This window comes from Pinus tabuliformis, chromosome 1_1 (assembly GCF_031772625.1).
Source record: "Pinus tabuliformis cultivar Carrire ecotype Pingquan chromosome 1_1, CPIR1, whole genome shotgun sequence".
In the NCBI taxonomy this organism is placed as follows: Eukaryota; Viridiplantae; Streptophyta; class Pinopsida; order Pinales; family Pinaceae; genus Pinus; species Pinus tabuliformis.
Genome location: NC_142297.1, coordinates 77861441 through 77933529, shown reverse-complemented (window position 1 = coordinate 77933529; position 72089 = coordinate 77861441).

Sequence of the window (72089 nt, the reverse complement as noted above, 5' to 3'; positions counted from 1 at the left end):
TCAATACCCCATTTATTAAAAGGACCGACAGTGACAACAGGAAAAAGAGGAGCTGGATGTGTGCGCATCTTCCAAGTATAGATTTGACAGGGGTGACAGCATTTGACCGCTTCAACACAATCTTTGAATAGCGAAGGCCAAAAATAGTCGGCACATAAGATACACTGGGTTGTAGCAAGCCCTGATAGATGACCACCACAAGCTCCACTGTGGCAGTCATTGAGCACTGACTCTGCTTCCTCTAAGGTTAAACAACTCCGAAGGATTGAATCAACCTTGCGACGATATAATGTATCACCTATGATAACATAGTTCTTGGCCAGGTGACGTAATTTTCGGCGTTCATCCTTAGAGAAAGTAGAGGGAAACTTCGAAGTCTAGAGATAGACAATGATATCTCCATACCAAGGATCGAGTGAAGAGATGAGGAATAAATGTTCGTCGGAAAAACTTTCCTCATAAATAGTATCCTCTCCACAAGGCAGCTCAAAAATTAGCTCGGTGAAAACCATGGATTTCTTAGACTTGGCGGACAAAAACTCGAAATCAAATTCTTGTAAAATGACTATCCATCGATTATATTTGCCCCCAATCACTCGCCTACTGAGGAAAAATTGAAATGGATTGACCACCGCTAAGACAGAAGTTTTGTGTAGCAAGATATAATGATGGAGTTGCTGGACAGCATGTACAGCTGCCAAAGCCAACTTCTCAACCGGAGTATAGCGAACTTCAGGACCTATTAAGCCTCGACTCAAATAATAAATCACATGCTCCATGATAGCATCGTCTTCCAGAATGAGAATCATACCAATGGTTGATTCTGCTACAACGAGATATAAAAGGAAGTCCCTACCATAATCCGGTGGACTCAAAAGCGGGGCAGAGACTAATGCCTTTTTCAAAGCATCGAACGACCGCTGCGCAAAGTCGTCCCATACAAATGGAACTCCTTTACGTAGCAAACACATAAATCCTTTAGTGATCTCGGCATAGTTTGCTATAAACCTTCTTAAGAAATTAGCTTTCCCTTGAAGACTTTGAAGTTGTCGAATTGAGGACGGGGGAGGCAACTGAATTATTGCCTCAACCTTGAAGGGATCAACTCGAATCCCTTCATTTGACACGATGAACCCTAATAACTGACCAGATGTAACCGCGAAAACGCACTTATTGGGATTCAACCGGATCTTATAAAAATGACATCACTCAAAAACCAATCGAAGGTGACTAGGGTGATCAGTTCTCTTTCGAGAACGAGCAGCTAGATCGTCCAAGTATGCTTCGATGATATGTTTAATGTCGTGGAAAGCATATGACATGGCCCGCTGGAAAGTAGCTCCAGCATTTTTAAGACCAAAAGGCATCTTTCTGTATGCAAAGGTACCCCAAGGACATATAAAAGCTATCTTATGTTGATCTTCAGGACGGATAGAGATTTGATTATAACCGGAAAAACCATCCATGAAGGAAAAAATCTCATTACCCACACACTCGTCAATAATCTGATCAATAAATGGTGTGGGGTAATTATCTTTGGGACAAGCTTTATTTAGGTCCCTAAAGTCAATTTAGACTTGTATTGTTCCTTGCTTTTTATCCACAGGGATTGGATTAGAAACCTAATCGGTAAGAGGAACAGGGCATATAAAACCGGCCTTGAGTAGCTTCTCTACCTCAGCTTTAATGGCTGCTGCTTTCCTAGGATTAACCGGCCGAAGCCTTTGACAAACTGGTTTGGCATTTTCATACGTCTTGATCTCATGTTGAACTATAGATGGATCAATGCCAGGCATTTCTTCATAAGACCAAGCAAATACATCTTGAAATTCCTTGAAAAGGTCGGTGTAAACTTGAATTTCTTCAGGGGAACATTCGACTCCGATGAAGAGATTCTCGATCACGTTAGGGTTCGTAGAGATGTTTATAGGTATCATTTTTGAAATCACCGACATATTACCTTCGGCACGAAAGTGTGCTGGAGCCAAAGGATTTGATACCGTACAAACATCACTAGTAAAGAGCTCGGAGAACCTAGATTCTACTTCCTGCAATGGAGGAAGAAAATATGAGCGATGGTGTAAGTCTTCCCAAGGTCGATCTACACCCATCATTACTTCTAGGATTGCTTCTTCAGAAGGTAAAACCGTATCTAAGCAGTCCAAGGCAGAGGTAGAATCAAGGGTCCAGGCCGGGGCCACATCACCATCTAGCTCCTCCTCAAAAAAAGGAGTAGAGTGGTCGTCTGCAGAGTTAACGATAGCCTGGTATCTAAGCTTAGTTGCAGACATAGGGAATGCCATTCCATTAACTTGTCCTTCAGCTAATGTGGTCATAGGTGAAGGCAAGGTCCAAGGGTCCGAAAAATAATGAGTTCAGAAGAACTCTTTTCGAGGAGACTCCATAGATGATGAAATGACATTGATCCTAGCGATAGGAGAGGGAAGATCAAAGGTACCCATCAATGAAGAATACATTCCAACTCCTAGATTCTCAGTAGGAGGACAAGGGTTATCCACTAAAGGAACAATAGAGTCAAAAGTTGCTTGAGGATCGACTAGACAATAATCCAATTGATCAACCTTAACGATTTTCCCTTCATGATGAAAGCAAATGAATCAAAACAGAGTCGAGACAACGACGTCCATTTCGTATACCCAGTTCCTTCCTAAGAGATTGTAGTCTAGGTTAGCATCAATGACTTCTAATTCAATATTAACGACCTTCCCCCCAACACATATGGGAAGGGTCGGGATAATCCCATGTGGCCTATGAGAATGTCCATCAAATGCAGTCAGGAGGGTAGGTGAAGGAACATCGGAAGGCGATCCAATAACCTTCCAACATGACATCGACATGACGCACGTGGAAGCTCCTTCATTAATAACGGTACGAAAAATGTTAATTTTCTGGTATGTAGAGTTTATTTGGAAAGCCATATGATGAGGGAGTCAGTTTTTGACATTTAACATGTCGAAAGTGAGCACTAAAGTGTTAATTAGATCAATTGCCCCGATCGCCGAAAGTAAAGCACTTCGTTGAGCTGGACACAACTGGAGAACCTCTAAAGCGGACATGGTGCATGGACTCTGAGCCAGATCCTCAACAATGGAGTAATTCTGGGTGGCCCTAGCATTATGATTAATAGTCGCGCGTTTAGCGGAACCTTTCGGTATCCGTGGTATAGTCTCAACAGTGGGTCGCTCAATATGAAGGACGGTATTTCCGGGAGCAGTTTTGTACTTGGAAGTTTCTGCGTCGCCATAATCATGTGACCGAGTGGCCACATGGACATTGGCACGCAACATGAAAACATTTGATGACTTTTCCCCTTCCTGGTTGCCCCCTACGGAGGTACCAGGGTTTGAACTCGTGCCGGAAAGAAGTTGCTGCCCTTGGAGAAAAGGGTTGGTTAACACAGCTTGAGAACTAGAAGTCCCTTGCTACCCTAACAAGCGCTGAGCGTCTTGAATCTTGGGGCAGAGATGAGTTAAATGGTATCCACTACATAACTTGCATGGAAACTTGACTTTCTTTTTAGACTCATTTCTACCACCACCAGCATTATTGAAAGGATTATTTGCATCAGTCTTCCCATCTTGACTCTTTTTCTTACCTCGTCCTTTCTTCTTCCCATTCGAATTTTGACTTCCTTTGGGGTTTGCATATTGGACGACATTGATTGAAGAGGGTTGGAAAGACGAAGGGTTAGACGATGTGACCTGGTTATTAGAAGCAGTTTGTAAAGACAACTGTTGCAGTTGACTCAACAGGTTCACCGCATTTGTGTCTACCGATCCAACGATACCATCCGCGTGGGGACCTGGCTTCAACTTAGCTATATCAACCTTAGTCCCGGGAGCATCAAGCAAGATTTTTTGTAGAATCCCAGACTGAGAATAAATCAACTCTAATTGTTGGGCTCTAAAAATAGCTTGCTCCTCATAATAGACTTCGGACAGGGAGACATCCTTAGAGATTTCAGGTTGTAAAGATTTCAAAAACCGTTCAAGACGGTATTTCGGGGGAATCTCGTCTTTAATAAGCCTCTTTTTTCGTCTCCATTCCTGAATGTGGTCAGAAATTTGAGTCACCGTGTCCTGACGGAAATTGGCCAGAAGTTCAGTTCCGGCATCATAACGGACGGGCAACTGGAAATGATTTAAGAAAATATTAGCTAAGTCGGCGAAAGATGTAAAGCTGCCCCCTAGCAACTCTATATACCACTTGGCCGCATTACCAGTCAAGGTGCGTTGAAAAAGTCTCAACCTAATCGAGTCATCAATAAGGGATTTTGATGAGCACCACAGATGGAATGTGGTTACGTTTTTGCCCGGGTCTTCATCGCCCTTTCCCTCGAACTTTGGAATGTCCGAAGGGAGTTTGGTTGGGACCGGAGGCCAGGCCGAATTGTATTTGATTGGATCATTTGTTAATTTCGTGAGATCTAGAAAATTCAATGTTGCCAGAAAAGGAAGCCTAGGAGGACCATGGGGATTCCACCCAGACTGGGTGGAGTTCCCAAAGTTCTGAAAAGATTGGCCTGGACTTTGGAAGGCACTAGGTTGCTCGAAGTAGCCCGCAGAACCAGCTGAACCAAAAGGCATACCTTGTGATCCAGCAAAACTGGAGTTTGATCAACTCCAGCCGAAAAACCTCCATAACCGGCGAAGCTCCCTCCTAAAGGATTATAAGGAGTCAATAACCCCTGATAAGGATTCCAAGAAGAAGCTAAGGGAGGAATACTTTGAAACGAACTAACCATGGAGTACGACCTATTCCATTGTTGGCCGAAAAATAGATTCCCAGTTCCCATGCCACTAACCACAGGGTTATTCCAACCTTGAAAGGGATTACTGCTTTGTCATGTAGCGGAAAAAGGCATATATCCTATCGTCGGGTTGGAATGTGGTATATGACCACTTCCAAAAGGAAAACCCTGAAATGAAGCCGATCCACCCATCATGGATGTGGAGGCACTAAATGGAACTGATGGAATACCCTGTGAATGGGTGCCAAATGGGAAGAATCCAATACTAAAAGCATTGGCTTGGGAATTTCCACTCGTAGAAGGAATGGAGGTAGACCCAACTAAAGATGTGCTAGAAAAAGACCCAAATAAAGATGCAGAGGGGATGGAGATGGTTCCTCCCCCTTGTACTGATGTTGGAGTCTACATAGTTGTAGCACTTGTGGTAGAAGCCATGCTTCCAGTAGTAGCCATCGATGGTAAGTGCGTAATATGACCTGGACTTGACGGTCTATGCATCGGAGACCCAATGTATTGTAATACTTCTGGATAACTAGAAGGTAAGGGAGAATTCAGAGCCGCTAACGACTCTTGAAATTCTTCTACTTCTATGTTATCTTCCGATTGAAAGAGAACTCGAGAAAGAACTGGAGTGTTCCTCTCTTGTTCCGCGGAAGTACCAGGCCTATTTTGAACACTAATGTCCCTGTGAGGAGGATCAATCCCCGATGCGTCAGCTGCCACGGGATGAAACCCACCGGCAATATTACCTCTGCACCTTCTAGGAGAAGGCTCTAAACTTGGTGGTGAAAGACCACGAAGTCTTCGAGATCGTCTAGGTGATCGGTCAGCCACTTTGAATTTTTTATTAAGTTCTAGCTAAAGACTCAAGAAAAAATGAAAGCTAGGCCAACTAAGAGCACATAGCACACACTAAAAAGTCCCTAAAAGATATCAGCCAGTCAAACAACTTTCGAGTATTTCCACTTCGGGTGATGAGGACCAGACACCAAAATACAAGAAAGTGAAGTAAGGGGCCTTTCGAAGATAGTCTGGGATAATGACGGCCCAGTCCTACCAGCGAAGGTAACAGAGGAAGTTACACTGACCTCCTAACAACAACCTGCACTGGTGCAAGCCCCCAAGCTTCGCAAGGGTGCCCTCCAGTAGTACCGTTGAGAGTGATACAACGTCGACCTCAGGTGCCACGGGATTCCCCTCCGCAGCCACCTATGTAGATCCCTAGGAGTAGCAACTAAGGTTACCAACTCGTATCAGAAGCCAGGCGGAACAGTCTTGAGGTTAGATCCGACAAGTAGGAGAGGGGGTATCTCTCTTCCTTATCTTCAAAAACCCTCGTGCTTAACTCCCAGATCCGGAGCTTTCCTGGTCTCCCTAACGCTATTGGATTTTCACTCACTATTTAGACTCCTATGTTTGACAGTTTAAATGGCCTTGGAGAGTTTTCTCTCCACTCGCCTAATCCAAGGCCCTAAAATATCCTAAAACTTGTTGGTGTGTCTAACTTGACAATTATGAAAAGTTCTAGTATATTTTAATTAGCACTTGCTTTTAAATGGGTTGTTCTTAAGTCAAGGGATAAGCGGAAATGAAACTTGTGGTGTTCTGACACAAAAGAAAATAATAAAAACCAAACTATATGCAAATGCACTCGTTTTGTTCTTTGATGAAAGAAATTTCTACTAGGTTCAAAGGAACTTCAAAGAAAGCAACAAATTTTTCTTTTCTTTTCTTTTACTCAAGCTTCACACTCACAAAAGTTAACAAAAATATGGATGTCCTAAAAAGATATGCAAATTTATCCTAATGCAATCAGTACATGCTGATGCAAGACTTAAGACTACTCTAAATCAAGAAATGAAAGTAACTTGTTTATCAAAATGATTTGCCACTTAAAATGTTTAGATGGAATATGAGTTGCTAATGCTCATTTTCATCTCTACACTAAAATCAAGTTTCAAGACAAACAAAAATGCACTTTCATTCACTAAAAGAAACTAAATCAAAACAAAGTTCAAGAAAGCAAAACCAAGTTTTTCAAGAAGTTTTCTTCAAAAGCAAAAGCAAAACGTCTTTTCAAAAGTGCTCTCAACAAGACTGAAACTTTATGATTGAAAAATCGGCAATAAAACACTTTGCAAGCTGACAACACAACATGGATGAAAACTCAACAAAAAAATGTGTTTCGAGATGCTCTTAACAATCAAAAGTAGCAATAAGAGCTTGGCAACAAATACCAAAAGATCAAAAAGACAATTTCCAAGAAAGTGTCAATCAACAACTTTCAGAAAGCAAGAAAAGTAGATGGTCTCAAAAATGTAGTTTCGACAAGCAAACAAAAAGGTCACCAAAACAAGATTTGACACAAAGATTGAGATCAATCTTCCTGCCTTGAGGAATCAGAGCAGCCAAGATTCCTGGCAAGAAATCTTGCGTGCTTAAACAAAAATGATGACGCTTGCAAAAACAAATAATACCAACACTTTCCTCAATCAGAGAGAATTTGAAATTAGATACTTGCTTTAAAACTAAGCACTGACACAGAAAAGTAACTGTTCAGGACTAAATCAAACCAGCAAACAAACCTTCGGAAACAAAAAGATTTGAAAAATCTTGAAAATTACAAGATATACGCGACTGTGTTAGTGCACAAATGCGTGTATACGCGACTAAGCCTAAGGAAACATGCATATACGCAGGTTTACTTAAGGAAACATGTGTATATATTCTTCTGTAAACTGGAAAAACAACGTATATAAAATATTTCAAGAAAAAACAAAAAATAGTTTGAAGAAACTGATCAAACTTACAATTCAAGTTCCTACAGGAACAGACTACACAGTAATAGCAAGCAAACAGACAATTGAGCCCTTATTGGCTTGAATAAACCCAAACTAAGAACAACAATATTGTTGTCCCCAGCAGAGTCGCCAATTCTGTTAAGGGATAAATTCCCCTAGGGTCTTTAGGTTGATACCCTAGCATATCATAGGTTATTTACAGAAAGAAACACACATTCTATATAGCCATGATGCTAATATAAACAAGCTATACGAAAAAGGGGTGCACCTGAAGGTCCTTCATTTGAGAAGATCTAGTTAGGGTCCAAACCCTCTTTGAGTTCCTTTTAGTCCTTCAACCTGCAAAAAAAACAATTCCAGAAAGTACAACAGTATATTGACCAAGCATCATAAAGAAATCATCTTCATAACATAAGGAAAGGTAATTAGTCATATGATTAGAAACAACCATTCACATATGAATTATAACATTGACATCATGAACATGAAGTAGATTTATATCAGGAACGAGACAAGTGTTTCTTTTATTATAAATAACTAAAGTACAGAAAGGAATGATTTCACCTGATTTGTATTTTCGCAGGCTCCAAGTGGAACCGTCCTCCAGATTCGTCCAGTCTCAAGCCTTAAACAAACTCCTTCCATGACTTACTCCATGATCTCTCAAGTAGAAAGACATCATCACACAAGGAAACAAGGGTTTCCTGTAAATGGGGGAAGTGCTGGAAGCACAAGGATCTTCATACTTGGTCAGGAAAAATCTCAGCAGAGTGATCTTTCTCTCTATTCTCTCCTCCCTTAGGCCTTCCCATTGAAGCCTTTTTATACTTCTCCCAAAGTAGTTTTTTAGTTGGGAATTCATTGGGAACAATTGGGTCACGGACACTAATAGGTAATCAGCAGGTAAAACCCACGATCTCCGCCTGAAATTAAGGAGTTTTAATTTTTTAAGTGTTTTAAGACATATACGTGGGTTGGGTATACACAGACCCGCATACACACGCGTTTAGCTCAGGGAAATGTCGCGTATAGGGAGTAAAACACTATTTTTTGAATATTTGGACCAGGTCTGGAAGGAGGGGTTGCCCTAGGCCATGAGTGCAACATCACAAACATCAAGAGTGAGGTTTGGAGCTATAACAAGGAGGTTCTGGTTGAAGGTTCCTTCGGGGCATTCTTTGTTAGGATTTTCCAAATCAAGCTAGGGATTGCCTTTAGAGCGGGAATCCTCAGGAATTTCTTCCCAAGGAATGTCGATACTTTGCAAAGACTCTAGCACAATATCTTCAAGAGAAGGGGCTGCAGATGTCTCTTCACTTATGGGAAAGATCCTTGGCTTTCTTTTAGTTGTCAGAGGTAGACAGTGAAAGATGGGGAGCTGAGAGAGGGAACGAGCATAAGCCTAAGTATGTACTCTGACTAGTTGTTCCTGAGTAATAGGATAGTCCCATAGTATCTCATCTTTGGGTGACCCAAACACGGGACTTAGAGGGATCTCTGCTTCTTCGAAATGAGGCTCTTCCAAATGGGTGGAAGGGTCTTTTCGAAATTTACGATCCATACATTAATCTTTTCGAATCCATGCGCGACATTTGTAGATGAAATCCTGAAAATCTGTGGATAGCGGTTTAGGCACTCCTTCTAGCGCCAATTTGTTGACGCAACGAATTTTGGCTTTGCCAACAAGGGGAACTAACCCGATCGCAAGCCCTGATTAGATCTGCTTTCATTTGGAGTGGCTAGTTCCAACGGGTTTTAAAGGATCTTGTAAACTATTATAGGTGTTGAAAGATTGCTCCCCGGAGGAAGACTTCAGTTAAATCAACAAAAGAAACAACTAACCTATATGTATTAAGTCCTATCTATACTAATTCTACCTACTTATACTAATCTTAACTATTCTAATCTATCCTGCAGGAGCATAATAAAAGAGATTAAACATCATATATAGATTCCAAGTCCAAATGAATCAATTACTGAGTTCACATATGAACAAGGCTATATTAAAGCTTAATTGCAATCTAATTATTCATACAAGAATGCACATTCCTGTTCCTACAAATAAACTTGCAACTGATGTTTAATATAGTTTTGAATCGGGGACCGCTCATGAGTTAACCATGATAAAGAATTACATTCAAATAACCAAGACTAGTCATAAGTTGTATCGTTATCAATATGCACAAAACAAAACACATTTATATTTATGCCAACAATAATACCCTGATTCTAAACACATGAAAGAAGAGGAAAATAAATCTGAAAAAAAGGCTCTTTCTTGACCCAAACAGTGTTCTTTATTAGCATAATACATCAAAAGTTGTTCTGCCCAAAAAAAAAAGTCCTCTAGCCATCTCCAGAGGTAATACTTATGCAGAAAAGACTGACCCTCCATCTTCCCCCCCGACTTTCCAACTTCCAGCTCTTTTCCATATACACATTAAAATATACAGACGTAGAATCGATCTGTGAAACGGTTGACACGTAGAGGCCATATCTGCTGGAGCATTTCATTTCCTGGGTAAATGAATAGATGTTGATTAAAAGAGAATGATTGTGTGTCATCTCTTCGCACCTGTTTTGATCGGACGTTATTCCCTATTATTTCCTGAAGGAAATTTAAGACATTGCGCTCATCATCCCAAATCTGGCATGATTGAAGGTGTGTTTGGAGGTAATAACATCTTGATGGATCAGTGCTATCATAAGTGCTTCCTCTTGACATAGAGTGTGCCTCCATTATGCACTATGGTAGTTCGTATCCCTTTCTTGCAGAGTATGTCTTTGCAATATCGACATCGGTGGTGCAGAGGTGTCGTCTTGATATAAATTGCATTTATCCGTTATCGGGTCCACTCAAACTTGCCTTTATTCTCTTGGTCCTCGCCTTCAAAAATAGTTCATATTAGCTATGATTATGAGAAATATGACAAACATGCCCACAAACAAACCTTGCCTTCAGTCACAGTTTCTATTTAATCTCACAATGCAGAGAAACTATAATTATTAAACCACTGAACCTGTTGTTAAATGTATTCTCGTTGCCCCTAATATTCATTTTTATTCAAGAATCGCTTGACAACGCTTCAAAAGAGGGAAAAAAACGAGAGGGAGATGTGAAAATGGCATATCAGAATCAAAAGGAGCAAGTGCGAAAGAATCGGCCCCTGGTTCAGCCAAGGGTGCGATGCGATCAAGTTGTAATCGCACATCACAGCGGGTAATCACAATGCAACATAATTGATGAAAAGAGATTTTGGGGTAAGGCAAAATCCCCTTTATTTTATAATTTTCGATCCTAAGGCTTGTGGGTTATGGCCCACTTCTCATTCGGAAGCATTAAATATGTGCTTAAGCCTCAGAACCTGTACCATTCACTCTATCAGATTTTCCTTTAAAAACCTAGACCACAACACTTTATCGAAACACATGGGAATACACGGGAAAACCTGCAACTGGACCATAAGGCCGGACTTCAAATACTATACACCCGGATCGATAATTATCGTCGAGTCTGCTCATCACCCCTTCGCATACGCATGTCTCTTCACTTTCTCTGACTGCCGATTGCGATTTTCAATTGGCCGGACCCGAAAATATATAAGTTGCATTTAATAGTCCCGGCGGGTCCACCATATCACATCACACCTTATGTATAAGCCTTGGGCTCTGCCGATTATGATTTGCAATAGGCCGGACCCGAAAATTATATATGTTGTGGTTAATGATCCCGGTGGGTCCGCCATATCGTGGAATATTTGAAGCTTGGGCCTATATACTGGTTGAAAGCGCCGATTGTGAAATGTGATGAGATCAAAGACTTGATCGCATTGCAGTTACTCATGGGAGATAGACCTTTAGCCTTTGCCAATGTGAAAAGCGATATGCGATGGAGGCATGGACAAGCGATTGCGATAAGCGATGAAGGCATGCTTTGGGAAAAGTATAAAGACCAAGGGAGCGCGGAAAGGTAAATTATATGTGCTTGCAAAGTGTTGTAATAGAAATAAAGGCGTGATAGAACGTTTTGTGGGTTGAGTCCACATACGACCATAGTAAATAATGGGGGTTGGTTATATGTGTGGGCATAGAGCACCATGAAGGTTTATGAGGATTGAAAAAATCCCGATGAAGGATATGAATGAAGGGCTAGACTGGGTTATAAATGAATCATGCCATAGAGATTTATTCAGGGGGGGTCTTAACCATTAAGAATTGAATATTTGACTCGACAGAGAGTTAAAATACCTGGGATAAAAACAGATCATTCGAAGAGTTATCATTTGGAGAAATGAAAGATCAAACTTCTAGGGGATCCATTCAAATTTTCTACCAGAGCAGGTTTTCATAGGGTGGTGGTTGTGGCCACAACAGGTCCCTCATACTTAGACACCATGGTTAAAATACTATAGGGTGGAAAAATTAATTAATCCCCTCAAGTATCAATTAATTAAATTTTCTCGCAAAATTAAATGAAAATCATAAGCCATAAATTTAATTAATTAGAGTCAAAATTAAAATGTCATAGGAAAATTAAATTTCTTCAAGTGAAAAATCGTGGGTCTTAAAATAATTAAATTTTGGAGGTCCCCCACCAAATGAATATTGCATATTTCAAGAAAGAATGGACCCTTGGGCCTTGGTGGTTAAGTCAAAATAAAAAATTTGAAGAAATCAACTTAAGATAATTAATTTTGAGCAAATTAAAATGGAATTAAATGATAAATTCAAAATTCCTCAAAAATAAAAATTCAACGACTAAGATTAAAATATGATTAGGTATTTTTTGATGGACAAGATTATTTTGACAAGGATCAAGGAAACTAGCCATTATTTTTCACTTGGAGGATTTATCTGTTAATTAGAGAGTCATTTGAGCCTCTAGCCATTTGATTTTTGGCTAAGAAATCGTTGCAGAAACATTTGTGTAGACTATTGTCCCACTGGGAATTATTTTTTATATCATAATAAAGACTTTTGGGTGCAACTCGAGGTGTCCATGTTCATTGATTTGTGGTATGTACTGACTACAGACTTTCCCATGTTGTGCTAATAAATGGTAAGACCCGTTTTTTCATTAGATGAAGATAAAATCATTTTATTGATAGTTTTGGGCTAATCTTAGGTGATTTGATTTGACATATGATTAACAGATTGTCTTGAGATATATATATATAGTGTTTTCTATTAAAAATGGCAACAAGAAATTCCAATTTAATTTGTCCTTGAATTAAAATTGTGAATTAAATCGAAATTCTATTTTCATAACAACTTGTAATAGTTAATTAAGTTAAATTGACTTAATTGACTTAGGAAATTCATGTTGAAGGTCTATTTAGAGTCACGCAGAGTGATCCCTAAATATTAGGGGCCCAGATTGAGTTCTTTTGAGTTGTAATTAGATAACTCAGTCTAACTGAGTTATAGTCAGTTAAACTAGTTCTAAAAGGAACTACTAGAGGTCTAGCAATGGAGTAGTGCACAAGTGCATCCCCAATACCACACCAACTAACTGAAGATTCACTCATAAATAATTCATGTATGCCATTTTAGATGAAGGCTCAGTTGAGATTAGAGTTCAGGGACTGTGTACAATCAGTTGTATAATTTTCGAGTTGTACAGATGGTGCATGCAATCAATTGATGACTTATTGTTGGATTGTGCAGTTATGGATGAGGAATTTCCTAATTAAATATGAGTTAATTCTCTTAGGAATTATGCAAGGAATTAGGGGCTTGGAAGTTTAGTAAATTGGCTAAGTTTTGGTCAGAGTCAACCTAGGAAGCAGAGAGTTAGATTGTACGAGTGCATGAATTGTTCAGGACAAACAAGCATTGTATGTTCTTCTCATATCTTATGGTTAATGCAATATAGATAGTCAGGGTTTTTAGCAGTTGCTTTCCTTAGAGAAATATTATGTTATGTGCAATTGAAATTCTTACTTTTCTACTTATTGTTTTCATTGATCATTTTTGGTTTCCACTGAGAAGAGTAGAGTAGATTCTTGTCTTGTGTTTTAGCAAATCACATAAGCTGTTGAATATACAGAAAAAATACATGGTATCAAAGATGAAGACAATATAGAAGAGGAGATTTTGAGTTTGTTGTGCAAGTGAAAATTGAATTTACAATTCATACTTCAGAGCAACAATATGTCTTTCAGAGCCACAATGAGGGATCCAATTTTTAGGATGTCTGATGCCTCCAATCTGTTCCAAAAATAAGCCCTATCCTGTTATGGAGCATATAGGTTTAGGATGTAGAAACGTCCAACCAGTCGCCTGAGTCGTCCAAAGAGCAGTATACCATCAAAATAACTATAAGTCCTGAACATCACCCATCACGGATTCCAAAATGCCGCTAGTCCCCTGGAGAGATCCAGAGAGTCTACAACCACCATATTCCAATCCGGAAGAATGTTCCTAAAGTACTCTAACACTTTTTGAGAAATCATCATGGATTCTTCTAGTAGGATGATGTGGGGATCAAGAGAAGAAATATATCTCTGAGGGAAAGGAATTTTTGTGAGTCCCTTAGACCCCGCATATTGAGTGAAAGGCAGAGAGTCATGTTGCATGGAGGGCGTGCTATGTTGCTCTAAGGGCCGGAGGTTCGGATGAGGAACTAATAGGAATGTCAATGAGGGATGTAGAATCAACAAATGAAATCGACTTAAACTTGGACCTCTCTCAAAAATGTCTAGTACCCCGTTTCTCCAATGGCCGAATGGTGATGTTAAGAGAGGAGTTAAGGCTAATATTCTGGGAGGTTTGAGGATGCTCCCGATGGATAGATAAGGTTTTCAGGTCAAGGGTCGAGTTAGAAAGCAAGAATTCAATGTTGTTATCCATCGAGTTTCTGAGGGAGGAATTAGGTGGCCGAAGGGAGGGTGGGGAACCAAGTTGGAAGGGAGAGGAGTATGCTTAGAAATTCCCAACAGAGAAGGATGAGATTGGGATGTCACAAGTTTATGGTATATCAAGGATTCCGAGAGTGGGGGAGGTGAAATCTCCAGCACCAGTGGAGGGGAAATGTGTGGGAGAAAAGGTGGATGTTCAACCAACAAAGGAGAGGTAGAAAATTGTACACTACCTGTATAAGTCGAAGCTAATGGGGAAGTGTGAGGGGAGGATGGCCCAACAATGGGAGAAGCGGAAGATGGGTAATCCAAAGACCTCACACCAAAAGAAGTGGGATAGTTGTAATGATGGGTACCTGATTGTCGATGTTTATGTTTGCTATATTTCTAGCTGGTACCATCGTTCCCACCACCATATTGCGGTACCTTTTCCCATGCAGCGCCCTTATCATTCCAAGTCGCGCCTCCCACAACCCCCTTCTTCCTGTGTCTCTGAGGGAACTATGCCATGAGATGCCCTGTGTGGTGGCAAATAGCGAAATCGAATACACCAAAAATCTAGCCTTTGATGAATATAGATCTTATCCCAAACCAAATCAATGTGCGTAGGAAGTCCCCTAGAGAAGCCACATTCAATTAATATCAGGAAAAAGTTTTGTCTCTAGCTCCCAAACACTTCGGGTATGCAGAAATGAATTTACCAATGGCGTTTCCAATGTCTGTAAAGACCCTTTTAGTCCAGAACTCAATGGGAAGACCCGCTAGTTTAACCCGAATAAACTAGTTGCGAGGGGTATCCCTGAGAGGGTTAAAGCCAATATACCATGGATGAAGTGATAAAAACCAACGCCCTCGCACCCACGACAGCCTGTGACTTTTCTCCAAATTCTCATGATGTAAGAAATGAAATTGCACCAAGAATTACTGAGGCAGTTAATTGTAGGAGTGTAGCCGAGGAGCGATTTCCACTTAGTCGCAACCCGTATCCTCATCTCCTCTTCCTGCGTGTCGACAAAGTACCAATGACACACCAAAGCTTGTTTCTGAAGGCTAATCACTCGGTCCAAGAGAACATCATAACTAAAACTCAATAACTACGTTTGTGGAGAAGTTCCAACCGCCCGACATCGTGGTTTGGTCTTAGGGCCACTAGAGGCAGCGTGGCGATGTGTAATCTGTGGAGGATCCACATATGTGACATTTGCATAGTCCCCCACAAACAAGTGTGAAAGTGTTGTCTGCGCTTCCGGTAAAATCCGAGTTGCATGGTGCCCTGCTTTCAAATGTGCTTGTCACAGAGAAGGTCGTGGGGTCAGTGAAGGGCCAGGTGGATGTGCCATCTCAACCTCCAGGGTGGCGCGGATGTAAGCCTCGTGTTTTGAGGTGTTGGATCTGAAAAGATCTGATAGGTCCATACACCCCTAGTAGGAAAACAATAGGAGTCAAATTACTGGTCCAACTCGAAGGGTCAGAGTTGGTAGAAAAATACGGGTGTTAGAGGTGGGTAAGGTAGAGATGGGGGAAAACGCCAACCAGGACAGAGGATGTTAAAGGGCCAGTGTTAAAATTAAAAGAATATTTTCAGGAGGAAGTCCAAAGGACTCAAGTCCCATCACCAGTGATGGTATGCAACACGTAGCACCCACGACACAAAAATCCCCAACCACACCGCCGCCGATTTACATCCCAATTTGGAAAATTAATGTAAATAGAAGGAAACTTCCCAAAATACCAACCCCTGATTAGAAGGGATGTCCGAAAATCAAAATTAAATGCCTAAAGTTTGCAGAGCATAAATAACTGAAATAATGTTGCCTTGTAATATGCCAGCCTCGACCACATGGATAAGAAACTACAAAAATTTTGAATTGATCGAAAAAGAGGGTAATGTGAGAAATTGGTAAGTCCATCTGAAATAGTGCACCACCTGTGAAATTCAGTTTCATATAAAACATGAATAAAACAAAAAATTAACAAGGTATAGCAATGGAGAGATCATCCCGCACAACAACAACAACAACATCCCAAGCATGTCCACCATCTATTGCAGCATCTAACACCAAAATTTTTGCATGGTCCATAAATGATGAAAGTATCAATTCACCTTCTCTAGAGTGTTGAATAATTAGTGGTCTCTATATAGGATCCATGGTCTTGGTTCCATGAGAGACAGACAATCTTAAGAATGTCAACCCACAGAGGTATGTGGTCTCCGTCGTAATAAGCTCAATTGATCACAAATGATACACTATAAGATATATATGGAAATGAAAAATGTGACAACAATGTGAAATATTTCAGAGGGAGGATGTTAAACATGTCCAAGGGATCGGGAGTGGAGAGACCTCGATATCCAGTCAACCTCTAATAAAAAGGACGCAGATGGAACCACTAGAGATAGGGAGAATGGGAGACCAATTTATATCAGAAAAAACCAGTGACCATACAATACACAATCATATGGAAAATATTATACATTTGCAAAGGTGTGGCATTGATGAGAACATAAAAACATATATGAGTTCCTCATATTTGGTTAGAAATTTTCTTTCAAATTCCTGCATTGCACTGGCCTCTCCAATCTTGTTTTGTGCCTCTCCTCTCCTTATTATGCTCAACAACTCTCTGAAAGCCATGAATAAAATAAAATCCCAAATCCAAGTTATGCGATTCTAAAGTTGTCCTACAGAGAACGGGTTTTAGTTTGTATTTCTAACTAGTGGAAAATTTCGTGAAGTTTCGATTTCATTCTAATGGCATCTTTCTAATAACGAGTGCATGAATTAGATAGTGAAAGGTAATGTTACAATTATTTCTAGGATGAAATGTGGGAAAACATCTCCTTCCCTTGTCTTTGCTTGGATTCATTCTCACTTGATTTTCATTTTGTTTTTTTATTTGAAGTTTTCAGATTTATAGCATTGTCATATATTTCAATTCGCAATTCACTTATATTTTTCATTTATTGGGTGGAGAGGTCAATCTTAAATGGTAAGATGATATTTAAAAATTATATATATAGATAAATATTTAGAAAGATGTTTTTTTTAATACCATATAAACAAATATAAATAAATTAAAATGTATATTGATTAACGAAAATTGAAAAATATTAATATATGAAAATCACATATTTTGATAAAATGTTAAAAACTAAAGGATTACTCTTAATCGTAATAAATTTATGGAGATTTGCATGTGCACATAATCCACAAACTAACATGGAATATGTAAGAAGACATACAATGAATGTATCACAAAGGTTAAAAAAGAAATGGTTGTTATGGTTCTTGTTAATACAGGTTCGAGCATATATACTTCTCTCGTATAATGGTGTATTAATATAGAAGCCTTCACAAAGGGTCAACAAGTCCTGTCCCATATGATGCAACCAAAAATCAGCTAAATGTTTATTTACAAAACCACTTTCCTCATATTGGATGTTAGATGGGGATTTATTGCAAATTACACCTGAAGTGTTTGATAAAATGATCAAAGAGGAAGAAACCATAATTATCCTGAAGGCGGTATCAGGTGTGGGCATAGGTGATTTGGACAAGCCTCAAAGCAGTTCAATGAGTTTGTATCGGGCCCTTGCATAAGTAGTATTGATTAAATTGCAAAAGAGTCTGATATCCAATGAGACGATGCCACATAATCAAACGAGTGTAGGCCATACTATATATCAGGTAGTTTGGTGGAATTAACCGGTCCCCTATTTTATAATCTGATGCTATGTTACCTAGTGTCAATCTCGTGGGGGCTATATCCACAATTGATTGATAAGTAGTGATTTCCTATCGAGCCATCTTGGGCCTGTTACTTGCTAGTGTTACCAATGTCACCTAAGTTGGGCATGCTACCTTCTTGTTTTACACATATCATGTAAGTTGGGCTCGTTACTTGCTTGTGTTACAAGTTGGTCATGTTAGTGCTCTTGTTACCTATATCTCTCATCATAGTCTAGACTCAAGAGGATTGTGAGGCCTACACAAGGCAAGGAGTGTGACCTCAACTTATTGATAGGAAAATTTATGCCCATCAGGAAGAAGTGTGGCCAAAGAATGTTGATGGGTTCGTAAACTATTCTATCTCGAAATCTAAGTATCTAGTCTCAAGATGGAGGTTGGGTCTAAAGCTATGTAAGCTATTGAGAACCAAATATAAGTGAATATGGCATGAATACTTTCTTTGGTGAGGTAAGGTTTTTCAAAGTAAAATATCTGGTTAAAGGAAATTGATATGTATAACACAAAAAGTAGATGGAAGTGGAACTAGTGAATTGGGGGCTTAAACCAATCAAGAAATTGGATGCAAAGGCATAACCCATGGGCTTTCCAGGTAGTTTGGATGTGGTCAGTTTGAGCAATGATTATCTAAGGCTATAACACTGAGCTTCAAGCTTTTTAGTTGGGATACGGGAAAACTAGTTTAACTAAGACTACCCAGATCTAGATTTTGTACGATTTGGGAGGAAGGAAAAAGCTGCCCTCTGAGCACCATTCATATGCTTAGTGTAGACTAGATAGGAGTAGTGGCTCCTTGCTGGTGGTTGCCAACAAATAGTTGATAGGGAGTTGGGGCTTCCTAGCTAGTAGTGGTCAACAAACTATAGTAGGGGTTGTGGCTCCTAGCTAGTAGTGGCCAACTAACTATCTAAAGAGTTCGATGATTGATAATAAAAAAAGAAGTGACACAACAATAGGGTGGTTTTCTTCTTCATGCAGGGCCTACAACCTATTCCAAATCTCCTTTGAAGTCTTGAAATCCATGACTTTCTCAAGGTCTAGATTATGAATATTATCATAAATTGCACACATGACCTATGGATCCCATTATTGAGCCTGTTTTGAAGGAGGGTTCTTCACCATAACCATTTTTCACTACTTTCCAAACTTCAGATCCATGAGAAGATATTTTTTATTTCACCTTCTCTCTCCATTCTTGAAAATTTGTGGCATTGAGCAGTGGAGCACTTAGATAACCCATGACTTACCCAAATCTATCTTCCAACGATTAAGTTGCAACTGAAGGCACCCGCTCTGATACCAATTGTTGGAATCATATCACTATTGAGAAGGGAGGTGAATGAATAGTGATAGCAATTAAACAATTTTTTCCATATTTAACTTCTTTAACCAATTATCATTACGTGGAATAGCTAGAACATCAACAATACAAAAATATCATGAAAAACATTAAGACATACATACAAAAGAGACACGAGTGTTTCTAGTGGAAACCATCAAGGGGTAGAAAACCATCCTGATACTACATTGTTTCTCTTCTTTTTATTACCAATAATCAAATTCTTTACATAGTTCAGTTAGCCACTACTAGCTAGGAAGCCCCAACTCACTATCAATTGTTTGTTGGCCACCACCAACAAGGAACCACTACTCCTATCTTGGAAAGCCACCACTTTCCAGAGGCTCCAACCTCCTCAAATTCTATGGGACATTATTTCATTCATTTTCAGACCAAACACCAATAAATAAACAATCCCTGCGCCACGCTAACAAAGCATCTCTCTCTACAACACAATCTCTAGTCAATCAATTAGCAACAACATATCTCAATAACAACAATAGTACAAACCCTCACTTAGTCACACAACACAGTCATCCACTGTAAAACAAAGTAATTTCGCAATACATAGCATCTACAATGATGTTTTAGATCTTTGCAGCTCTAACTCTTGATTATTGCTACATGTATATTAACAACTTCCCTATTCATTGTACTAGAACTAAATTCCAACAAATGGCATGCTATATTTATGTTATTGTTTTCCTCATCAAGTTAGACCAAATCAACACATTAATTATATTCCATCTTCCTTGATGACCATATCAAATAGAATCAAATCAAGTCAATTAATGTGCTTACTCCTTACTTTTGATGATTATCAAATATGACCAAATCAAATCAAATCAATTAATGCATCTACTCCTTGCTTTTTGTAATTATCGAATCAAGTATTAATTGTGCTCCATTAGTTTGAATGAACAAAGCATAATCTCTCTGAATGCTAACATCAATACCAACCAAAAAAATGTTGTTGCCAAAATATATATATATATATATATATATAAAGTTGAAAAAAATCTAATACATTTTAAAAATCCAACTCTACATATTATAAATCAATCATATATATATTGCAAATTTTGCAATTTGAAATAAGTTTAGATACATACTTTACATCCATATCCTACAATTTCCACAAATTAAATATTCTTAAACCCTCCAAAATAATATCAAATATTACCTATTATCTCCTCTCTAAGATTTGCTTATAAGTTATCATAAGAACTTGTTTAGTGATGGTCTATCAAAACTGCAGAATCATTATAAGCATGCCAATTTTTGGATAAATATGATATGACCTCATTATAGGTGCACAGGACTACAATGGATTTCAAATGTATATTGTACGCAACTCCTTCATGTTGTGTGTCAATGGTTCAAGTGCAATGCCCTGACACTTTGCAGAGGCACACACCCCTATACATAAGTGTTAGGATAATACCTTACAATATTTCTAGGACGGGGCAAACGAAAGATATGATGCCTTATTAATGTACAAATTTATAGAAGGGTATCATGTTCAAATATTGCAAGCAAACAAAGGTAAATGCCAACCCGGAATGCATAGCATGAACACAACTAAAAATTTACAACCATACAAAATGTAAGACATTGAATTGAGTTGGAGTGAAAACTTCGGTTGGAGGATAAAAAAGGCTTTTAAAGCACCATTGTTATCTGGTGAAAGACCATACAAATTTACAACCCATACAAAATGTAGGACATTGAATTGAGTTGGAGAGAAACCTTCGGTTGGAGGATAGAAAAGACTTTTAAAGCACCATTGTTGTCTAGAGAAAGACCATACAATGACTTTATTTTATATGGGCAACTTTCATACAATTCTCGAAGAGACATTGAAGGTACTCATTAGTGTAATGATTTATACTTTTTAAATATTAGCAACATTAAAGATATACATATAAATATTATAAATGAATGCATATTTGTATTTTTTTATTTAATTAAATATTTTCCATGGAATATAAATCAATATTTTTAAAAGTTTTTTTATTTTATTTTTATATATAATGTAATTTAATCATGTCAATATTTTTGCAAAAAATATAACATATGTTTTTTTTTTTTATCGATAAAGACTAATTCTATTAAGTAGAAAATATAATACAATCAGGAGAAGCAAGAGACCGGTAGACCGGAAATGATGTATCCATCAACCTCGGTCCCGGAGAAAAGGTTCAAACTCATGGCTACAGCAAATGACTTGAAATCACAGACATACTAACTGACCTTTACCCCATAGGGGTAGAAACTACAACACATTGTTTTTTCCCTTTCTTTTTGCTGACTTTTGTCCAGCCATCCTAGGGAGGATGAGCTAAGACCACTTGAAGACTGGAATTCTCTGTCATCGGGAATTCCTTTTCTGATTCGGAGGAGGTCTCATGGCCGCGTTTCTGGGAGATAGCTATGTCCTGGGTGTGTCCCATGGTATCCATGGGGGGATCCATCGGCTGAGGCGCCTTATCCGGTTCCGAATCGCTTTCCCCGTCCTTCGACCCTGGGGAGCTGGAGCTCCCAGTTGGCGGTGGAGGGCAGGGAGCCCAATGCTTGGGTTTGGTTTTTGCGGAGAATCCCTTTTTCGATCTTGCTGTCAGCGCTGGGCAGGAGTTCTGTAGGTGCCCTGTTAGGTGACAATGGCGGCACCGAAAGGCAGTGTTTTCATAGTCTAGAAGCTGAGTCCAAACAGTGTCTTTGATCTTGAGATTGATTTGTTCTGGCAATCCCTTGCTTAAATCTAACTCCACACAAATTCTGGCATATGTGTAGAGACCTTGCCGTTCCCTCTTATAATCTCCCATTAAGAAACAACCCAAAGTGTTGCCTATTTGCCTGTAGACCTATGTGCGCCACAGGTGAATTGGGAGATTTGGAAGTCTGATCCAGACAGGGGCTTTAGTGATAACTGCAGAAGCTGGATCAAAGTCTGGGAACCATGGGGTTAAGAAGAGGCCTGCCGAACCCATGAACCAAGGGCCTTCTTCTAAGGCCTCTTCATAGTTCTCGAGATTGTCGAACAACACTATAAAATATCCCTTTGCACATAAGTAAATCTTGCAGTGGTGAGTCCAGTTGTCCTTGATCCAGTCATAAAGATCCTTTGAGCGTGGCCAGAGCCCATTGAATCTGCAGATGATGGCCCTTTCAGCGAATTGTTGGGTGTCGTCTGCCAGGTCAGGGTAAGAGATCTCAACAGAGGGGACCTCTTCCGATTTGTCAACCAGAAAAGGCTTGGGTGGAGCCTGAACTAGTGGATCAGTCTTTTCAGGCTTCTTAGCATGGACTGCATCTTTATATGAAAATGCCTTAGCTGAGGATGACTCTCCAGCAGCTCCTCCCCTCAAGAGAAGGGTTAAAATAATGGATGCATCTTTCTTAATGCCGTAAAAATAAATAGGATAGGGATTCTCAAGTTGTTTACCTTCGTGGAGAAGCCGTTGAGCTGCAGAGGGGATCCCCAGTTTGATGCTCAGTGTATGCTTGAGATTCTGCACTAGATCCGTCTGGCTTACCCATTGTAGCATAGTTTTGCCTGTAATGAGCTTGATTTGTATCTGGAATGAGGAGGAAAAGTCTGTATGCCTCTTTCCCCTGCAGATCTGTGTAGAGAGGCGGCATGCGTGATGATTGGTTTTTGTTTCCTGGATTTGCCTCATGGGCGGAAGAGGCTTACAGCCAAGCGGTGCAGGCCTTTCCTTCCCAACATCCAAGATCATAGGATAAGCTGCGTAGGGTTCTGCTTGAACGCCATTGGCTGCTGCGCCGGCAATCTGAGGATGGCTCCATAAGCGCGTTGTGGAAGCAGGGGGCTGAGGCCGTGCTACCCCAGAGCTCTCTGCAGAGAGATCCGCGCGAGCATTCGTGTTTGCCGCACCGGCATTCTTGGTATGAGCATCTTGCATGTCTGCGGAGAGGGAAAAATCCCTTGACCTGTGCATGAGTTTCTCGAGTCCATCAGCAGCAGGAGCGATCAAAGATTCAATGGCGGCCGAGGGCATGGAGGGGGCAGAGCTAGGGTTCATCCTCGGAGTCGTCTTCCAATACCTATTCAGTCTCTCAATCAAGAAAAATGAAAAAAATATAACATATGTTAAGAACATTGCTAAGTTATAAATATTTGGGATTGAAATTCACTATAGGCATACATAGTACATTTCAAGAGAAAGTGTTTTTTATCCTCCACGTTTTTAGTATCATATAGATGGCAATTTTTTTCAACCGGTGGCATTTTAGTAATTGCACAAAATAGTGGTTTCCTATGGAGCTCACGAGAGTTAGTTCTTACTTTAGTAACATTGATTTGCATTGTTAGAGTAATTATAATGAAAATATATTTTTCATCTTCTAGATCTTAAATTTCACTTATCTTGTATTTGTTTGTTACACCACAATTTCTCCTTAAATTTAGATGTAACATTGTTTTTAATGGTATCAATATTCTATAAAGTGGCATACTCCTCTATTCTTTAATGACAACTTTATGCCAATCCATTTAAGCCACAATTAACTAGAGTTTAAATCATTCTTAGAAATCCTCTTCTCTTTCATGTTAGTTACTTGTGCTAGACATAAGGTACCTAGTCATAGACATTCACTTAATGGGCAGGCTATCCATCCACATACATGGGTAACCCTAGGATAAAGTTTTTCTCTATGATGCAACTTACTACCTAGCATCTCTTACTATGATTCATGGATAACATCCTCATATGCCTCTCATAATTTTTTCGCTAGTGCACTCATTAATCTAGCTTACTAATGTAATGAAGGTATGTTATATATTGTGAGGTATTTTAAACATTCTTGCATTCAAGTGTTTCCATTTGATGTTTAAGGAATTCTTGTATGGATCACAAGTTGAAACTAGATTATAGACCGATATTAGTTGTGTACTCGTTCCCTTACTCACATTTGTGGTTATCATTTGTCCCTTGTCTAGTGTGACCTTCCTTAGGGTCTCTCTTTCATTATCTAAGAAGGGCACAAATAGGAGGCTTTAATGATATCAGCACTCCATGCTTTTCATACTTAATATTTTTCATCATTCCTTGATGCTCGTTACCCCATATTCTTATTGGTCTTTTTCAGTTACTCATATTGGTTCCCTATTGGAATTATAATATGAGAAGAAGGGGCTGAAAATATCCAAGGTTGGTGCAGTTGTAAGAAAAGAAAAAGCATAAGCAAAATGTTAAAATGCAAAAGAATGGCAAGGCATGTAAAGAAATCAAAAGCCAATTTTAGCTTGAGCTATACCTCCTCTTATATAGCCATTCATCATTGAGAGTATCCATGCATATCACACCTATCAAGGTAAAAGCAACTACCAATGAACATCATGCCTTCATAAAGTGATAAATATCCCATGATTGAAGGGGTTATGATGCGGGAGCATTCAACTCAAAGGGAAATTATTGTAAATAATAGACATAGGGGTCATGCATTAGTTTCCTAAATTCCAAGTTACTTAGACATTCTCAAAATAAATAAATAAAACTAGGAGAGCTTTTAGGCATAAAAGGAATGGATGTGGATCATAAGGAAGCTTTTCTATTTTAGAACAAGGGAAAAAGACAGAATAAAGTTGAAGGGATGCTTTTGCCATATGTATGCATTGCATGAGCTTTAATTGAGTGATTTTAGGATTTTTAGATCATGCTAAGTTTAATAAATTAGGAAGCCTCAAAGGCATTGGGTGTGTGTGAGGAGTGAGCAAGGGTTCTCCTTGGGAGCCTTCGGGCAGTTTGTAAAAGGGCCATCGATTTGCCTATCTGGCCATGAATAGAACTTTTGTGAATGCTTGTTTTATGTATATATGAGTATGTTAATTCAGTTATGTATGAACATGATTTCCGTAATGAGTTATGAGATATGGTTCTGTGCATGTGGCAGAAATTGATGTTTGATAATGTTGAAATTGCATGAAGTGCGGGTGGTTATATTTCTCCCAATGCGCCATTGTTATGTGTGATGATATACCGCCTTGAATTGAATGATGTCTTCGCTAAATTCTTGAATCCCATCTCAGGTTATTCAAACCTTTCAAAGCGTAACCAGGACCGAGGGCAGCTGGAGTAAACGGTATAACCGTTTATATATCGGACTCAGGGCAGCGCTAGGACTTTGAGCCATAACAGGTTTCAACAGAATATAATGCGAATATGCATAGCGGTTACTCCTTGAAGAGCCGCGTCATTGTACATGGTAGCGCTATCGGCCATTTCAAATTAAGGACGAGAACTGCCTGCGGATATAGCGTAAGTTGATATATTGTACACATATGTTAATAACCTTTTGAAGGTTCGTTATTATATGCTGCAATATGTTTGATTACCGAAGAAGCATAGCGTGGTATATTTATTATGTTGGGTAAGACCGAAATGTTAAGATGTTGAAATGGGTAAGACCGAAAGGCGCACTCTTTGATTGAGTCCAGCCCATATATATTTTGAGATTGCTTATGGGAATGTCCGAAGTATTTAAGTTGTGAATTGGATTTAATTCCAAGCATGGGTTTTGTAAATCATGAGATTACAACGCCATGAAACAAGATTTTATATGCATGGTGATTGGAGGATCCTGGTAGAAGTGGCCTGGGAGCGGCCTGGGCTGCATCAGGTTATGATATCGTTATTATCACACAATGAATCAATGAAGCTTGTTGAACAATCCATATCAAAGAAAGAAAGAAAAAGGAAAATTTAGGACCTTGAAGAAACAAAGGAGAGGGAAGGTAACTCAAATAGCTAAGCACTCCCTCTACAAAGGCGCTCATGGATGATTGTTCCAAATAACCTAGTGTAATATTGTGACACATTCGTGAAGTAAACCCTAATCCATAACACATATTTCTTGTAGTTATCATTTGAAAGCATTGGCCTAGGAATTGTTCCTCCCCTTGGGGCTGAAAGCACCTAATAAAGTCATAAGTATGGTAACATGTGCATAATCATAAGCTATTAAGACATTTGAAGACATTGAATATGATCCACCTTGATACTCCAATGGTTCTTGTACCCATGATGTTGATTTCACTTGATTCTTCGAGTATGTGTTATATCATTCATTCGGGAGTAGCTAAGATTCCTTTAGGGATGATATGATGCTTATCTATCTCTTCATAGATGATGTCCAACCAATTTGATGATGATCTATATCACATTTACAAAGCACATTTAGTGCCTTTTGAGGGTAGTTGACCTTGAAGATGACTTGGCACAGTTGATGAGACCCTCCATCAACCTTAGGATCTTGGATGTTGGTGATCCAAGCTAGGATGTTTCTTAGAGATTAGGTGTGCCCAAGAGACGATAGGATGCTCCTAGGATGGCATTATACATTATTAATGGACGTTGTTCTTCTCATGTTATGATTGAAGATGATGATGACTTCAGATCATTGTGGAAGGGATTTCACACCTTATACTTTTCATGCTATAGCGTGATGACATCACCTTTTATGATACATTTGGTGATGATGTTGGCTTCCTTAGGGATGACATTGGTCTTGAGAGAGTTTTATTTAATGGTGTGGTGCCAATTTAATGATGAGGCGTTATTTTTGGGATGAGACAAACCCTTAGGGCCATCCCTTACACTTCTTGTCATGAAGAGACATGCATGCTAGGAAATGATATCACCCTTAGAGGCTTTTACACTCACACATGTGGGTTAATTGAGGATTATTTTCATGTTATTTCATTGTTTGGCTATACTTTTTCTTCAACTTAATGATCCATCCACCTTATATCATGGATTTAGTAGTTTTTGGAAACTTTTAACCTAATTTCAAGGAAATCAACTTGGTTACCTCATGTAAATAGGGGACTTGATTTCTTATTTGATTATTGTCACACTTGGATCATAACTTATATTCATTAGCAGTTTTCTCTCTCTTGTGTGCAACAGAGGACTATTTTATGTTGGCATTGTTTTGGTGTTGGAATTGATGTCAATGTGATGGATCTCTTATTCATGATAGTTTGATCATGGTTGCATAATGTCATAATATTGGACAGTTGATGATGATAGAAGTTGATTGCTAGTTGAGGCCTTTAATCATTCATGAAGTAATGTTGGATGTTGGACAGATGATTATTTGAGGTCATTGATCAGACATGAAGAAGTTCTATGCTTATTTAGGAATGGATGTTGATTAAAGTGGACAATTTGCATTCATAACCCAGATTACCCATTGGAAATCGATGTATGTAGTCTTATCCCTTGTTTCTAGGCCTAGTTCACCCCATCCATGTACAATGTTTGGCATGAGCTCATAATACCATCGAAATCACCATGTTAAATTCTCAAGGTATTGATGGTCCACTCTTTCACTTTATGTTAGCATAATACCATCAAACTTAATATTGTAATGTCCATAGTGTTGCAATCAAGCCAACTTTATCTAGTCATCAAATTGATGTATATAAATCCTCGCATCTAACGTCAAATTGGAAACATCAAAGTGATTAAGTGATTGTGTGATTAAATGACTTGAAGGTTATGGTATGATTCAATGTGTTCAGTGGTTTTTCTTATTTATTTTGGTACAAGTGCATCATGGTTGCATAGTCTTGAAGTTATGTTATTCATTCGAGCGTTGAATCAAGTTCAATCACATGATATTTTTCGTATGTGTTGATCTAATGTAGGTGTTGAAGCTATATTGGTTCTGATGTGATCACATGGTGTTTATCCTCTATTCTGACATAGGTGAAAATCATTATGGTGGGTTGTTGGTGGGTCGATGGTAATGTTTTGATCTGATGAACTCGGCCTTATCTAGTGCAGAAATGCATAGTTTAGTGTGATGAGTGCAATATAGCACTCGACAGTGGCTCGTTCAGCATGGAAACGAGGATATTTTCCATGTGATCAGATGTCTAATTATTATGATGCTTCTTATTATGTTCTAGTGTGATTTGGGTCACAATTTGTGATCAAGCAGTGTGTTATAAGTGCAAAGCATATTTTGGTAAGAACATGTCTCCTTTTTTTATCTAGTGCATGGTGTAGAAGTAAGCGTTTGGGTGTGATTGCATAATGAAATGTTTGTGACTTGTGAAAAAGTGTGTGAAAATTCTAGATTGTTAAGTTTGTAAGTGGATAAGCCTGGACCATGGTATAAAACTCTGTCATATCTATCTTAAACATTTTTTGAGCTTAGTTATCAAGTGTGAAGCTAGTATTACTTCTTTTGAGTACAATACCAGTGACAGGTGATCAGATCTGGCTAGGGTTGTCGTTTATGTTGTTTCTTAAATGCATATCTTTCCTAACTAGTATGGCAGGGTAGAATTATGTGACACATATTGCAAGACTGAATGTAACCTATGATCTTTGTTTGTGTGTGTAACCACTGCCTCCCACATTTACCCGCTTCCACTAGTTTTCTCGAGGTAAACATGAGCTAAGGGTCACTATGATAAGAAACAACCTCCTATGTGACCTTAAGGAAATGGAGTCGACAACTTAAGACTTTACTGACCTTCCTCAGGTGCTACAGGACTTCTAAGAGTTCCCCAATGCCTCTAGGTGCCCAGTCCCTGAGCTAACTCTCCTTTTCACTGACCTAGATTCTCAGTCACTCCCTTATGAAGGCATGTAAGTGATTGCAACCCTCTAGTCACACTAATGAGCCTGCCTCCAAGCGACTGTAGACTTTTCCAGTCATTTCTGTGTCAGCGACCCTAAATTATGAGCCACTTTTTCGGGGCCAGGACTCAGACCTCTGCTTAGAACCCAGTGGAACTTCCAGAAATGATAAATGACACAGAAACAAAGCTTATGAACAAAAACTTGAACTAGGAATTAATCTGACCTCTCTGAACCAGGACTAACATTCCTTCAAACACAAGGTGAAAATGTAACCTACATGTCATAAATGAAAATATGAACATAATGATCTAAAAACTTATCTGAGAATGAACAAGAAGGAAAAATTCCTTCTCACAATAGCTTTCATGACACAAATTAGTTCTTGCATTGATTATCCAAACATTCATTAATAGAAATGTGTTAAGATCCATACTTAGATATGTCAATTAACCATGCTTATAACCAACATATAACTAGATGAATAACAATGAGAGAGAAACCATTAAAGCCATGTAATAAAAAGTACATTTACTCATAAAAAACAATAGGAACTTAACTCTTATTAACCATATGCAAAATCCAACCAATTCAGGGAATTCCATGTACCAGCTAACCATAGATTGGGCTGAACTAAATCTTTCTTTCAGCCAATCACCCTCGTGCCATATTCGAAGCATGAATATGGGATCTCATGGGATAAACCATCCATAAAAAACCAAGGGAATCTAGAAGTTAAACCACCTCCACCCTCACCATACTGTGATCTCACCTAAACTGGTCCTGAGATCACAAAACCAAACCGATCTTGGATGCCTCAGAACTCCTTCACCATTCCTTGAGGAATTTTCCTGTTTCCACCCACCTGTTGATGGATTCCTACAGAAAGCCATCTCCACCCCCAACCCTTGGGATTTTCCTGAGACTACCTCACCTGGATCCAAAACCCTTTGGAAATCCATAGTTGAACCGAGAAAGAATCCCATCACTGAAGAAATTAATAAAAACTAAAATAATAATATCAAGAGACAAGATACATGGCGAAAAAGGATTTTAGCCTGATTGTATATTCACAAAAATAAAGATACATTAATTATCTCACAGATGAGGCATTGTATTATAGAATTGAGGTTCTCATAACAAATTACCAATTTGGATAATTGATTGAACCTCCTCCACAATATATCAATGAATATATCCACAAATATCTTAGTTGATTTTGTGTGATTTCATCTCTAACTTCTCTCATTATCTGAGTCATCTTTGGTCATACGTAGACTTCTAGAGTAAGTTTAATTTCATGGTTAATAATTTCATTATTTTGTGAATACTTGGACTTACTGATTGTTTATGTGAGTATGAGGTTAACATTCCCCCCCTCAATTATAAGTCCAGAGTAAGAACTTGGTACCATCTCCAAGTCCTCATGTTGAAACTCCTAAGTTGAGCCTCAATGAAAAACTGCCTAAAAACTAACCAAAACTGGAAGCCGAAAACGCCAATATGAAGAGAGAAAACTAAGAGAAGTGAATCAGTTGCAAGTCTGATACATCCTTGAAAATGCTTGACCACTCAATCTAATGCCAAGATATAATGCAAAAGGATCTATCTATCCTTTGCTAGGTCGAATGACCATCCAAGTGAACAAAATATGCCCACATTTTCTCTCAATCAACATCCCATTCGCTTTTCCAATGACAAATTTTGGTTCCCACTGGAAAATTGTGGTGTTGTCAAATATTTCAGACTGAAAACCATCATCATCAATTCAATTTCAATTTCATCATCAATTCCCCCCTTTGTCAGCTGAAAGGAGAGACCATAACCATTTGCATTCATTTTAAACTCCCCCCCCCCCCCGGCTTAACTACTGGGGCTAGTCGTGGAAAGAATATAACACAACCCAACAATAGAGAATTCTTGGTTAGATGATTCAACTTTTGTAGATGTCCGTCCTTGATGAGTGTTCTTGAGATGCCCTTTCCTTAATGTGTCACCTTAGCTCTGATACCATGTTGAAGAATCAAGGGAAATTAGATGTAGTGTGATTCTTCTTAACTTGATAACAATTTGTGTAGTCTTTTTACTTTTCTGGTTAGCTTAATCTTCTTCTTATTATTATTAATGCATGTGTGATTATTTCATCAAATTGTTACCAAAAACATAAGAACAAGAACACAAGATGTTGGCTCCCTGCTAGGGCCAAAACGTCTCTTCTCTTGAGAGGAAAACCCTTTGGTAAATTTGTCTTATTGAATCTTCTTATTTATCAATGCCAAACCATAGACCCCTGACTAGAATGTCCTCTAAGCACAAGTCAAGTCCTTCCTACTTTTTACACTTTATTCCCCGACACTTAGTCTTCCTTCTTCCAGCACTTCACCCTTCTTTCAATTGTTGATAGACCTTGTTTGTGTGAGCTCTAGATGAGATGCTTCTCTTCTATACTTAGAGATATTCTTCACTTATGTAGACACCTTCCTTCTTTCAACCAAATGAGATCCTTCTTGAGATGTAGGTGTACACTGAAGTGACTGTACAATGGCCCTAGACTCTCGCATATGTGGAAGGTAACCTTGCAAAATAGGGTCCTTTCACCTTTGCTTGAGAGAAACTTACCTTCTCTAGAGTATTAGGCCTTAGAGGCCTAACTTTCTAACCCAAACAAAGATAAATATAGGATTGTTATGTTTTTGCAGTTATGACTATAGGGATGCTTTTGTTTCTTACATGTGTGGCTTTTTTCTACCCTAGAAAATAGTCCTCTTGACTTCGGTCTAGACTTCACCTTCCTTGCTACACTAGAGGCTCCCTTTCTCATCACCTCTTCACCCTTTACTCGTTCCTTCACTTCGATGATTTTAGAGGTAGATTGCATTGTCTTTTTATGGAGTGGACAACCTCTATATATAGAGGTACATCCCTCCTTTAGGCCGACTAGATGTTTGTAGGCCGACTTGATGTCTTTTCTTCAAATAACTTCTTTGATGGTGGCTTTGCTTTGGAGGAGACTTGACTTTGCTTGGAGGGATATTCTTTGACTCTTATACAAACATATACATGGTGCAACATGCTCTCAAGGTCTTCAACATTTTCTTTTGACTATTTGACTCACCTATAGCACTTTAACATGTGCTAGACCTATTTCAATGAGCAGGAAACTCATTGACATATATTATAGAAATAGTATTTCTTTTCTTGAATAAATACAAATATCAAAAGTACATTTATGAAGACCGAACCTAGTTACATTTCCTTCAACGGTTTAAACATTTGTAGGTTGAGGCAACCACTTCAAGCCCTTGAACTTCAAGATAATTGAATATTTACAATTGTTTACAATAATAAATCCATAGCAAAGGACAAAATCTCTGAGGGTTGAACATCTTCACCCAAACACCGAAGGTTCATGCGAGAAGAAGTGAGGTAATGAGAGTAAATTGTGAGGAGACAAACTGGATGTTGTTCCATTTCTGCCAAAATAGGAGGCCACCTGGAGTTTTATGTATAATCCTATTTCCTTTCTGCAAGCACACACACATGAGAAACTCTACTTTTTCCTAATAGTTCTGTAGAACAACATTACTCTGCCCACCTCTGCCTTGCGTGAGGGACTTTGAGGCCAAGACCTGAACTCCTACATACTTGACATCCCAACTGAATTCAGTCATTTTCCATCATGTTCCACCTAGATAAGTGGCATTGGCAATCACATAGTTCATGTAAGACAAATTTCCAATAGTCTAATGAAGCCATGTCGCTTCTTAAAGAATCTCATCTGCATATCTGCACCTGGAGGCATAATATTTCAGTGCAACAATATTGCAGCTGTCATATTTTCCTCTGTACTTGTTAGCAAATGTGAAAAACGGATTGGCATGGTTGAGAAGCTCATTGGAGTAGGTGGTGTTAGCTACCTATATCAATAGGTTTCATATTTCATGATTGGCAAAGAAAGGTCCAAATATGCTCTGCTTTGGTGATGCAAAGATCCCATATTTCCTAGAGAAAACAATGTATGTACATAAGTTCTTTGTTGACTCAATTTTGATGGGTGATCCAAAAGCCTAATCTGGATCATGCCATGTTTCAATTTTTTGTTGTAGAATAGAGGAAGAAGTCTGTCCAAACTGTTTAAATCTTGGCAGACCAGTAGCTTAGGTAGAGAATTAAGGTTCCCAACTGCTTAATCTGGGACCTTGGAAGCAATAAGGGTAGTTCTAGATAGAAAATCAAGAGAAAAGCCAAGAGAAAAGAAAAGGAAAATAAGGGTCTGCAAGTCTAAGTGCACCCTCCATGAAGAAATAAAAAATGCTAGGCAAATAGATGGGTAGGAAGTTGGGGTTGCAGAAGTGTCAGTCCTTTCTAATTGAGTGTTTGATAACCTGTTTACAAAGGAAAATCAGTGGATTGAGAAGAACCTCTTCTCCATTATGTTGCAGTTAAGCAAAGGAGCATGTCTAACTTCCCAGTTTCCCCTTTCACTCCCATTCCTAACATCCCTTCATCAGTTGAGATTCATGGAAGAATTTGTGGTTTTATGGTGGTTCTTATTCCTTTAAAAGCCACATTTCTTGTCTAAAATTCTTTTCATTTTGATCTACTCCCTAAACTAAGTTATTTTCAAAATAAACTTAGTGACATCATTCCTCATTCACCCTTTTCATCCATATTAACCCCTAACTTCTATTATATAAATCCCCTGTGTTACCCTTTCCCTACTATTATAACACTATGGTGTATAAACCCCAAGCATTGTATAAATATCCCTCCCCTTGGCATTATAGCCATATGTTCACTATCAGGGATTAAATTGACATCTGTTCAGCTTAAGAGCCCTAACCCTTGCCCCTCTTTCCCCTTCTGAAGTGATTTAACCCATTAAACCCTTCATTTGCTAAGAAGCCTTGTGAAAACCCATTTCCACCCCTAACCCGCTTCATTTGCAAAAAACATATAAAAACCCACTTTTTCCCGTTTACCCAAAGTTTGGCGCAAAAGCGCATTTGCATAAAAAATATTGGAAAAACCACGTAATCCGCCAAATTTCCAAAGGTCCCGCCGGGCGCAAATCTCAAGAGAAATATTATTTTATTGTCGCCCTCCGTCCGTATCGTTCGGCCACCTCAACGTCCCGTCGACCGTCGGATCGGGCCCTTTTCATCCGACGGCCCTCGTGCATATCGGACCGGCCCCGACGTCCGAGAGTTACCTTCCGATATCTGTCAGAGGGTGACGTCAGGCCTCTTCCACGCGCCACCCCCACAGCGTATCGGAGGTACATCTGACATTTCTGCTTCCGTATCAAAAGCGGTGCGATATGAAACCGCTAACCACTTCCGATTTCGGTTGATCCGCCCTGCCAGCGTCACCACCGTGTCAGCGCCCCGTCCTCCAGTTGCCCCACCTGTCTGCCACTTCACCATCCCCGTGGACCTTTTGTATGCGGCCACGTCACCCGATGACGTCATGCTGACGTCATCCGACTTTGACCCCACCTGATGACGTCATGCTGACATCATCCAAAAAAGCGCCAAAGTCCTGAAAAAACCATATTTTGGCCGAAATGTCGCGTTTTTTGCACTTTTTGCAAAAAACCGTTGTTGTATCCTCTGCATGAATTTTTACGTCCGAGCCTTTGCCAACCTGCAGAATCAACTTGGAGACCGCTGGCGTGCCTATTCACCTACTTTCTTGACCATTGCTGACTGTATATCAGGTATTTTTCCATGCAAATCCTTTTCTGCGCCCGGTTTTGTCTGTAAATTGCCAAAATAACTTAAAACAGTGAAAAATAGATAATTCACCGACAAATCCCCTGTGCCTGGTTCCCATTTGCACCTAAAACGTCGAAATTCACCAGCTAAGCCTCGTTTACCTGAAATTTTATAAAAACTCCATTCTGGTCGCGCAATCGCGAACTGGTAACCCACACTGTACCAATTTGCTGTAAAAGAGGGAGCAAGGCCAGACATTTGCCTTATTCGTGTTCTAAGCAGTATTTCAATTGCTGCAACTCACCTTTTGTCCTCTGTTCCTGAGTAAATTCACCTTCCTCTTCAAAGAAAACTCTTTGGTGTTGTTCTGCACAGTAACACTAGTCCATAAACAACAGAATCCTAAAGGAAATCATGGATCCACCAGTAGCCCTGGTGGCATTAAACGTTGCTCCATTGAATGCCCCTCAGAGACAATTGGAGTGGCAGCCTCTAGCAGACCTGGACTATCAAATTTCAGAGGAAATGTTGATAACGACCAAGTTCCACATCCACCTGCTAAATGAATTAAAGGCTAAACATGAGAGTGGGACAGATGTGCTGGGAATATGGGACTCTTTTCTCCCTATATTCAAGCTCCCTCAGGTCAATCAGTTCCCTGATTTGATCCACCTATGTGCTGAAAACTATGACCCTACTCAGAGGGCAGTGCTTGACCCTTCAGGCTCAACTGTGTTCTATATCACCCCAGAAGCTATCAAAGAGATGCTCTGCTTCAACACTGAGAAGAAATTGGTCCCTCTATCACTCATAGACTTGATAAATCAAGGAGCCAGATTGACAGATGCTCAGGTCACCAAATTAAATCAGTTGTACATTGACTCTGACTCTGTGAAGTATCCTCCTATTAACCAAGTATACCTCAACCAATTGGGCAGAGATCTTGCAGACATGATTAGTCCCATTTTGGGCTATAATTCAATTGAATTTGTTGATGAAACTGTGCTGGTGATGATGCTAATGTTCGCTCCTGGCAAGTCTCCAATCTGCTATGACTATGCCACCTACATCTCTGATAAGATACATGAGCAGTTGATGAACTTGGCCCGAGAAAAGGTGTTTAGATACACCTCCTACATTTATCATTTGATCTTATATTATCAACATGAGAAGTTTTCTTTTGCTATCAAAAGAGTGGATGCCCAGGGCAATCCAAGGTCAGTGGTCTATTGGTCCTTTGCCTTCCACTACAGATCTCAATCTCCATACACTTACTGTGAGTTCATAGATCTCTTCATCCACCCAGCCATGTCTATGATGATGAGCTCACCTCCTCCAAGGCTCACTAATGAGATGCAAAGGATCCTTCAGTTATCCAAAACATACAGCATTGGGGACTGGCACTTCTACCAGAACCACACAGTCATCAGGATCTATGGGTGTGAACTGCCTCCCTACAGATTGCCCAAGTATGTGCCCATGAGATTGTTTGCCCTGGAATACTTCAGGAAATTTGGGAATGCTGATGTGCTGCACTTTTCAGGCAGAGGCAAGAAAGCACAACTGAAGGTCAGGAACCAACTTGGCCACTTTATCTACAACAAAAGGGAGGAAGGTTGGAAAGAGGCGGATAGCATGTTAGAATCCCTTGGCTTGCAAACTAGTTTCCTTTGGAAACCATATGACCCCAATCACTTCATAACTTTAAGAAGGGTCAAGTATAGGCTGTCAGGTTATGACCATGTAAGGATTCCTCACATAGAAAAATATGCAAATCAAGTAAAATGGAGGAGAGGAACCCTAGAGGAGCCTGTTACACAAGAAGAGTTGAATCAAAGAGCAATGAGAAATCTGAAAAAGATGGCTGACCTTGAACTTTGTTCACAGGTACTCACTCTTCCAAGCACACAAGTGGGAGCAGTTGCCTCGTCCTCAACTGCAAATCAGCAAGCAGCCAAAGCTAGTGAGCAAACCTCTAGCAAAGGCAAGGAAAAAGAGATGGAAACAGAACAACCACCTCATGAGGAGGTGCAGCAGCAACAGCAGCAGGTAGAGCAGCCACAACAGCAAGAAAAACAGCAAGAAAGGGCAGCTGAGGCCCCAATTTTCACTGAGCAGCAGGCTCAGAACACTGTGCCTCCTAGGCAAGAGACTACTACTGAAGCCTCAGTCCTCCAAACTCCACAAAAGGAGGATATAAGTAGGAAAAGGGACAGAGAGACTCCCCTCACATCATCCATAAATCAGGGAGAGAAAAGGCATAGAATGAATCCCTTCTCTGAGGAGGAAATGCCAATAGGGCAGTCTCTGGGCATGGGCCCACCTAGTAGAGAAGCATTTGCTAGCTCCTTCCAGCAGGGACAAGACAGAACAATGGGAGGAGAAGTCAGCTCCTCAAGCCACCAAAGAGAAGCTGAAGGAGGAATCAAATAGCAGTTTATTGATATTAAAAGGAAAAATGAGCCACTTAAAATACAACTCTATAATCATCTGCTGAAATTGGCTCCTACCAACCAGCAAAGACTGATGTCTGCCTATGATGTTCAGGAGGGCAAAATGATCATGAGTCATTTTATGCCAGTTGTAGTACAGCCACAGTCCCCTGCAGATTATATAAGGACCAATCTTGAGGTCCTTGCCAAGGACATCCACCCAATGGACAAAATCGAATTGCACAAACAAACGGGTGAGATGGTGTATGCCTCCTTGGCAGACAAAACACTGGATAACTACAGGCTAGAAAATAGCCTAAATAATACAACTGCCCAGCTTGAGTTGGAAAGGGCATCCTCTCAAGCGAAGGATAATAGAATTAAAGCCTTGGAGGAAATAATTATAGAACTGGGGCATGATCCCAAGGATATTAAGGCTGTGCAGGCATTGTTGAAATTGAGGGATGCAGACATGGAAGCCCTTAGAAAGATGGTCAAAGTCCCAGCAACGATTCACCCACAAACTGAAGAAGTTGCTCAACTGAGACATGATCAAGATGCCACTGCTTTGCTGGTATCCCTATACAAACAGCTAATCCAGACCCAAGAGAAGTTGGGAGAGTCAGAGGCTGCCCAGGCAGCATTGCAGGCAGCATTGCAGCAAAAGGAAGGAGGTCAAACCTCTCAGCCTCCTCCTGAAATAATTAACCTGAGGAAGCTCCTCAAACCACTGCTCCCCCTACTCAACAAACAGAACAGGCAGCACCATCCACCTCAGCACCAGCGCCAACAACAGACCAGGCTTCAAGCCTGGACATGCAGAAACTAAGGAATGAAATCCAAGCCCTGGAAGCCCAAATGTCAGAGTTAAAAGAGGCCAGGGAAAATTTGGTCATGTTGAATGAGAGATATGACAAATCCAAGCAGACTGTAGCAGAAAAGGGCAGGTAAATAAAGGCCCTTAAAGACAGGATCAAGGAGCTGGAGAAGGAGCTCACATTGGATAAAGTGACAGCTGAGCTCAAGACAGTGTTATGGGCCAACATTGGCCAATCCATCACTGACCAATGGCAGTATATTGAAACAATCCATGAGCAGTTGGAGCTCATTGCAAAAGCACAGAGGGAAATCCAGAGATCAAGGGCATCTCTAGGCAATATGCCTGAGGTTGCCAATAGAATGATCAATGTGCTTAACAACAGAACAAGTGCTCAGTTAGCTACTATGGGAATCTCCAACAGAACTGAGACCATCCAGCTAATAAAGAGGGTCCTAACACTGAGAAACCTAGTGCAGACACTAGAGAGAAGGACCCAGGATATGCAGACCGAGGTCAATAGATTCATGGAAAATTTTGTGGCATTGCAAAACAGAGGTCTTCCAAGCTTACTGAATAGCGCAGGAAGACTGTTTTCCCATGAAAACTATGCCAAGAGGGTGAACACCTTTGCCACAAATCAGATCACAGAGAAGGCCAGCACCTCAGAGGAAACAGGGCTAGCAACAGGACAAAATCTCTACAACGGAGTAGAGAACTTATTTTTTATCATGGATGAGATCAAACATCTGTTTGAAGTGCCTCCCAATTTCTATAAATATACAGAGGCAGATGAGACATTAGAGGCAATTTTGAGACACCAATTGCCCACACAGGAATACTGGACCAAAATGATACAGCTAATATTGTAAGCCAGAGCCTGTAAATCAAGTTTTGTTATTTATTATTCAAATTTACAAGTGATCATGCACAGGAAAACTTGGAAAGATCAGCATGCATGAAAAGGGAAGGGCTGAGCCAACTCAGCAGAGCTATTCGGCCAACAAAGCACAATTGACAGCTAACAGGTAGCAGGGCCGAAAGTTACAGCACGACATGCCATAAAGGCCCATTTTTCAGAGTTAAAGCAGAACGGTTAGACCGACTCAGTGGCCTCTAAAGGCCAAAATATCTTCTGACAGACATAAAGAGCATTTACGTTGTATTAAAAGCAGTCATAACTTCTTATCTACTGTTCTGTACAAGTTGGTGAAAACATTTATTTCTCAGATGACTCAACGCCTTAGACATTTTGTATAACCGTTTGTATATATTCCCCCCTGGCAGAAGCTTGCAGGGGTTGTTGTTGATTTCTCTTGAAGAATTCTTTTGCTGTAAATCTCCAGAGTTTAATACAATAGGCCGATGGAATTTCCAAAGTCTGTGTTGTCTGAGGGATTGTAATGTGATTGCTGAGTGCTACAGGATTCCTGCATGTTATCATGGCTCAATAAGTTCTTTTAAACTTTCGTTATGTTCTTTCTGTTATTTTCTCATAACTTATCCATGTTCTAGATTTCACAATTAATGGCAGAGAAAAAGACTAATTCCAGGATTTATTCATAGAATACCCTGAATTCAATCTATGCTATTACAAATGTTTTCTTCAGTTATGGTTATAAAGGTGTGATTCTTAATTGCTGCACCTCTACACTGTATCTTTCACAGGAATTATTGTTTAGGAATTCAAGTCTGCTCCTTCACAATACATCTCTTTCTCACAACCGAGCTTAGTGGAAAATCCTTAACTGCTTTTCACTGGTTACACACATTTCATCATTATAATATCAAGTTTTTTTCATGAGATATTCAAAAGGCCCTGCAGTTTCAGCAATCCTAATCTACCTCTCAAACAACCAGTAACCAAAGACTCCATTGCCCAATGGAATAGAATTATCTGAAGGTTTCCACCTTAGGTACAGAAGACATCCCTCAACCAAAACATAAAACCAAACCCTGAACATCACAGCTAGCCTAAAATACTATCAAAACAGAGACAAATCATAAAGAGAGAGCCCTCTCTGATTACAGTTTGGCTAGAAACTGTAATCCAAAGATTGGTTAGTGGTTACCCCGGCCGTATTCCCTTGGGAGTCATAGGGAACAACCTGGGTGTTAACATAATTGGCGACTCCACTGGGGACCTTCCTTAGGATTTTCTAATTGTTGTATATCTCCTAAATCTACAAATGAAGTCTGAATACCAGCCAGGTAGCCTTCAGAACTGTTTTTGTTTTACATTAACAGGTTCAGAAAAATGTTGCTTCAGTAAATCTTCATGTTAGCTTTGAGAAATATACAGCCATTCCAAAATCTTTCCTAGTCCTTACAGATATAAAAATACTCCAAAAAACATACTCAAAAAGAAGTTCAGAAGCTGGCTCCTAAAAGGGAAACCAGACACACTAGGTCAAACCCTGACCCAAATCCACCAGCAGTTTTTGAAAATCCTAATACAATCCCCAAAATAATTAGGAAACAGCAAAGGCAGGAAAATCCTAGTGATTTGAGTCCTGAGACAGCTCACCCTGAACCAGTTCCAACTCCCATCAAGGTTCTATTTCGGTCTACCCCTGTCTCCCCCAGTTCACCATCATCATCTCAAAGCCCTCCTTTCACATCTTCACCCACTGCACATATCCCCTTGACCAACACTCTAGGCGCTGCTACACCTGTCGCCCCTGTGGTACACATCGTTCCTTTTGTCCCAGTTGCTCCTGTAAATCCCCCAAACCTTGTGAATATGGCTAACAGATATGCACCTTTGCAATTACCTGCTAATCCTGCAGCTTTACCTCAGGATTGCCAAACCAAAATCTCATATTTTGACTCCACTGGCCCTTTTACAGCTACTCAGCATGCCAAAAGGATGCAAGACCATTTTGAGACCTATGAAATAGATGATGACAGTGTGAGAATGAGGATGTTTGTTCAAAGTCTGACTGGGGATGTAAGAACTTGGTTTAGATCCCTGAATGCAAATTCCATCACAACTCCTGATGAGCTTTATCAAGCCTTTACTAACAGATGGGAGAAAAATAAAGATCCTCTACACATACTTGGTGAATATGACACTATCAAAAGAGGTCCCCAAGAGACTGTTTTGGAGTATTGTGCAAGATTCAACAATGTATATAACGCAATCCCACAAAATTTAAGACCTCCTCCTAATTTGGCCTTGTACAAATTTCCTGACAGTTTTGACCCTGATATGGCCTACCAGTTGAAGGAGAGAGCTCCTGAAACCCTTGCAGATGCCCAAAAGGTTGTTGTCACAGTGGAAGCTAACCTGATCGCCAAAAGAAACAGAGCAAGGTTGGAAAGGAGAACCACCTTCAAAGAAGAACCCTCAGCCTTTGATCAAAAACTGGATGCAATACTCACTGGTATGAAGAGATTGGGTGATAGAGTGGAATCTGTTGAGAGAAAGTCATCATGGGAAGCACCACAAAACAACCCTCCTAGGAATCCAAATATTAGGAGAACTCAAAATCCAAACGTTGGCAAGGCCAGTTCTGACCCAGACATAAGACCCCCTTTCCAAGAAAATTATGCTGAAACTTCCACATCAAGTGAACCCAATGAAGATCCCCACATTAATTTAATGGGTTTGGATGGTGAAAGTCAAGTCTTTTTAACACAAGAAGATCATGAGGATGAGGAAATCAAGCTGTTCCAAACCAAATCAGGTGAGTCATTTGACTTTAAACAAGGCTATGACACAGCTGTTTATGAAGTCCATAAACAATACAAGTTAAGGAGTAGAACTGTAAATATAACGCAGCCTGAAAAAATAAAGGATAGCCAGCAGCCCAAAAGAGCCATAGTCACAGAGCCAAATGACACAACGGAATCACTTGCAAAGGAAGTAACCATTGAAGAAGTCACTGAACCGTTTTCTTCAAAACAGCAGCCCATGGCTGCATCATCCTTGCACCCTAACCCAAGTGTCACTCCTCAAGAGATGAGCAAGAAGGGCAAGCCTCAAGATCAAGATAAGAATCAAGAAGAAGAGTTAGTGAACAAGGAAAGAACTGTCATCCACAACCAAAAGACCCAATCTAAAAAACCCTTTGACCTAGAAACTGAAATTGGTAAACTGAAGGTAGCTATTCCTCTTTCAGAACTAGCCAAGCATGACATTTATAAACAACAAATCAAGAAGTCCCTTCAACTTACTAACAACAAAGATGATGTCAATGTGTTGGATGATACCCCAGAATTGTTGTTCGGTCCAGAAGTTGATGGAAAAACAGTAGTCACAGGGATCTTACCTTTTTATGTCAGTTTACATGTTCATGATAAGATATTACACAATGCAATGTTCGACTCAGGTGCCTCTCACAACCTCATGCCAAAAGCAGTCATGGAAAGATTGAATCTAGATATTACAAGACCATATAAGGACCTATTCTCCTTTGACTCCAGCCAAGTCAAGTGCTTAGGTCTAATAAAATATCTATGTGTGTCCCTTGTTCAGTACCCAAATAAAACAATTCTAATGGATGTTGTAGTAGCTGATATCCCACCCAAGTATGGGATGCTGTTATCAAGGTCATGGGGGGCTAAACTTCAAGGTTCCCTACAACTGGACATGTCATACGCCACCATCTTTGTTTTTGGGCAACCAAAGAGACTATACAGAGAAACACTAACGAAATACATGGTCAGCAGTGAAGAAAAGCCCCAAAATTTTCCCATATATGCTGTCCATTCAGACATAGACTCATACATTCTCTTCAATAATAATACAACTCCCTCAAACAATGATGTTGAAACCAATACACTCATACAAGAGGAGGACACTGATGAAAAAATTGCTACCCAAGAAATAATGGTTAAACCATCACTAAGCAAAGCTGTTGTTCTAGAAATCAAGCTAATTCAATCAAGTGATCAGACTGTCCTAGAAGACAAACCAGGTGAGAAACCAGAACTTCAACTTATGATCCCAGATCACAGAGAAGTTATTAAATCTCCCCTGGAAAAAGAGAACCTATGGTTTCTTGAATTTGATGGGTCAGTCAACAAATTAGGGGCAGGAGCTGGAGTTTGGATACACAATAAACAAAACAGTCATGCTGAAGGCCGAGCCTACAGACTAAATTTCAGATGCACCAATAACATGGCAGAATATGAAGCTCTTTTACTAGGCCTCAAACTAGTAAAGTCACTACAAGCCATAAAAGTGTCAATTCTAGGAGACTCAGACCTAGTTATCCAACAAGTGAAGGGAAATTTTGTCACCAATGACAAAAGACTGAGATCTTATAGATCTGCTGCTGCTGAACTGCTACAGTCCTTCACTGAATTTCAAATCACCAAGATTCCCAGAATCCATAACTTGCATGCTCACAGTTTAGCCACATTTGCAAGTACCTGCAAGCTACCTTTTGACCCCCACCACTGTTTTACAGCTGAGGTAAAACACAGACCTTCTGTCCCAAACAATGTCAAGGACTGGCAAGTATTTGAAGATGATGCACAAATAAACAATTTTTTGACTTTGCAGCAAGAATTTGCAGGATTAAATATTGACACTGAGAGAGCAAGTCAATCACAAATACAGTTTGAACAGAATAACCACCCAATATCACCCAGAACTACAAAACAAATGCTACATCCAACCATTTTCAACAAAGAAAACATACAACAAATTCAACAAAACAATTATGAAGAACTGCCTGTTACAGAGGCTGAGATCATAGAGTTGAAAGACAATTTTCTTCCAACAGGCCTAACTCCATTAGAAGACATCTTTGACTCAAATGACATCCCTAGAAAACCAAAGATGCAGCCCCTTAACGCTGCCGTTGAGGAATGCAACATTGGAACCATTGAGAAACCCAAAATAATAAAATTGTCTGCATCCTTACCTCCTGATCAAAAGCCCAAATACATTGACCTTTTCAAAGAGTTTCAGGACGTGTTTGCATGGGGCTATGAGGATCTAAAATCCTATGATACCTCTGTTATCCAGCACACTATCCCTCTCAAGCCTAATCAAAAGCCATTCAAACAGAAGTTGAGAAGGATCAATCCCATGCTTCTCCCCTCAATTGAAAAGGAGCTACAAAAAATGTTCAAAGCTGGTATCATAGCACCAATCAGGTTTTCTGATTGGATTTCAAATTTGGTCCCCACAAGAAAGAAAACTGGTGAAATAAGGCTTTGTGTTGATCTTAGAAACTTAAATCAAGTGTCCCTCAAGGACAATTATCCCTTGCCCAAGATGGATCACATTCTCCAAAGAGTGGTAGGGGCCTCAAGGATTTCATTACTTGATGGATTCTCAGGCTTTAATCAGATCCTAGTTCACCCTGATGATCAAGACAAAACTGCATTCACAACCCCATGGGGAACTTTCAAATATGTAAAAATGCCTTTTGGATTGAAGAATGCAGGGGCAACATTTCAAAGAGCAATGGATATTGCTTTTGCCAAAGAGATTAATGACTTCCTTGTCATTTATTTGGATGATCTCACACCTTTCTCAAAATCAGACCAAGAACATTTGAAACATTTGAGACAGATCTTCCTAACATGTAGGAAATATGGAATCTCCTTGAATCCCAAGAAATCCTTATTTGGTTTGGAAGAAGGTAAGCTATTGGGACATATCATTTCAAAGGATGGCATTAGAATTGACCCAGATAGGATACAAGCTATCTTACAAATGCCCCACCCAAGAAATATCAAAGAATTGCAAGCATTCTTGGGAAAAATCAATTTCTTGAGAAGGTTTATCCCAAACTTAGCAGAACTGATCAGATTACTAAATAACATGCTAAAGAAGGATTCAAAAGTGAAATGGACCGTTGAAGCAAATCAAGCCTTGGAAGGTATAAAATTGGCCCTTACCCAAACTCCGGTCCTGACAAATCCTCAATTTGATAAAGAATTCATCATTTTCTCTTTTGCTTCCCAACATACTATTGCTGCTGTTTTATTACAGAAAGATGACCAAGGAAATGAAAAGCCCATTGCTTTCTTTAGCAGAGCTCTTAGAGATGCACCTCTGAAATATCAAATTATGGAAAAACAAGCTTATGCTTTGGTCAAGGCCATTAAGGACTTTAGGATTTACATCCTTTATTCCCATGTTATAGCTTATGTGCCAAGTCCTATTGTAAAAGACATACTCACTCAAGAAAACTTAGAGGGTAGAAGAGGAAAATGGATTGCCAACATCTTGGAATTTGACATTGAAATAAAACCTACAAAGCTGATAAAAGGGCAAGGCCTGGCCAAATTAATGACAGAATCAAACTTCCAAGCCTTAGACATAAACCAACTGGACAATGAACCGGAGCTGGCGACTCCAAAGATCAACGTAGCCTTTGAACAATCCCCTTGGTACTCTGATATATGTTATGTGTTACAAAACCTGTGTGCTCCCCCAGGATTGTCCAGAACTAAATGTAGGTTCTTAAAAATGAAAGCCTCAAGATTTTGTGTTATGGATGGTAATTTGCTTTGGAAAAACCATGAAGGGATATTGCTAAACTGCTTAATTGAGAATGAGACTAACAATATCATGAAAGAATTTCATGCAGGTGACTGTGGTGGACACTTGTACTGGAAGTCCACCGTGGACAAGATACTAAGGGCTGGTTACTATTGGCCCACTGTTTTCTCTGATGTTAGAAAGTTTACCACATCATGACATAAATGTCAAGTGTTTGAGGGAAAGAGAAAGTTACTACCACTTCCCTTGAGGCCTATTGCCACAGAGAGACCTTTTCAACAATGGGGCTTGGATTTCATTGGGGAAATTCATCCCTCCTCTTCAGGCCAACATAGATGGATTTTAACAGCTACAGACTACTTCACTAAGTGGATTGAAGTTGTTCCATGCAGACAAGCAAATGATTCAACAATCATTCAGTTTTTGGAGAATAACATATTGGCTAGATTTGGTTGTCCTGACAAAATAATAACAGACAATGCTGCTGCTTTCAGATCTAAGAATATGGTGAATTTCTGCCACAAATTTCACATTACCTTGGGCCATTCTACTGCATACTATCCCCAAGGAAATGGTCTTGCTGAATCATCGAATAAAAGCCTGGTAAACATCATAAAGAAAGTGCTGGAAGAAAATAAAAAGAACTGGCATAAGAAACTTGTGAATGCCTTATGGGCAGATAGACTAACAACCAAGAGATCAATTGGGGTCAGCCCATATGAGTTAGTCTATGGATTAGAAGCCAAATTCCCTTCAGCACTAGGGATTCATGTTATGAAACTTCTTCAAGAAAGTCAAGCTGAACCAAATGATACGCAGAGAAGGATAAATCAAATAATATGTCTGCAGCAAACTAGAGATCAAGTTTACAGCAGAGTTCAAGTTTTACAAGAAAAATTAAAGAAAGCTTTTGACAGAAGGAATAAGGCAGAAGATTTCAATATTGGAGACAAAGTCCTCAAATGGGATTCAAGAAGGGAAGATAAAGGAAAACATGGAAAATTTGATTCCCTTTGGACAGGACCATTTGTTGTTCAAGCAGTGCAAGGAAACAATACTTATTTCCTCAAAAGTCTTGATGAAGCTGATTTAAATGAAGGTCCTGTGAATGGCAGGATGCTGAAGCACTATTTTGACTACCATCCATGAGTGCAACCATGAGTTTCCCTTGTACATATTTAGGTGTATATATTACTTTTTGTTGACATGTAACAATGCAGTTTCTCAAAGTTTTACAGGTTATCAGCAAAGGGCAAATAAGTTTCAAGCTTTATCAAGATAGGAAGAACACAATTTTGGTTTTTCAAAGAGGAATACTCCAAATTTTGGTACGAGAAGTCAAGGGGCAAGGCATTCTGACCTGCTGTTCTTGGTCTTTCAAATGAAAAACCATCCCCATGTGGAGCCATTGTTAGCTACCTATATCAATAGGTTTCATATTTCATGATTGGCAAAGAAAGGTCCAAATATGCTCTGCTTTGGTGATGCAAAGATCCCATATTTCCCAGAGAAAACAATGTATGTACATAAGTTCTTTGTTGACTCAATTTTGATGGGTGATCCAAAAGCCTAATCTGGATCATGCCATGTTTCAATTTTTTGTTGTAGAATAGAGGAAGAAGTCTGTCCAAACTGTTTAAATCTTGGCAGACCAGTAGCTTAGGTAGAGAATTAAGGTTCCCAACTGCTTAATCTAGGACCTTGGAAGCAATAAGGGTAGTTCTAGATAGAAAATCAAGAGAAAAGCCAAGAGAAAAGAAAAGGCAAATAAGGGTCTGCAAGTCTAAGTGCACCCTCCATGAAGAAATAAAAAATGCTAGGCAAATAGATGGGTAGGCAGTTGGGGTTGCAGAAGTGTCAGTCCTTTCTAATTGAGTGTTTGATAACCTGTTTACAAAGGAAAATCAGTGGATTGAGAAGAACCTCTTCTCCATTATGTTGCAGTTAAGCAAAGGAGCATGTCTAACTTCCCAGTTTCCCCTTTCACTCCCATTCCTAACATCCCTTCATCAGTTGAGATTCATGGAATAATTTGTGGTTTTATGGTGGTTCTTATTCCTTTAAAAGCCACATTTCTTGTCTAAAATTCTTTTCATTTTGATCTACTCCCTAAACTAAGTTATTTTCAAAATAAACTTAGTGACATCATTCCTCATTCACCATTTTCATCCATATTAACCCCTAACTTCTATTATATAAATCCCCTATGTTACCCTTTCCCTACTATTATAACACTATGGTGTATAAACCCCAAGCATTGTATAAATATCCCTCCCCTTGGCATTATAGCCATATGTTCACTATCAGGGATTAAATTGACATCTGGTCAGCTTAAGAGCCCTAACCCTTGCCCCTCTTTCCCCTTCTGAAGTGATTTAACCCATTAAACCCTTCATTTGCTAAGAAGCCTTGTGAAAACCCATTTCCACCCCTAACCCACTTCATTTGCAAAAAACATATAAAAACCCACTTTTTCCCGTTTACCCAAAGTTTGGCGCAAAAGCGCATTTGCATAAAAAACATTGGAAAAACCACGTAATCCGCCAAATTTCCAAAGGTCCCGCCGGGCGCAAATCTCAAGAGAAATATTATTTTATTGCCGCCCTCCGTCCGTATCGTTCGGCCACCTCAACGTCCCGTCGACCGTCGGATCGGGCCCTTTTGATCCGACGGCCCTCATGCATATCGGACCGGCCCCGACGTCCGAGAGTTACCTTCCGATATCTGTCAGAGGGTGACGTCAGGCCTCTGCCACGCGCCACCCCCACAGTGTATCGGAGGTACATCTGACATTTCTGCTTCCGTATCAAAAGCGGTGCGATATGAAACCGCTAACCACTTCCGGTTTCGGTTGATCCGCCCTGCCAGCGTCACCGCCGTGTCAGTGCCCCGTCCTCCAGTTGCCCCACCTGTCTGCCACTTCACCATCCCCGTGGACCTCTTGTATGCCGCCACGTCACCCGATGACGTCATGCTGATGTCATCCGACTTTGACCCCACCTGATGATATCATGCTGATGTCATCCAAAAAAAGCGCCAAAGTCCTGAAAAAACCATATTTTGGCCGAAATGTCGCGTTTTTTGCACTTTTTGCAAAAAACGCTGTTGTATCCTCTGCATGAATTTTTACGTCCGAGCCTTTGCCAACCTGCTGAATCAACCTGGAGACCGCTGGCGCGCCTATTCACCTACATTCTTGACCATTGCTGACTGTATATCAGGTATTTATCCATGCAAATCCTTTCTGCGCCCGGTTTTGTCTGTAAATTGCCAAAATAACTTAAAACAGTGAAAAATAGATAATTCACCGGCAAATCCCCTGTGCCTGGTTCCCATTTGCACCTAAAACGTCGAAATTCACCAGCTAAGCCTCGTTTACCTGAAATTTTATAAAAACTCCATTCTGTCGCGCAATCGCGAACTGGTAACTCCACACTGTACCAATTTGTTGTAAAAGAGGGAGCAAGGCCAGACATTTGCATTATTCGTGTTCTAAGCAGTATTTCAATTGCTGCAACTCACCTTTTGTCCTTTGTTCCTGAGTAAATTCACCTTCCTCTTCAAAGAAAACTCTTTGGTGTTGTTCTGCACAGTAACACTAGTCCATAAACAACAGAATCCTAAAGGAAATCATGGATCCACCAGTAGCCCTGGTGGCATTAAACGTTGCTCCATTGAATGCCCCTCAGAGACAATTGGAGTGGCAGCCTCTAGCAGACCTGGACTATCAAATTTCAGAGGAAATGCTGATGAGGACCAAGTTCCACATCCACCTGCTAAATGAATTAAAGGCTAAACATGAGAGTGGGACAGATGTGCTGGGCATATGGGACTCTTTTCTCCCTATATTCAAGCTCCCTCAGGTCAATCAGTTCCCTGATTTGATCCACCTATGTGCTGAAAACTATGACCCTACTCAGAGGGCAGTGCTTGACCCTTCAGGCTCAGCTGTGTTCTATATCACCCCAGAAGCTATCAAAGAGATGCTCTGCTTCAACACTGAGAAGAAATTGGTCCCTCTATCACTCATAGACTTGATAAATCAAGGAGCCAGATTGGCAGATGCTCAGGTCACCAAATTAAATCAGTTGTACATTGACCCTGACTCTGTGAAGTATCCTCCTATTAACCAAGTATACCTCAACCAATTGGGCAGAGATCTTGCAGACATGATTAGTCCCATTTTGGGCTATAATTCAATTGAATTTGTTGATGAAACTGTGCTGGTGATGATGCTAATGTTCGCTCCTGGCAAGTCTCCAATCTGCTACTATGCCACCTACATCTCTGATAAGATACATGAGTAGTTGATGAACTTGGCCCGAGAAAAGGTGTTTAGATACACCTCCTACATTTATCATTTGATCTTATATTATCAACATGAGAAGTTTTCTTTTGCTATCAAAAGAGTGGATGCCCAGGGCAATCCAAGGTCAGTGGTCTATTGGTCCTCTGCCTTCCACTACAGATCTCAATCTCCATACACTTACTGTGAGTTCATAGATCTCTTCATCCACCCAGCCATGTCTATGCTGATGAGCTCACCTCCTCCAAGGCTCACTAATTAGATGCAAAGGATCCTTCAGTTATCCAAAACATACAGCATTGGGGACTGGTACTTCTACCAGAACCACACAGTCATCAGGATCTATGGGTGTGAATTGCCTCCCTACAGATTGCCCAAGTATGTGCCCATGAGATTGTTTGCCCTGGAATACTTCAGGCAATTTGGGAATGCTGATGTGCTGCACTTTTCAGGCAGAGGCAAGAAAGCACAACTGAAGGTCAGGAACCAACTTGGCCACTTTATCTACAACAAAAGGGAGGAAGGTTGGAAAGAGGCGGATAGCATGTTAGAATCCCTTGGCTTGCAAACTAGTTTCCTTTGGAAACCATATGACCCCAATCACTTCATAACTTTAAGAAGGGTCAAGTATAGGCTGTCAGGTTATGACCATGTAAGGATTCCTCACATAGAAAAATATGCAAATCAAGTAAAATGGAGGAGAGGAACCCTAGAGGAGCCTGTTACACAAGAAGAGTTGAATCAAAGAGCAGTGAGAAATCTGAAAAAGATGGCTGACCTTGAACTTTGTTCACAGGTACTCACTCTTCCAAGCACACAAGTGGGAGCAGTTGCCTCGTCCTCAACTGCAAATCAGCAAGCAGCCAAAGCTAGTGAGCAAACCTCTAGCAAAGGCAAGGAAAAAGAGATGGAAACAGAACAGCCACTTCATGAGGAGGTGCAGCAGCAACAGCAGCAGGTAGAGCAGCCACAACAGCAAGAACAACAGCAAGAACATGGGAAGCATGACAAAGAGCAGCCATTACAGCAAGAAAGGGCAGCTGAGGCCCCAATTTTCACTGAGCCGCAAGCTCAGAACACTGTGCCTCCTAGGCAAGAGACTACTACTGAAGCCTCAGTCCTCCAAACTCCACAAAAGGAGGATATAAGTAGGAAAAGGGACAGAGAGACTCCCCTCACATCATCCATAAATCAGAGAGAGAAAAGGCATAGAATGAATCCCTTCTCTGAGGAGGAAATGCCAATAGGGCAGTCTCTGGGCATGGGCCCACCTAGTAGAGAAGCATCTGCTAGCTCCTTCCAGCAGGGACAAGACAGAACAATGGGAGGAGAAGTCAGCTCCTCAAGCCACCAAAGAGAAGCTGAAGGAGGAATCAAACAGCAGTTTATTGATATTAAAAGGAAAAATGAGCCACTTAAAATACAGCTCTATAATCATCTGCTGAAAATGGCTCCTACCAACCAGCAAAGACTGATGTCTGCCTATGATGTTCAGGAGGGCAAAATGATCATGAGTCATTTTATGCCAGCTGTAGTACAGCCACAGTCCCCTGCAGATTATATAAGGACCAATCTTGAGGTCCTTGCCAAGGACATCCACCCAATGGACAAAATCGAATTGCACAAACAAACGGGTGAGATGGTGTATGCCTCCTTGGCAGACAAAACACTGGATAACTACAGGCTAGAAAATAGCCTAAATAATACAACTGCCCAGCTTGAGTTGGAAAGGGCATCCTCTCAAGCGAAGGATAACAGAATTAAAGCCTTGGAGGAAATAATTATAGAACTGGGGCATGATCCCAAGGATATTAAGGTTGTGCAGGCATTGTTGAAATTGAGGGATGCAGACATGGCAGCCCTTAGAAAGATGGTCAAAGTCCCAGCAACGATTCACCCCCAAACTGAAGAAGTTGCTCAACTGAGACATGATCAAGATGCCACTGCTTTGCTGGTATCCCTATACAAACAGCTTATCCAGACCCAAGAGAAGTTGGGAGAGTCAGAGGCTGCCCAGGCAGCATTGCAGCAAAAGGAAGGAGGTCAAACCTCTCAGCCTCCTCCTGAAATAATTAACCTTGAGGAAGCTCCTCAAACCACTGCTCCCCTTACTCAACAAACAGAACAGGCAGCACCATCCACCTCAGCACCAGCGCCAACAACAAACCAGGCTTCAAGCCTGGACATGCAGAAACTAAGGAATAAAATCCAAGCCCTGGAAGCCCAAATTTCAGAGTTAAAAGAGGCCAGGGAAAATTTGGTCAAGTTGAATGAGAGATATGACAAATCCAAGAAGACTGTAGCAGAAAAGGGCAGGTAAATAAAGGCCCTTAAAGACAGGATCAAGGAGCTGGAGAAGGAGCTCACATTGGATAAAGTGACAGCTGAGCTCAAGACAGTGCTATGGGCTAACATTGGCCAATCCATCACTGACCAATGGCAGTATATTGAAACAATCCATGAGCAGTTGGAGCTCATTGCAAAAGCACAGAGGGAAATCCAGAGATCAAGGGCATCTCTAGGCAATATGCCTGAGGTTGCCAATAGAATGATCAATGTGCTTAACAACAGAACAAGTGCTCAGTTAGCTACTATGGGAATCTCCAACATAACTGAGACCATCCAGCTAATAAAGAGGGTCCTAACACTGAGAAACCTAGTGCAGACACTAGAGAGAAGGACCCAGGATATGCAGACCGAGGTCAATAGATTCATGGAAAAATTTGTGGCATTGCAAAACAAAGGTCTTCCAAGCTTACTGAATAGTGCAGGAAGATTGTTTTCCCATGAAAACTATGCCAAGAGGGTGAACACCTTTGCCACAAATCAGATCACAGAGAAGGCCAGCACCTCAGAGGAAACAGGGCCAGCAACAGGACAAAATCTCTACAACAGAGTAGAGAACTTATTTTTTATCATGGATGAGATCAAACATCTGTTTGAAGTGCCTCCCAATTTCTATAAATATACAGAGGCAGATGAGACATTAGAGGCAATTCTGAGACACCAATTGCCCACACAGGAATACTGGACCAAAATGATACAGCTAATATTGTAAGCCAGAGCCTGTAAATCAAGTTTTGTTATTTATTATTCAAATTTACAAGTGATCATGCACAGGAAAACTTGGAAAGATCAGCATGCATGAAAAGGGAAGGGCTGAGCCAATTCAGCAGAGCTATTCGGCCAACAAAGCACAATTGACAGCTAACAGGGAGCAGGGTCGAAAGTTACAGCACGACATGCCATAAAGGCCCATTTTTCAGAGTTAAAGCAGAACGGTTAGACCGACTCAGTGGCCTCTAAAGGCCAAAATATCTTCTAACAGACATAAAGAGCATTTACGTTGTATTAAAAGCAGTCATAACTTCTTATCTACTGTTCTGTACAAGTTGGTGAAAACATTTATTTCTCAGATGACTCAACGCCTTAGATATTTTGTATAACCGTTTGTATATATTCCCCCCTGGCAGAAGCTTGCAGGGGTTGTTGTTGATTTCTCTTGAAGAATTCTTTTGCTGTAAATCTCCAGAGTTTAATACAATAGGCCGATGGAATTTCCAAAGTCTGTGTTGTCTGAGGGATTGTAATGCGATTGCTGAGTGCTACAGGATTCCTGCGTGTTATCATGGCTCAATAAGTTCTGTTAAACTTTCGTTATGTTCTTTCTGTTATTTTCTCATAACTTATCCATGTTCTAGATTTCACAATTAATGGTAGAGAAAAAGACTAATTCCAGGATTTATTCATAGAATACCCTGAATTCAATCTATGCTATTACAAATGTTTTCTTCAGTTATGGTTATAAAGGTGTGATTCTTAATTGCTGCACCTCTACACTGTATCTTTCACAGGAATTATTGTTTAGGAATTCAAGTCTGCTCCTTCACAATACATCTCTTTCTCACAACCGAGCTTAGTGGAAAATCCTTAACTGCTTTTCACTGGTTACACACATTTCATCATTATAATATCAAGTTTGTTTCATGAGATATTCAAAAGGCCCTGCAGTTTCAGCAATCCTAATCTACCTCTCAAACAACCAGTAACCAAAGACTCCATTGCCCAATGGACTAGAATTATCTGAAGGTTTCCACCTTAGGTACAGAAGACATCCCTCAACCAAAACATAAAACCAAACCCTGAACATCACAGCTAGCCTAAAATACTATCAAAACAGAGACAAATCATAAAGAGAGAGCCCTCTCTGATTACAGTTTGGCTAGAAACTGTAATCCAAAGATTGGTTAGTGGTTACCCCGGCCGTATTCCCTTGGGAGTCATAGGGAACAACCTGGGTGTTAACAGGTGGGATTAGATTGCTAGAAAACAATTGGAGCAACAACTATTGCGGCTACCATTTCTCTTGTGAGATCTGAGCTGGGATTATTTGCATTAATTCTATATGCTTGGCAAGGTGTGGTCATGTCTTATTGCCTTTGCCAACAATAATGGTCCGAGTCACCATCACCCACCTATTCATACAATACATCAGGCTCTGTAAGTGCCTTGAGAAAATATTTATTCTCCCATCTAATAGCCTCCATTGAATGACCCAACTCACCATTGTTGGCCAATTGCTTTCCATATTCAACAACACTTCATGAGAGCATGGTGATTGTGAATGCCATTGGGAGGCCAAATTTAACATTGTCACAAGAATCATAGTATCCTCCTACTAGATCCACCCCATTGGTTGATCCATCATGCAGACTAGAATCAACCCTCTAGGTGACTCTCTGATTGCTAGGAAGCTTTCTAGATCTCTGAGCCTCGTAAAACATGATACTCTTGCTCAATGTTGCACCATAGTCATGACCAGTTGTTGCAACTCTAATGTAGAGCACCAAACTCAAAACATACAGATATGAAGCCATGGAGAAACTCAATTGAAATAAATTAGATGGACCCACTTCAGATAAGGCCCCTTTGTGAGAACCCTAAAGTTAGTTATTGTTGATAGGATAACATGCAATGGACGAGGAGAAGACAATCATTGAAAGAATAATGCAACAAGGTAAGTAAAAGTTGGGAATCAATCACAATGTGAACTAAATACATATCTATGAATCCAAAATGTCTCATCTCAAATCAAGCATATGAAAAGTTGTACTCAAAACTAATATCTTGCAGGACTAATGCAGTTCACTGCAACAAGAAATGACTAGATCTGAATGTGGACAAGATGAGAAATCTAAGCTCCACTGCTAGCTACCAAGATTAATATTAAAACAATTGACCATATATATCTATATACCCCAACACATCAAAATTTCATTCATCAAAATGACCCTCAATAATAACATATCTCAGAGACTGGCACTAACAAATACCCACAATAATGGACAATGTAGCTTCAACAAAATAGGCACAACACCCAAAACCATGACTATAACTAGAAAAAAGCAATACATAGCTTATGCATTATAAATATGCAGATCATTCTATAGAACTAAGTGAGATCATTTTTAAATTCTCTAACAACCTACACCAAAACATACAACATTATATGTTACCATTGCTTAGAGATCACATAGCCACAATGCCCATCAACAAAAGCACTTGAGCAAGGTGGTCAAACACACAATGGTTATGGACTATGGGCTCAAGAGGGATAGCAACAACTGATATGACGAGTGAAGAAAGGCTAGAGAAGTGAAGACAATATATGCACAACATTGGAGGCAATTTCCCAATATCTAATAATTAACAAAATATTATATTATTTTATGAAAATATAGTAACTATTTTTTCTTTAATGCCATTGACAAACTAGTTCCAAGTTCCCACTAATCTTCCTTCTGAAATCTCTTCACACTCCCTATCATACCAATCGGTGCACATTAAATTCCCAAATTTACTTCAATCCCATTTCTCCCTTGACCTTAATTCATCTATACCCAATTATATAAAACACCCATTTCATTTTCTCTGCTAATTTTTCCATTTTTACCATTAGAAACCTAGATGAAGACAAACAATGGGATCCTAACTGGTTTCCTCTGACAAAAAAATAACAAAAAAACCCCTACATATATCTCATTCCCATCTACCCATTACCCATGATCACAAATACATTAAAAAAATGATTTTTTTTTCCAACAAACTTCTACTTTTTTTCCCTCTGCCAACAATGGCAGTTTCTGCTAAGTAGGTTATGTATAAATGGCCTATTAAACACTTATGCTTACAGTGAAATTGATATTCGTTCTTCCAACCTTCTAATTTTACTTATTGTGTTTTTCAAATCAGATGTCAAATTATATAGATGTGTCTTAGATGGTGGGTGATTTTAAGATAGGCTATTAGTCTATGACTTGTTCTCGAGGCCATTCCTTGACAATGGATTGTTGTTACTTTGTTACTTATAACTAAGTCTCTCACGGGGAGTTTGGGTCATGGATTTACTCTAAACATCATCACAATTGAATATCGGGAGGTACATATCTTTCAGTTTCTCTTGGATGGTTGTGCAATTTCTTCTTTTGGAACTCATATTTGTTGTATTTTAGTATAAGGGCCTTGTTTCAATTAAACACACATGAAACAGTGAATGTTATTGAAGTTGCATCTTTGAATGAATTTATGAATTAATTAATTCAATGAGGTTAATCTAGCGAATTCATTATTATTTATCTTCTTCATTATCAATGACATTAGAGGATGACTTGTGAGCTTGCTTTGGGTTAGTGCACTTCACCTTTGTTGTGATTGCATATTTAGTAACATTCATGCAAGAACATATTTAATGGTGAAATTGAGTAATGCAAAGTGAGCCTTTCCAGTGATCATAGTTCCCACAAAATCTGTTTTTAAATCAAAAAATAAGTCACCAAATGTGTCCATGTAGGTCCATGATCCATGATATGGATCATCAGTTTCACTTGCACATATACATGTTCTCCTTCAGGATGGATTTCACTTGCACTTGACCTTCTCGACCACATCACATTAAAGTGATCCTTGTTAGAGTTGGTTGTGCTCTTTATTTCTTGCAAAGACTTGATAACGACTTGTTTAGCCAAAAGAAATTTCATAGTAATGATAACCAAACTAGAAGGAAGTTCATGCTCCTTTACTTTACACTATTTTTTTTACTTCACACTCTTTTTTGCTTCTTTTCCTAAAGATTGATTGTGGCTCAACTTACATATTTCCATCAACCATTCCCAAACCTTTGACTAAATGGCTTAGGAGGAACCTTATCCTCATAGTAGTGTTCTACATTGCTCAACCAAAAATATATTCTCCCAAACCCTTAAAGTAGTCTAGAAAATTTAATACTTATTTCGCTGATGGAAAAGTTCAGGGATGTAAGAAATCAGTTTTAAATGGTATTTCACCCTATCACCAAAAGTTTTGAAGTAGAACACAACAAATTTTGCATATTCCCTCATATGCAACAAAAATAACCATGGAAAATAAACAAAATTAATGCATTACCTTAAACAAGGATTGGATTCAACTGAATTATACGTGACTTCATTACATTTCTTGTGTAATTGGAAAAAACATTGTAGTCTTGGAGAATCCTTTACGTGCCTCAGGGACATATGGACCCAATATTTAGGAAGTGTTCTCACATTTACAACATTGTATTTGTCAACAATGGACTGAACCGCTATGCTTGGGAAACGTAACAAGTTGATCATAGAAAGGTTGAGAAACTTATTTAACAAGCGTATGTTACTAGTTTATAGTCTCATTGATGAAATAGATGCAACACTTGATCCTTATCATAGGACTGTTGTTGGAATATGATTAAGCGCAAAATATACTGCAAACACACAATTTATATGAATGAAAGGTTATTAAATTAAATAAATAAGAAGACGAAACTATAAATAGAGTTTCAAGTGAATCAAACCATAGAGGATAGAAAAATTGGAATTGAATGGGAACATGTCGAAGTATATGCACACAATTTAGGCTTGTGGGGGGTAGTCAATATCATGGGATTGGGCCTAGTGTAATGAAACAAAAACATGTTGAAAATTAAAATGTGGAATTGTGATCTTCTATTGTTCAAATAATAACAAGATCGTCTCTCACACCGCATCATTTGCACAAATGTACAATGTGAAACATTATGTGGATGAAAATGAACCTATTTCCCAATTCTTTTCTGCCAATGGCATTCCTTTGTTGCATTGGGATTTAGAGTGTTACTTGAAAGGGAAAAGAGCCAAATATTTGCTATTCTACTTGAGAGTTGTTGAACTTGGATATGAGGTTGCACAGTGTTTTTGGGAATATGATATATGCATTAAAGCAGGGTAATGAGCATGCAACACTTTTAATTGGGGATGACTATTATTATGGCAGGGTGACTTTCTCTCTATAGGTATCTCAATATGAATTCCATGGCATCTTGTATAGGACATGAGTGTAACTCTTAACTTTATGGTCTTCCTTTGCAAGGTATTGAAACAAATTTTTGAGTGTGTTGTATATTCTTACATGCATGCTCATTCATAGACAAATTCCAAGGCTATGTTCAACCTTACTTACATGAATGAACACAGGGAGGGCCTTCCTTTTGATTTTCACTTGGAAAAACGATATTATGATCAAGTTTCCTGTGATGCTTGCACTTCTAAGTGTATGGATTAGAAATAACTATGGCAATAGTTGTTTGGTAAGCTTTGTTAATGCTTTTTGTTGATTTACTTCCTACTCATGAATACATTACCATGAATGTGGCCCATAAATAATATGATTTATTTGTGCATATCAAAACATCAAATTATGATTTGAAAGATTGTTACTTGTATGATGCCCAAGTGCATGAACTGACATTATTTGTTTGTCATCATCTTGTTGCAACTTTTGATCTTACCCTAGATCGATTACCTAGACTTTATTGAAATTGGCAAGGACTTGTTGCTTCACAACTCCCCTTGTTTAATACTAAGTTCTCCAATCCTAATTTATAAAAAAGGGAATAATGTTAATGATAGTGATAACGTCCTATGGAAATTTTTATAATGATATGACTAATAACTAAACTTGTTTCTCTCATCCCAAAAAAGATGCAGCGTTGGAATGATTTATAGAACACGGAGGTAGGGATTTCAGAGAAATATATCATTATGTCTTTGATTTCTCTATGTTCTGAAGCATGTGGTGCATTCTTCCCTACCCCTAAAGGTGAAAAAAAATGAGTTTCCTGGTCATTTTAGTTTTATTTTTTTATCATGAATTATTTGCCAGTGGAGAAAACATATGAGATTCAAGGTAATTCTTGTTTGAAGGGTAAATTTGGACTGCCCGTGTTTCAAATCTTCAAAGGACTGAAAATTACATAAAGTTCTATTTTATCACCATGGAAAGCTTCAATTTCCTCAATGAGTCGAAACCCATTTTCCCTGTTATTGAATATTCTGAATGTTGCAGCATAACATTGGAAACAATAAATTCTACCCCTAATTGAGAGCAATTTGTTTCATTTTAGATGTATGACTTTTCAATTTAATGTTCCCAACAATGGATTTTACTATAAGAATTTATTCCATTTTTTTTTAATTGTATTGTGGCTGCAATTGAGTAAAATTATCAAGGGCGAGTTAGAATACGATGTTGAGGGTTATACTATTATTGATTTTCATTATAATTACAAGTATAGAGGTGGTCATATACAGGAAGTTTGAAGGAATAATTCATTTTTCACTTATATGTTTACCAATTTTTATTTTTATTTTATTTTTTAAAGAGCAATAAATATCAATGATCTAAAAGACATGGAATTTTTTTCAAAAAAACAATATCCAAAATGGAAAATATATGGCTCTGATTCTCCACTATGAATATTCATCCATCAAAGCACCTAACTTGTGGGTGACATTCATATTACTGATTTTATTGTCTTTTTTTACTCCTATAATTCATTCAGAGATCTTGTTCCACCATTATTTTATATCATGTTGTTTTCGGGTCTTCAAATTTACTATTTAGTGATCAACGCTAAGGCATTAGTTTTTCTATGAGTAAAGAGTTTGTTTCAACTTTGGTAAAGAAGTTTCATTTAGTTGAAAATGTCAGGAGATATTTCCCTGTATGTATGTAGGTATTTAATAGAAAATAAGTTAATGTTTGAAGTTTGTTTTGAAAGAAAGAAAGAAAAAGAAAGAGCAAAAACAAACCTTGTTTATTTTATATTTATTGTATGTAATAGATAAAGGAGGGAAAATTTTCAAAAACAAACCTGGTTGTTTTATCTCTTTGTATTTAATAAATATGAAGTATCTATTTTTTGAATAAAATATGACATGAAGATGGATTTATATTAGTTTAGATTCATTTTAATCAATATCCAATATTAACAAAAATTCAAAAAAATCAACAACAAAAAAATGTTGCTTAAAAAGATCAAGCTTAAAATCAATATCCAGAGTCTAATTTTACTTTAATTTTATTAGTATTGGAATTATAATGTTATTAGCATTACAAACATAATGTGAGAGGCACTAAGATCTCCTCAAATGGCTTCTTTCAGACAAATAAGCATAATGCCTTCTTCTTGATTGCTAAATTATCATATATTATGTTTGTTCTACTTGTTTCTTTTAGCAGAATGCTATCAAACAAATATGTTAAACAAAGTCAAGCTAACTTTGATAGATTTCCTGCTCATTTTCCTTTTGCTATTGTAGCTAATTCTTTATTTTAAAAATTTTCATTGATTATTTGGATCTAGACTATCTAAAATGTGGGTTTGAAGGGTTTATTGGCATTTACAAATTTAAAATATTTTTTTTAGATCCAATCTATCATCTTTAATCATCATAAACAATAGGAATGCATTACGATGTTATTAAGAAACTCTATTTTTTATTTGTAAGAGGTAGGTCACCTATTCATGTACACATAAAACATTTACATGCTTTTTGATAAGTCGGGTTGCTTCCCGATAATGTTTTGTCAAGTCTAGAAGCTTGAACAATATCATGTTTAAAATTGAAAATATTTATGTGCCAATTAAACAAGTCTAAACATTAATGGAGATAACTTGGTCCATGTCCATTGTATTAATACCAATGATAGAAAAGAAGAAACCATAGATTCAAATATAGATGTGGGCCAGAGTGACCTTGTGCTAATTATCATCGTCTTCAATGGAAATGGGCTACTGGGAACACTCTCCAGCCTTTTGTATTCAACGACCCCTATGTCTTAGTTCTTGAAGCTCCTTTATTGTCTTGGTTCTTTATTTATATATCATTAGAGTTCTATATTAATTTTTGGGGGATTCAGAAGAATTACATTCCAGAAGTATGTATATTCATAGAGCCCATATGAGAATTGTGCATTGGATTTCGTGTTGGCTCCATCATGTCCAGTCTCTTTATTGAATTGCCTACTCTACATGATTTTGATTTTTAATCATCATAGCATTTATAATGCCTATTTTTTTCAATTTTTACTATAGTTGTATACAATTTTTAAGTTCTTCAGTGATTTCATTCATCTCCAAACTTGTATTAGAGGAGCCATAAGACATTGGGACTTCGAGTTTGTACTTTGGTTAGTGTCAAGTTTAAACAATCGGCTTTGATGCTATTTTTCAGGTGGTTGAGCATATTAAATGTTATCGGGAAATCTAGTGTCCATTCAGAGCTTTTAGTCCCAGTAAGATGGGTAGTTATCTTAGAAACAAACAAACTAAAGTTACTTTCGTTTTCCTTTATGAGAAATAGATGAGAGAGAAGCAGAGAGTACCAACCTCAATTTTTTGCTTGGCTGCTTGCTTATTTCCTCCCCCCTTTGACAAATCTTTGCCGCTCCTCCCTTTCTTGTCCCGCTTCAAAGAGCACATGTAAAGTCAAAGCAGCATAATACCATCAAAGCACAGAGATCTACAATCATAAAAAATATAGGACCAGATATATATTGACCACACAAATGCATATATCAACTCAGACATACAAGAATGTGGAGGAAAACTCAAATAGCTTTATTGATAGAAAGAGTAGAAGAGAGGATTACAACCCATTGATCTGACCCAGCGTCATCCTCCCAGCATGAAAGCCCTTATTCACCTCATGAAAATCTTAGATCACCCAACACTATGATGTTCCACAAAGAAACCAACAGCACTTCCTTACAAAATACAAGATTCCAACCTTTGGATCTCTGGGATGAGGGATCCATATATAGATGTTTGCATGTGGGTGAGTCAGCTTCTGGGATTTTGATTAGTGTCCTCTCTCTAATAGTTCTTGGTTCCACTTGGAGATTCATGATCTCTTACTCATCTTTGGGCAAATTCAGAGAGGAAAGTGTCAAATGGGCAATTTCTAGAAGATTCTCTAGGTTTCCACCTAGCCAACTGCTTCTGCCATTTGTCTGCTCTCGCTCATCGCACCCCACAGAAGGGCTTTTCAGTATGCATTGCACCTTTTGCATGTGGCAGGTGAGATGCATCGCACCCTTAGCACTGAGTAGTTCGTATGGTCCAGTTTTGACCAGTTCTGAGCAATTTTTCATGGAGAACTTCTGGGAGATGATGTAATCAGTTGACCTTGCTCCTTTAGGGTATGAAACAACACTTTTAGGGACTTAGAAGCCCTTGGTTTATGGACATATGTGATTGGAGTTGCAGTGCCCAAATATGTCTATAACAGTTGCCCCCTAAAGCATGAGGTTGTAAATATTTTAATGTCGGGTGAAATGCTTTATCATGAGGATCCAAGGTTTTTCGAACTGGAAGGCAACCTGTAATAACATATAATACAATACAGTATCTTCATAATATTTTCATGATCTAGATGAGGCGGGCATTCCCATGCTCAGCTTTATAAATTCATTTTCATGTACATAGGACAGACAACCGTCTGTGTGGCAGACCGATGATTCTGGTGGAGCCATCATCCTTTGGTTTCGATGATTATCTGTGCAGCAATGATGTACATTTGATGTCTTCATTTTCCTGAATATATCACAGCCCGGATGGATGAAACTAGATCCGGGGTCTTCAAACTCGTTCAATCTTCGCCCGAAGTACAAGTCGATCCATGTGAAAAGATGTTCTGGAGTCAAACATGGAAAGACATCGCCTGATTACGAGCCAATGATGTAAGCTGTTAACAGGCGCGAGAGGAATCACCGATAATGATGATGACCCTCAAGGTACGACAGTACAATTCACGTGGTGTGAAAAAGGGACTTGGCGTCTAACACCACACAAAATCTTTCGGTCGAAGGCCATTAATGTAAACCTGTCGCCGGAAGTGAGAAACTTGCCATTGAGGCATGCAAGCTTCAAAGTACTGAAAGGGTTGTTCCTAGGTCGACTTCTTGGGTAATGAGCTGATGTCGACAAGAAGTGACCCGTCGTAGGAGGGAATTAATGAATCCCATATCTACGACACGAAACAGAGCAAATGATTTTGTGGAGGTGAAAACGATCTGATGATACAAGGTTTAGGGTGGCGGTCATGAAAGAATGAAGCGTGAAGGTATTGCAGTGGATGAGACACAAGCTGGGTTGGTGAATTCTCTGAGCAACTTCTCTTAAACATATCGACGACACTGAAGTGGATTGGTAGCGTTAACCCCAAAAATGGATGGTACGGTGGACCAATGGTAATATGACCGGTGAACGGAATAACCCAACCCGAATCAATCATGGTGATGGAGTGAAAGTGTCATGTTCAAGAGCGACTTGCTACCAATAAAGTTTCTTCAATTTTTCTTCCCAATTTTTCCCCTGTCATTGCTGACCAGTACCTCTTTATTTTTTTCAAGCTTGAGGAGGATAACATATGCTTGTTCTATAATTTTCCCTTCAGGCAAACCCGTCGCTATGTTTTAACGAGCCTAGCGACAGTGAAACTCATTCTTGTCTGCATGGACAAGTTTGTTGTTATTGGTTTTAACGAGTTTAACAACAAAGATAACTCGGTTCTTTTTCAATTTTAGAGAGTCTGAAAAAGGACAGAAAGGAAACTCCAGTAATCCTTTTTCGTCATATAATCCCTTAAGTCCGAAAAAGTATAAAATAATACGAAAGGGATGAATTTTCGATAGTTTTAACGAGCCGAATAATACAAGCGCTCGATCTTTTTGTGTAATGATCCCTCAGGTCCAAAAAGATTAAAATCTAAAGGCGAGATAGCACTTCCGATCATTTTAACGAGCTGGAGAGGCCAATTTCTCGGAAATATTTTCATATTTTACGAGTCAGATGAAAAGAGCTTAAAGCAGACTCTTTTTTTAAGGAACAAGTGATATTTTCGGGTAGCAGCTAGTTCCAGGTAAGGTTTGGAACTTTCCAATCACGGTAGTGTCAAGAGGATGGCTAACAAAATCACTCGTCGCAGTTGTCCCTCAAAAGGGTAAACAATCAAATGGAGGCGTATGATCGGCTAAAACAGAGTGGAGGTGATGGTAAGAACATGACCAAGGCTCAAAATCTGATGATAATGCGATCGCAATGGTTATTTACCGAAGGTGGGTTCATTTTTTAATGAGCTTAAACTCTGGTGGAATATTTGCTCATTGCTAGTTTTATTTTTTAACGAGCTTGAACTTTGCGTAAAAATGCTTGTGCCAGTCGTATAATAAGGACGTCTCATCGATAGGTTCAATTTTTAGGGAGCTTGCACCATTCGAAACTTTTCTCCGGATCCTTTCTTTATGTAAGCTAGGAACGACCAATCCTATGAGTTTAAAGGGTTAAGAACCTACAAACTAAGGAAATAAATGGTCGCTTTTCACTTTCATGCAAAAAGGTTTGCATGCCCCTGGGTATAACGAAGTAGAGTTTCCAGGTTACCCTTCAATTTGCAAACAAAACATTTTCTCTATCGGGAAAGGCCTACCTTCTAATGGAGGTATCTTATTCCAGTCTAATTCCATTTTCCTAAATGGACGTGTGTGTCAGACTAGTCATATATCCTCCACAGAAACCTACCCTATACTTGAAATTTTCCTACCGAAGCAGACCAGGGTGCATGCCCTCTGGGTTTTAGTCACAATCACCGAATTACTCGCGTTCATCAGGTGGACGGACTGGAGATTGATGAGACATTCCTTATGCAAAAAGACCAGTTAGGGATGGCATTTGACTATTAGCTATGTGTGAGCTGGGGAATGAAATCTGGTCTACGAACTGGACCATTCTGCCTTCATGCGGAAAACACATCACTCAAAAGAGCGAGGAGACAATGGCTCCCATGCTATAAATGTAGTCACGCCCAAGGAGTAGATTGTAATCTAAAGGTACTTGGACTACCATTACATTCAGGTAGACGGTTTTCCTTCTCAAAGTTATAGGAAAACTTGGAAGGATCCCTAACGGTCGACTGGTTCCTTTGTCGAAGCCTGTCAGATTTCGCATCTCAGGCAGAAGCGATGGCGAACCAAGCGCTTTCCAAGCAGTTGAGGAATGGATACTCACAGAAGCCCCTTCATCTATGATGGTACCGATCATGACCATTCTATAAGCTTGTACAATGATTCGGAATGGTACATTAGACAGTAGACGGGGTCTGCCTAGTAGATTCTAGTCGAAGGAAACGACTAGGTCACTTGTAGGTGGGACTGAATAAATGGCCAAATACGACTCCAACGAACTTCCTTCCTGTGGTAAAGGAATGGGTAGGTTTCCCCCATGTTCATCGAAGCCTGTGTTTACGAAGAGAATTTGAACGGTGTCATTCTCATTCTCCTTGGTGACTGTATCATCTGAAGATGGACCTTCTGAAGATAAAACTGGGTCGACTGCCATCTCGACCTATTGACTTTGGTCCAGTGTGGACTCAAAGGGTTTATCTTCAACGATATATGCTTCGACCGACCACAAGGGTGTGTCAGTAGGATTTTCAACTATCGATGGACTTGGCAAGAGTTTCTTGTATCCAGGAGGAAGCTGTAGCGGTGAAGCAGGACGGTTATCCAAGACTCTTTTAGCTTTGTCTAGGAAGTGACAACGGTGGATGGCATGATCTCCCTCAAACAGTCTACAAGGAATTTTAGATCTTCCTCTCTGTCAAGTGACTTCATTTTCACTAGTTGACGATGTACTTTCAACATGATCGTCAGAGGTTGACGACACCGGATTGTGCAAGCAGGGAAACCAGTCCCTTAAGATCCGTGGGATGCAAGGACAATCTCGATGATAGTGGTCCCCTTTGCAAATGACACATGGAGATTTAGGTTTGGACAGTGCAGTGTGTGGATTTTCGCTAGACGATGTATGGTTGCCCCTTTTGGCCGTTGGCTCCTTCTTCTTCTTCTCCTTCCCTTTCTTCTTCTTCTCAACTACTTGGTTTTTAGTTTTACCAACTTTACCAAGCGAAGAGGAAGGAGGAGAGGGAGAAACAAATGAAGTAGAAGGTTGGGGGGTAACTTTAGTATCATTTGGTTGCTGATTTGATTGCTCAGGAATCACGGTGCTTTGAATGACAGAAGTCGAGAAGAGCCATACTGGCAGGCCAATTGTAAGTGCTGGAAGGCACAATGTGGCCATATGAGGTGCACCACATCTCCCCAAGAGGAGAAAGGACTAGTATTTCCCCCAAGGGGAAATCCTTGGTTGGTGGACTCCATTTTCTCAACCTAAGATCAATGAGGGAACAGTGACGTTATTCCAATTAAAATAAATTTTATGACGCTTTAACACAACTTGCTTTTTCAATTTTTAAGAATCGAGAAAAAGCTAAATATGACTCTAGTCGCCTTCAATTTTTAATGAGCCTGAAGTGACAAGTGCTCAGATGGACCTTTTCCTTTAAGGAGTCTGAAAAGGAATGAAAGAGTAGAAGAGAGGATTACAACCTGTTGATCTGACCCAGCGTCATCCTCCCAGCATGAAAGCCCTTTTTCACCTCATGAAAAGCTTAGATCACCCAACACTATGATGTTCCACCAAGAAACAATAGCACTTCCTTACAAAATACAAGATTCCAACCTTTGGATCTCTGGGATGAGGGATCCATATATAGATGTTTGCAGGTGGGTGAGTCAGTTTCTGGGATTTTGATTAGTGTCCTCTCTCTGATAGTTCTTGGTTTCACTTGGAGATTAATGATCTCTTACTCATCTCTGGTTGAATTCAGAGAGGCAAGTGTCAAATGGGCAGTTTCTAGAAGATTCTTTGGGTTTCCACCTAGCCAACTGCTTCTGCCATTTGTCTGCTCTCGTTCATCGCACCCCACAGAAGGGCTTTTCAGTATGCATTGCACCTTTTGCATGTGGCGGGTGAGATGCATCGCACCCTTAGCACTGAGCAGTCTGTATGGTCTAGTTTTGACTAGTTCTAAGCAGTTGTTCATGGAGAAATTCTGGGAGGTGATGTAATCAGCTGACCTTGCTCCTTTAGGGTATGAAACAACACTTTTAGGGACTTAGAAGCCCTTGGTTTATGGACATATGTGATTGGGGTCGCAGTGCCCAAATATGTCTATAACATTAACCATGTGAAAGTTGTTTCCTTTTTCTAAAACAATTATGTTCTGCATCTATTGGAAAGTTGTTTATGCCAGATGAGCTAATGAAACCTACAAGACTTTACCAAGTTTTATAGTTTAATTAAAGTTTTAGAATTTAGAATTTATAAATTTTCAAGGTTTAATTATTTGAATGGTACTAGATCAATGGAAGAGCACCTGCTTTACAGTCAGGTGGTTGGTGGTTCGATTCCATCGTGCTCTCATATTCATAGGGAATTGATGCAAATTGAAATTCAATGTTGGCTGCGAAAAGTGATGAAAAACTTGGTGCAAAAACAAATGCAAAATTGGACATAAAAATAACTCAAATTGACTGTAACATTAGACACAATGGGATGAAGAGGTGGACATAAAACGTGGCTTAACATATGATGCAAATATAGATGCAAATTTGGATGCTCAAAAGGATGTAAAATTGGATGCAAGAAATGGTGTTAAAAATGATGCAAAATTGGTTGTAGCAAATGATGCAAAATGGGATGTGAAAAACGGAGACAAATCAAACGTAAAAAATGGTCCAAAAAAGATGCAAAAATGGGCACAAAAATGGATGCAAATTTGGTGCTAAATCAAATTCAACATATAGTGAAAAGATATACATCAAATCTAGTGCAAAACTAGATGCAAAAATAGGTGCAAAACTAGAAGTAAAAACTAGTGTAAGACTAGATGAAAAACATGGCGTAAGTCTAGATGCAAAAATCACTACAAAATGGATGCAAAAAAAGATGCTAAATTGGATGCAAAACTGTTGGGTCCCTATAATACTAGTGATTACCCCATTACTATTGTAGCTATACCCCTTATTTATATTGTTGTGCCCCTATTACCCCCATATTGTTATTTCTGTGCCCCTTAGAATCCCTCTATTGTTATTTTTTTGGTTTTATATTATTATTGTTAGGTCGGCTGGATTATATTGTGACTCCTTAGACTCCTATATAGAAAGGAGGTTTTGTCATTTGTATCATCCAAGAATTGTTCATTTATGTAATGTAAAGGAGGTTTCCCCCTCGAAGAGGCTGAATTCTAAGGCGTTGATCTTTCTTTTCTATCTTTTCTTGAGCTGGTTTCATAACATTTGGTATCAGAGCTTTGGATTCTAGGGTTTCGCTGCTCCAAACAGGTCATCGTAGCATTTTCGCTATAATTTTTTTTCTGTGACGTTTCAGAAGTCGCAAAAAAAAACCCATTTGAGAAGACATCGCGCTGAACCTTGGGTCTGAATTTCAAAGCATTTCGCGCGATAGTTTCGGAGATATGATCTGAGGAATTTGGTATTTTTGCAGACTCCTGAATTACATTCAAAACAGGTGACCTGGGGAAAATCGTCATAACTTTCTTTCTGAGCATCGGATTGAAATTTCGTAAGAAGGTACAGAAAGAGGACGGACTGTAGTTTTCTTTTATATATTTTTTAGAGTCAAAGGTTGGAATAGTGACATGTGGCACTTCATACAAGTTCGCTCTACTGAACTAGTCTATAATCAGGTCACTGCGGGAGATTGTGCATAACTCTTTCTTGGAGAATCCAATTTGGATCAGACTAGTGGCATTGGAAAGAGGACATAGAAGGCTACTACAGGTCACAACTTTAGAACTGGATGATTCGAAATTACAGAGATACATTAGATTCAATATCAGGCTTCTACAAAGTAAAAAAAAAAGGTGTGTAGTTTTTTTTTTTTTTTGCATAAGCTTGGTTTGAAGGAATTCAAAGGGCATAGTAAAGCATTATTATCGGTAACTGATGCCCTAAGGAAATAAAATGCAAACACCTAGTAAGGAACCTGAAAGCTCTAGCATGACTCATGAAGAAGAGGAAGAAATGCTACATGATATATCAAAATTACAAGAACAAGTGCAACAAATGTCACGCTCACAAAAGCTAACAGATGCTAATATAAATGGCATGGAATCTAAGATAAATGGCATGGAATCTAAGATAAATGGCATGGAAGCTAAGATGGATGATCTGAAGACAGATTTGAGGACAGATTTGAAGACAGACATGGCAGATTTGAAGACATATTTGACAAATTTTCTACAAGAAATACTTACTAATGGTGAAAAGGTTGTAAAGGAAACTCATGATGTGAACAAAAGAAATGTTAATCATGATTCCATAGAATCTAATGTTGGATCGAAGACCCACCATATTCCAAAAATCGATATGAGGAAGTTTGATGGCAAGGATCCCGCCACATGGATATTACAGATGGAGCAGTTCTTCGATCTCAATAATGTGCAAAACACACAAAAGGTACGTATGGCAACTTTATATTTGGAACCAAATCAATTTGTATGGTATCAATGGCTTTGCTCTCGTAAACAATTTATCACTTGGGCAATTTTTACGGAAGAATTGATAGCACATTATGAGGATACAAAAAGCAACACTTTTTTTAGCCAATTGATAAGTCTCAAACAAAAGGGTTCAATAATGGAGCACATTGAGGAGTTCCAAAAATTGAACATAAGGGTAAAAGATATTCCAAAGGAGCATAGGATTGATGTGTTCATAGGGTCTTTAAAGGATAATATCCAACATGATGTGCGCCTTTGGGAACCTGATTAATTAGAGAAGGCATTCAGGTTAGCAAGAAAAATGGAAAGCAAAATTATGGCAACTAGGAAGCATACCATTCACAACTATAAAGACGGAAGTGTTGTTGCCCATAGTCTTCCACAACCTACAAGGTTGACACCACAACAATTGGAAGAAAAAAGAGCAAAAGGGCTTTGTTACAATTGTGATAGCAAATACACAAAAGGTCATAAGTGTGCTGAGAAGAAATTATTCTACATAGATTGTGAAGAGGAAGAAGAAAAGGAGCAAGAAAGGTCAAAAGAAGAGGATATATTCCAGGAACAAAGCCTAGATGAAGAACAAATAAATCCGACCATATCTTGTAATGCATTGGCGGGAATTACCACTCCTCAAACCATCAAGATAGAAGGACAAATCAAGAAGAAGAAGGTAATAGTGTTGATTGATTCAGGAAGCACCCACAATTTTATTCATTGTAGGGTAGCAAAAGAATTGAATTGCTTCCTATATCCAGCACCAGAGTGTCAAGTGATGATTGAAAATGGAGGAACAATAAATTGTTCTGGAAAGTGCCATAATATCAAGCTATCCATGGGAGAATATGTATTGACTAGCCCAATGCTTTTCATTCCAATGGGAGGTGCTGATGTTGTACTAGGAGTCCAATGGCTACAATCCTTGGGTACAATAGCTTTTAATTTTCAAGAACTTTTCATGAAATTTTCTGTGGAAGGAAAGGAAGTTGAATTAAGTGGTATTGCAGGGAAACCATGAAAGATAATCAGCTCTAATGGCATGACAAAGCTTCGAAAAAAGGAGCAAAGAGGTGTAATTGCACAATTATGTTCGCTAGATGTTTCCACATTGGAATCATCTATTTCTCCAGATCTCCAAAAAGTCCTGGACAATCATTCCAAGGTATTTGAGACTCCCAAAGGTCTCCCACCTATGCGTGATCATGATCATGCTATTCATTTGATTCCAGGAAGTGTTCCTCCAAACATCAGGCCGTACAGATATCCATATGTCCAAAAACGTGAAATTGAACGTATGGTTGCAGAAATGCTAGAGGCTGGTATAATTCAACCGAGTCAAAGTTCTTTCTCAGCTCCAGTAGTATTGGTGCACAAGAAGGATGGATCATGGCGCATGTGTCCAGATTATAGGGAGCTCAACAAGCTCACTATTAAAGATAAGTTCCCCATTCCTGTCATTGATGAATTACTGGATGAATTGCATGGATCAATTTACTTCACCAAGTTGGATCTTCGTTCGGGATATCATCAAATCAGAATGAAGATTGAAGACATTCCGAAAACGGCATTTAGAACTCATGAGGGTCATTATGAATTTTTGGTCATGCCTTTTGGCCTTACCAATGCACCTTCAACATTTCAAGGTTTGATGAATTCAATTTTCAAACCATTCCTTAGAAAATTTGTGTTGGTATTTTTTGATGATATACTAATCTACAGCAAGTCTTGGAAGGATCATGTTGAACATGTTGACAAGGTGCTACAACTATTGGAGGAGAAACAATTATATGCAAAAAGATCCAAATGTTTCTTTGGAGTCCAGGAGGTGGAATATTTCGGTCATATTGTATCTCATGAAGGAGTTAAGGTAGACCCTAGCAAAATTAAATCCATTAAGGAATGGAAAATCCCCACATCCATAAAGCATCTGCGAGGATTTCTTGGGTTGACAGGGTATTATCGCAAGTTCGTTAAGAATTATGGGAGAATAGCAGCACCTCTAACAACATTATTGAAGAAAGATTCATTTTCATGGACTCCGGAAGCAACAAAGGCCTTTAAACATCTTAAAGAGGCAATGTGCCAAGCACCGGTCTTAGCTACACCGGACTTCACAGAAACCTTTATTGTGGAATGTGATACTTCAGGAAATGGAATTGGTGCTGTTCTAATGCAAGATGAAAGACCCATTGCTTTTGAAAGTCGTCCAATCAAGGGAAAGTTTTTAAGCAAAGCTATTTATGAGAAGGAAATGTTGGCAATACTCCATGCACTTAAGAAATGGCGACCCTACCTAATGGGAAGACACTTCAAGGTAAAAACGGATCATGATAGCCTTAAATACTTTTTAGAACAAATATTATCCTCTGAAGAGCAACAAAAGTGGGTCACAAAGATGTTGGGTTATGACTTTGAAATCATCTACAAAAAAGGGAAGCAAAATGTGGTGGCA